Source organism: Dasypus novemcinctus, chromosome 13, assembly GCF_030445035.2.
Source record: "Dasypus novemcinctus isolate mDasNov1 chromosome 13, mDasNov1.1.hap2, whole genome shotgun sequence".
Taxonomy (NCBI): domain Eukaryota; kingdom Metazoa; phylum Chordata; class Mammalia; order Cingulata; family Dasypodidae; genus Dasypus; species Dasypus novemcinctus.
The window spans coordinates 30,116,711-30,187,201 of NC_080685.1; the positions used below are offsets into that span (position 1 = coordinate 30,116,711).

The window sequence follows — 70,491 nt, forward strand, 5'->3', positions numbered from 1 at the left end:
TGGCTGATAAGGGTAGCATCCTCCCACTCTTCAAGATCTTCACGGTTTCCTGCTTTTCAGGCAAGTCCAGACCTCCCCACCTTAGACCCTAGAGGCGGGCAGGAAGCTTGGCCTTTCAGGGAGTTTATGTAGGTGGAGACAGAAGGGGACAGGTGAGAGGACCCTCTTCCCAGTTCCCTAAGCTATGTGCTTTCTTAAAATAGCAAACCCACAGCTCCCTATCTCTTTCTCCAAGGGCATCTTGTTCATTTTCTCTGCTGCATCCTCAGTCATCCTGGGTAGCAGGATTATTTGAATTCGGTGAGAGAAAAATAGAGGGAGGGAACTCCTGAAGCCCCTCCCTACTCCCGCCCCCCTCGTTCTGGCCCTTCACGCCCCTGTACTAAACGGGCCTCGACCTACTTGTCCTGCGCGCGCTGTTACCGTTTCCCGCGCGGCCTCCTGCCCGGTTCTAGACCTCCCCCCGGGACCTGCCCCAACTCCGTGGCCTCAGCACTCCTCCACTGTCCCGTGCACCACCCTTTCTCCGCACGCACACCCTACCTCGGCAGGACCAGCCCAGGACCAGCCCACCCAGAGACCCTCCTTTTTTCTGGCATCTGCCGCTTCCGCCTCCGGGGCAGAGACTCCGCCCCCGCCCCGTCCCAGTCGTCGTCTCTGCAAGAGGAGCCGGTACACCCTCCGCCAGCTCGGATCTCCGGTTAAGCGAGAAGCTGATTCGTCCTCCCAGTCGGCTTCTTGAGCCCCTGGAACCGTCGCGGCGGCGGGCACAGCAGCACTAAAAGCCGCGAGCACCCCCCGGGCCCGGCTCCGGCCGGGCTCCGACAGCGCGGGCGCGGCTTCAGCACCACGGACAGCGCCTCGCCCGCGGCCCTCCAGCCGGCGGCGCGCCGGAGCCGACCCCGCGGGGCCGCGAGCTATGCCCGCAGCATGGCCCGGCGCTGCGGCCCCGTGGCGCTGCTCCTCAGCTGCGGCCTCCTCGGGCTGTGCCCAGGTAAGAACGGGCACCGGCCGGGTTCCCCCAACCCAGTCAGTGGCCCCAGGCTCGCCGCGCTTTTGCGGAAGGGAGGGACCCCCAGAGGGGGAGGAGCCTGCTGAGGGCGAGGGGAGCCCCCTGGGGGGATGAAGGGAGCGCCTGGGAGACTGAACTGGGAGGAGGAGCTATCCGAAGGCGTACGGGATTCAAGGACGAGCTGGAAACCCGGGCCGTGGTGGTGGGGAGGGGATCTCCCCAGTCTTTCTGGGGTGACAGGAGGGCAGACTCTGACCGCAGAAGAGATACCATTTGGTTTCTCATGAAACATGACCTCAAGAAGTCTATCTGGTTCAGCAGTCCCCTGGTTCCCCATCCTTTCCTGTTCCCCACACTGGACTCCCAAGGCTGGTCAGCAGACAGGGAGGGGAGAGAACTTACTTCTCAACCTCTTGTAGGGTAGGGCAGGAGACCTGGAAGGCAAGCAGCTCTGGCTGGGAAGGCTCACTTGGAGAGGGTGGGCAGGTGTGAGTGCAGAGTTGCGGGAGAGCACAGAAAGCGTCGAGAGGGGCAGGTACGAAGGCTTACATGGGGAGTGGGCTCCCGGGTGTGTGGGGCTTGGGACTAGATAATAGGTCCTGAATCTGAGTTCAGGCAGCCCAGTGCCTTTGGTGAGGATCTGGGGCCTGGGTGAGGAGATGGGTACAGCTGGTCACAAGCGGAGGCACCTAGTGTTATCTGCACACAGAGATGGGTGCTAAAGGGTGTGTGGTGGGACACAAATAACAGTTTCTCCCTTTCACTACCCTCCAAAACACCCACTGGGAGTTCAGGTATCTGCTGGGGGACGCCACCAAGCAGAAATCTTAAGGCTTTGGAACTACCCCGTGAGACCTTGGGGAAAGATCAGGTTTTCACTAATCCTCGCAGCATAGTGCTTAGTCTGGAGGCATCTTTGTGGGGCTCTGTCTGTGCCCCTCGGCTAATGGCCTTAGGTCTTCTTTATGAGGTTCTTCTCCTGGGGCCTCCATGGGTAACCTACGCACTTTGCAGTCTCCTTAGGGATGAAGCAGTGGGAAGCCACAGCTTCCTGGTTGGGCCTGGGTTGCCCCACTTGCCTGGGGAGGGTGGGGTCCTGGGTGGGCTCTCTTTGCCTATTTACTAACCTCCTGCTCAGGGGTCTGGAGTACAGACACAGAGGAGCGGCTGGTGGAGCATCTCCTGGATCCTTCCCGCTACAACAAGCTCATCCGCCCAGCCACCAATGGCTCTGACCTGGTGACGGTACAGCTCATGGTGTCACTGGCCCAGCTCATCAGTGTGGTAAGTAGGGGTCCCCAACTGTTGGCCTAGCTATCCAAGTCAGCTCAGCCAAAATGTGTGCCTGTTTGTGCTTCCTCCCCTGGAGATACCAAGGCTTGGGGAGGCTGGGGAGGGACTGTGGATGTTGGCTTTGGGCCCACAGGCTGGCGGAGGTCCTCTCAGCAGCTTCTCTTCCCTGCAGCACGAGCGGGAGCAGATCATGACCACTAATGTCTGGCTGACCCAGGTGAGTCTCCTCCCACCCACACCCCTGCCTTGCTCTTCCCTCCTCTTTTGCATGTGCTTTCCCCTCTTTAAGTCAGCTCAGGAGAGGCAGAAAAAGTATGGACTTTGGAGTCCTGAACAACTAGATATGAATCTACCACTTACCAGCTTTGGTTTTGGACATGCTAAAATCTCCGAGACTCACTTTCTCATTTGTGAAGTGTGTATTCTAATTAATACCTTGACTTATATGGGCAAATTAAATGAGAAAGATTCCTATGAACCACACTGAAGTTATTGTGGGGAAGAGTTAGCTCTTGAAAGTTTCCTCAGTCTTGTCCCTGTCCTTAGCCTCAAGCCTGTCCCAGGGCAGAGGTCAGTGCTGCCCCCCTCTCTCCTGTCCCCAGGAGTGGGAGGATTATCGCCTTACCTGGAAGCCTGAGGAGTTCGACAACATGAAGAAAGTTCGGCTCCCGTCCAAGCACATCTGGCTCCCAGATGTGGTCCTGTACAACAAGTAGGTGACTCTGTGGCAGTGGGGAGTGGTCAGAGAGGGAAGGCACCTTGGGAAATTAGAGAAATTAGCTCATGGTGGGGAAGGGAAGGGACCTTTCTCTGGCAAATACAGTCAGTGCCCAGACAGGCAAACAGACCAGGCCAGTAAGGCACAGTGTGGATAGCCAGGGTGACTTGGGCCATGGCCAGCCCCTCACAGGCCGTGTTTTGGCCTAGAGTGCAGATACAAGCAAAGACTGACCATCTCCAGTATATAAACTGATTCAAGAGTAGGATTCCCTGCAAGCCTGGGCAGGATCTAAAAACCTTGAGGTCCTGGTTTCTCTTACACGTTCCATCCCCTCTCCTGTAATAATCTCTCTCACTTCCAAGACAAAATTAAAAACAAAAAACCCACCTCCCACCACTGGTGGAACCATACCCTGCTCCCACCTGCCCCTGCCCCCTCCATTGCTCGGGACTCACCGGCCTGCGCGGCTTTCCCACCCGCTCCACTTTCAGGATGCTAACGTGTAGCAGGTGTGTCCTCCCCTCCTTCCTCACCACCCTCCTGACCGAGACACCTCTGCTTCCCACCAGTCTGTCCCCTCCCTTGCTACCCCCCTCTCCACACTCCTGAATGGTTCCTGATTGCCCTCAGACCTGCATCCCCCCATATCTCCCTCTGGCTTCGCTCTCCTTCAACTCGGGGCTGGGCTGGTGGGGGCTGGTGGACCTCTCAGGCCAGGGCCCTGGCTGACTGCCCGTCCTGTGACAGTGCTGACGGCATGTACGAGGTGTCCTTCTATTCCAACGCCGTGGTCTCCTACGACGGCAGCATCTTCTGGCTGCCCCCGGCCATCTACAAGAGCGCCTGCAAGATCGAGGTGAAGCACTTCCCGTTTGACCAGCAGAACTGCACCATGAAGTTCCGCTCGTGGACCTACGACCGCACCGAGATCGACCTAGTGCTCAAGAGTGACGTCGCCAGCCTGGACGACTTCACCCCCAGCGGCGAGTGGGACATCGTGGCTCTGCCGGGCCGGCGCAACGAGAACCCCGACGACTCCACCTACGTGGACATCACGTACGACTTCATCATCCGCCGCAAGCCCCTCTTCTACACCATCAACCTCATCATCCCCTGCGTGCTCATCACCTCGCTGGCCATCCTCGTCTTCTACCTGCCGTCGGACTGCGGCGAGAAGATGACGCTGTGCATCTCCGTGCTGCTGGCGCTCACCGTCTTCCTGCTGCTCATCTCCAAGATCGTGCCGCCCACCTCCCTGGACGTGCCGCTCGTCGGCAAGTACCTCATGTTCACCATGGTGCTCGTCACCTTCTCCATCGTCACCAGCGTCTGCGTGCTCAACGTGCACCACCGCTCGCCCACCACGCACACCATGGCGCCCTGGGTCAAGGTCGTCTTCCTGGAGAAGCTGCCCGCGCTGCTCTTCCTGCAGCCGCCGCGCCACCACGGCGCCCGCCAGCGCCTGCGCCTGCGCCGGCGCCTGCGCGAGCGCGAGGGCGCGGGCGCGCGCTTCCTCCGCGAGCCGCGCGGGGCCGACTCCTGCACGTGCTTCGTCAACCGCGCGTCCGTGCGGGGCGTGGCCGGGGCCTGCGGCGCGGAGCCGGCGCCGGCGGGCGGCGCGGGGCGCGCGCGGGAGCCGTGCGGCTGCGGCCTGGGCGAGGCGGTGGACGGCGTGCGCTTCATCGCGGAGCACATGCGCAGCGAGGACGACGACCAGAGCGTGAGTGCGGCGCGCGGGGGCCGCGGGAGCCAGCCGCTGCGGCCGAGGCGCTGGCGGGAGCGGGCCAAGGCGAGCCGGACCCGAGGCGGGGGGCCCCCGGCTTGGGGTGCTGCTGGGTCGGCTTCCGTGAGGCGCAGGGCCGCCTCCCGAGGACTGGCGTCTAGGGCGCCGTGCCTCAGCCGGGCCACCGTTAGGGTCAGGCGGGTTTGCAGCGCCCGTGACCACGAGCGCCCTGCCCGCCTCCTGCCTTCCCCAATCCTTGGATTCTTCAGCGGCTGCAAGTCCTCTGTGGGCCCCGCCAGGGGCAGAATGGAGGGCAGCAAAGGGTTGGCGCGTGGGTGGATGTTGAAGAGGACAGAGTCCCAAATCAATATTCCTCTTCTGTCCTTCTGGGCCCCAGGGGTGGCCTCGTGGGGGGGCGGGGGCAGGAGAGGGCTCCCTGCACCCGGCTTTTTCTGCTGCAGCTCCCCGGGAGGGGCCTGCTTGAGCCCCCGGCCCGGGCCTGGAGGGGAGGCGCGATGGGCTATCATCTCTCCGTTTCGGGTGCAGTCTCCCGGTAACCTGCCCGTTCCAGGCCGAGACTCAGCTGTTGCCATGGTGACAGGGCAGGTTTCCGCCGGGACCCTGCCATTCCGACTGAGGGGTAAGGAAGGGCGTGAGGGCAGGAGATGGGGCTGGGGCTGGGGCCGGGGAGCGGGTGATGGTCCTGAGAGAGGAGGAGGCAGGCGGGAAGCTGGAGGAGATGGGGACGGGAGCCCCGGAGCCGAAGGTCAAGTAGAGCGTGCGGCAATGCTGGGGCTCGCCTGCTGGGTCACCGTCCCCCCCCTCCCCCCACCTTAGGCCGCTCATTTTTGTGCATTTACTGAACTAGGTGCTGAGGACGCAGTGACCTACTTGGATGCTTCACTGCATCTCAGACTTAACGTGTCCCAGCAGAAGGCTTGCTCTCCATCCCCAGCGGCCCGGCCCTGCCCCAGGCTCCGCGCCTCTCAGGAAATGGCACCACTATCCACCCAGAAGTCCAGACTAAACCACTGGATCCCTCCTCCTTGATCCCTCTCTTTCTCATCTCCACCACCCACATCCTCAGCAAGTTCTGTCCTGTGAGCACAACCTCCAAAATATTTCTCAGTGTCATCCTTTTCTTGCCATCTCCATGCCACCTGCCTGGTTCCAGGCCACCCATTAGCTCTTACCTGAGCCGGGACCGAGTCACCTAAAGTCTCTGCAATTCAGCTCCTTCACTCCATCCAAATAGATAACATCTTCCCACCTCACCTTGTCCCTTCTCCCTCTTGCTCAGGTCACGGCTTATCTGTTTGACTATCCTTAGCATGCCATGCTCTTGCTTGCCACAGGGCCTCTGAACATATGGGTTCTTCTCCTTGGAATGCTCTTTTCCTATTCCTTTTCTATAAAGAAATTATTATTATTGTTTGCCTCTACCATCTGAGAGTAAGTTGCAGGACATTGTGACCATTTATCCCAAACACTTTAGCATGTGTCTCCAAGAACAGGAACATTCTCTTGCATAATGCTGTTCCAGTGATTAAATTCAGGACATTTAGCATCAATACATTTATCTAATATATGATCTATATTCAAATTTTGCCATTTATCCCTGTACTGTCCTTCATAGCATCCCACCACTTTCAAGGCTCTCAGTTTGCATTTAGTTGTCATGTCTTTTCAGTTTTCTTTAATCTCGAACAGTTTCTCAGCTTTCCTTTCACGACATAAACATTTTTGAAGTATCCTTGTTACACACTGGTTCGTGTCCCTTAATCTGGGTTTGTCTGATTTTTCCTTACTTCAACTTATTTCTGACATAGCTGGCTCTTTCTCACTCATCAGATCTTTGCTTAAATGTCACCTCTTCAAAGAGGTCTTCCCAGGCCACACTCTAAAGGATATTTTCCCACCCATTTCTCTACCTCCGTCTTTTGTTTCTTTATAAGCCCCCACTATGTGTCATTACTTCCTTCTTATTTTGTGCCCATCTCCCTCCATAGACTGTAAGCCACAGGATGGATTTATCCTGCTCTCGGCTGTGTCTCCAGCATGTGGCATGGTGCTGGGTAGAGCCGGCACAACTGAGCCATGATGGAGTGACGACTCCGCTTCTTACCAAATGAAGGCGCACGGTTGCCTCTTCCCCGTCTCCCAAGCTGACCTGGCACCGGGTCAATGTGTGTCCAAGGACCCAGCCTCAGGAAGCAGAGCAGGAGGAGAGGGCGCCCTTCCCCTGGGCCCTGTGGCTAGCCCTCAGCCTCGCAGAGGGTTTTCCCTTCCTGCCTCATTTCTTCACAGCCGGGACCCAGGCCTGTCCCTCTGCGGCCTCCGTGCCAAGGCGGTCTGTTGGGTGGGGCTTCCCCTGCAGTCAGATAAAGTGCAAGGCATGCGCAGGCAGCTATTCATTTACTAACTTGCCACCCATTTACTGGGCACGCTGTGCTTCAGATGTCTGGATTACGATGGATCAGACAGAGCTCCTGTAGTTCAGTAGCTTGTGGCTTAGTGTGGGGACAGACATGCGAATCAAAATGACAAGATGGTGCGGTGAAAATACTTTGATGGAGATGTGTATGCAGTGCTGAGGGACATCAGAGGGAGCATTCTGAAACCAGGGATTCATTCTGACTGGAAGTTGAGTGGGGTTAGGGAAGCCTTATTAAGGGGACAACTTTTGATTTGGGTTTTGAAGGATGCATAGGAGTTTACCAGGTAGTGAAAAGGGGGACAAGAATTCTAGACGCAAAGAAAACCCAAAGGCACAGAGCCCTGAAAGGACACACTGGGGTCTGGAAAGGCTGGATTATAGGTTGGGAGAGGCTAGGAGATTGGCTTGTATTTTTCATGTATGGGTCTTGACTCCAGACTTGAGAATTTGGATAGGCCCTGAAGGTAGAGCCACTGGAGGCTTTTTAGCAAGTAAGAGAAGAGCCATGCTTTCGACTGGTGGCTCTGGGATCACTGAGGGAGAGGTGCAGGGCGTGCGTGTGGTGGAGCCTGCTGACACCCAGTCCACCCACGCCCATCCTGGATCATGTGCCTGACACCTGGGCCTCCTCCATCTCCATCCAGGTGAGCGAGGACTGGAAGTACGTTGCCATGGTGATCGACCGCCTGTTCCTCTGGATCTTTGTCTTCGTCTGTGTCTTTGGCACCATCGGCATGTTCCTGCAGCCCCTCTTCCAGAACTACACCACCACGACCCTCCTGCACCCAGACCACTCGGCTCCCGGTTCCAAGTGAGGCCTCCCCAGCACCGTGTCCCTCAGCCCCTCGCCCTCTGCGGCACACCGGGCGGCAGAGGGGTGAGTGAGCGGCCAGGGAGTGGGACCCTGGCCCCACAGACGCGTCCTGTTACTTCACCCGGAGCCCCCCCCACCTCCCCTCACAAAGCTCCCACCGGGAGGCCAGGCCCGCGGCAGCGCGCCTTGGCCGCTCACCTCCCCCTGTGCCACGCCAGGAAGGAGCACTGATGGTGGAGGATGAAGGCCGAGAAGTGGAGAGCCGAGAGGTCAGAGCCTTGCGCGCCGAGGAGACTGTGCGGGGAACGGGCCAAGCAGGGGACAAAAGCATCTGCTGCCTCCAAGCCGTGGGAGGAAGGGGGGCCGGCAGGAGGGGCGGGGGGCCTGGGGGAGGCACGGGGGCTCTGACTCTGCAGGGCCGGCCCCGCGGCGGGGCTCAGAGGGAGGAGCAAGACGGCCGGGGCCAGGGTGACAGTCACCTGTCCCTGCTGGATGGACGCCGCGGGGGCGGGGCCTCGCGGGGCGGGGCCTCCCGTCCAGAGCACCGAGCCCGGCGCAGAGGCACAGTGCGACCCTTGGGGGAGATTTCCGCCGCAGTCCCACGGCCCCCGGCCTCCAAGGGGTCCAGAGGCAAGCTCCAGGCCCCGTTCTGCCCCAAGAAGGGCTCTCTGCACCCCCCGATTGCCTCTCCTTCCCTACTCCCTCCACATCAGGGTGTGAGGGTGGGGTCTCCGCGTGTCAAGTCTTTTGGCGACTGGCCTGGAGCCTGGGCTCCCCCCTCCCGCCGCCCGAGCCGGGTGAGAAGAGCAGGGCCACCGCGGATTCCAGCCCCCGTACAGCTGCGCGGGGACGGGCGGCCTGGGTCTCTGACCCTTCTCCCCGCCCTGAGCCGCCTGGCCGGGGCCCTGCTGCTGCCCCGCTGCGCCTCGCCGCTCGTCTGCAGGAGGTGCACTGGGGGCTTTAGCCGCAAGCGGCCCCGGCCCCGCTGCCCGCCGCAGAGCCGGGTGGGAGGGAGTGGCCGGCGCCCGGCGCCCGCCCTCGAGCGGCCGCAGCCTGCCACGTCAGCGCCGCCCTTGCTTGCGCCCTTCCTGCGCGGCGCCCTCTGCCCCTCCCGCCGGACCTGAGCAGGTCCGAGCAGAACCGCTGGCGCTGCCCGGGCCAGCGCGAGGCCGCCCGCCCCCACTCCCCCTAAGGGACCTCCTGCCGCGCGCGCCGCCCGCCCCCCTGCACGCTTGACTGGCGCTGATTTGTGGTCCCAGCTGTGCTCAGCGCCCGGCGGCAGATGGCAGGTCACAGAGGGGTCGGCCTGCCCAGTGCGCCCGAGGGGCCTGGCCTGGCACGGCCATTCCGCTCTCTGGAGCCCAGCTGGGACTCCCGCTTGCCCAGGCTGGGTGGAGGTGGGCGCGTGGTGCTGATGGGGGCGGGGAGGCGGGGGGGGGGGGGGCGGGGGGGTGCAAAGAGCAGAGAGAGGACGGGGTCACAGAGTCTGGGCTCTGGGGGAGCCGGGAGCTGGGGGAGCAGCTGGAGAGGAACATTCTGGGGACTGCTGGGGAGGGTCTAAAAGGGAGCTTCTCTCTGCAGCCTCCTCAGCAAAGCTTCACTCCATTTCTTGGCAGAGTGCCTGCCCTTGTCCTGCCCCCTCTTCTGGGTGCCCCCCCCATGCCCTGAGACAGGTGTGTGCTTAGGGACCTCAGGCGGTAGAAGAGCACCTTCATTGGGAATTTTTATTTTTTAGGGGGTACCAGGGCTTGAACCCAGGACCTCTATGGGAAGCAGGTGCTCAATCAGTGAGCTACATCTGCTCCCAGTGAGTTGTTTTTTTGTTTTTTGTTCTGTTTGTTTTGTTTTTAGGAAGTATCAGAGATTGAACCTGGGACCTTGTATATGTGAGGCAGGCACCCAACTGTCGAGCTACACCAGCTGCATTGTTGGGATTTGCCACCTGCCAGAGCAGGCTGTCGGCCACCTCTTCTGGGGGCGGTGTGTGTCTGCACCAGGGAAGTGGCCCTCTCATAGCACGAAGAACTGGGAGTTGCCTTTATTATGCGGGGGCTGTCTCAAACTCAGAGCCCAGAGGAAAGTGTCTGGGAACCCAGCACAGCAGCTGGACAGGCTCCTTCCTTCTGGGGGCTAAGGTGGGCTGCTTGCGGTCCTCTCTCCCAGGCTCCTCCCCTGGGCCCCGGGCGGCTGTATGCGCTTTTAGCGGTTCCGTAAGGGGCGGTTGCCTGAGTGAGTCACCAAGCAGTGCTAGAGAGCAGCCACTCCAGCTCCTCGCCGTGGCCCACGTGGTGCATAAGGAGATGCAGGTCCTGAGAGGGTTTGCTGTCTGCCCTGGTGTAAGGAACTCGCGGTGCCTCCTCTGTAGATGGAGGCGACAGAGCTGGCTGAGGACTGCAGCTAGGCAGAGGGGTCACGTACATGGAGGGGTTGACTAGGTGGCATCCCACTGCACAGGGGTCCCTGGGGCAATGCCATTCCCGCCACCTCGGATGCAGCTATTTAGAGACCATCACAGTAAGGGGAGGTGGGGGACAGAGGTGGGCGGAGGTTCCCATTGCACGGGCAGGGCGCTGCCCCGTCAGTGTGGAGCTGGCACCCGCAAGGGCACTTGAAAGCCTTGGGAAGGCAGCTCTTCCACGCTTGGGTCTTCGGTCCTTCCCTCCGCGCCCTCAGGGATGCTCCTTGGCCCCTTTGTGGGGGGCAGGCTTGTCTCTGGAGAGAATCTGGTACCCAGCTCAGAGCTGGGCGAGGCGCTGAGACTACAGGCCTGAGAGAGGTAGAGAAACGGGCATGAACCGCAGGGCAAGGTGGGCTTGGGAAGGCGGGCGGCGAGGAAACGAGGGGCTTAGCTGCCTCAGAGGGCAAGGGCAAGGGCACAGGCGAGCCCATCAGTTTGTCTGAAATGCCGTGTGCACGCCCAAGCGGGCAAGCAGGGGCCGTCTGCTTTTGAAGGTTGGCACTGCAGCGGGGGGGCAGCCGCTGGCAGTGAGGTGCAGAGCTGCTGGAGACGCGAAAGCAGACGAGACACGGGCAGCCCCCAGAGTGGGGACAAGACCGCGTCCCTCTACGGCAAAAGGGCACGCTGTTTGGGGATCTGGGGAGCATTGACCCATGTTTTGCACCCCATTTACTAAGCATCTGCTCTGTGCCAGTTCCTTCATTGTCTTCGTTCCTCAGAAACAATCCTTTGGAGAAAGGGTCCCCATTTTACAGAACAGAAAATGAGGCTCGAAGAGGCCAAGTGGCACCGCTGGTGAGCAGAGCTGGGCCTGGAACCCAAGGCCGACCCCAGAGCACATGCCTTCCCCCCACCCCACGTGGGCGCCACCCGCTCCCCACAGAGCCCTCGCTTTCCCGGGGCCTTCCAGCTAGGCAGGAAGAGCGCTCCTCAGGAGGGAGGGAGGGGGTTTGAGGTGTTCTCCAAATTCACCCCCAAAGCCAGCGTGGACGTGGTTCCAGGTGGCTGCCCCCCCCCACCGGGGCAGAGCTGGGCTGGTGACATCCTTCACTTGGCACTGGTGCTGGCCAGCAGGAAACAGGCGACCTCCTTTTAATAGTCACCAACAGTTGTGAGGCCAGTGTGATGACCACGTGGTGCCCGAGACCTCTAGGTCCAGGGGTCCTTGGGCCGCCCTCCCCTCCCCCGCACTGCCCTTGGCCTCCCTAGTCTGCACTCCTGGGATATTGGCTCTGGGCTAGCCCATCCCCCGCCGGACTCACTAGGAGCTCAAGATTCTTGAAAAGTTGCAAGGTTGCTGCCAACAAGTCTTGTTACTGTTCTCTTTGGGGTAGGGATGGGAACCCTTTCTGAGCAGGGTTGGCAAATACAGGGCAAGGGGAGAAATTGGACTCATGCAAGGTTAACTGATAGTACAAAAAGGCTGCAGTCTGCCCAGAGGCCATGCCAGCGTGCCACGCATTTGCTTTGATCTGGGCCCAAATCCTGGAATGGTGTTAATTTGTGGGCCCCCTGGATGGAATGGACAGCACCTGGGATGGTAAGCTGAGGGAACTCCCCCGTGCTCATGCAGGCAGCCCTGCTTCCCAGGCCACTCAGGAGGTGGCCTGGTGGGAAGGACAGTCCTCTTCTCCCTTCACAGGAGGAGGCTGGGCACGTGCCATAGGCCTTAAGGAAACCGGGCACTTTGTAAAAGCCCTTGGCATGCCCTCGAGGCAGAACGAGGAGCTGCCTGAGAACAGGAGACGCTTGGGGTTCCTGGGGCCACACAGCAGGCAGAGGCTTTATCCCGCACCGTCCTAAACTCAGGTCACCCGGCACTGTGCTTCAGTGGCCTCAATTCTGGTTCTCACTTGATGGGTCCCAAAACACGTCGCCAGTCCTCCTGGCCTCAGGGCCTTCTGTCTAAGGAATGGATGGTGGACAAGGAAGGCAGCCTCACCATTAGGTATTTTATGTCCTCTGGTATATTGTTTCAAATGTTGAAGAGGACGCTTGTAGGAATCCTGGACGAAATTACATTGTTGTGGACAGTGATGCATTCTCTTTGAGAGCAATTTAGGATAGAGACTAATTCTCATGCCACCTATGAAGTACAAAGCAAACGGCTTGTTCCCTTGAGACTATAGCCAGCAAGCGGATTTGGGCCAACGGATAGGGCGTCCGTCTACCACATGGGAGGTCAGAGGTTCAAACCCCGGGCCTCCTTGCCCCGTGTGGAGGTGGCCCATGCGCAGTGCTGATGCGCGCAAGGAGTGCCGTGCCACACAGGGGTGTCCCCCACGTAGGGGAGCCCCATGCACAAGGAGTGCGCCCCGTAAGGAGAGCCGCCCAGCGTGAAAGAAAGTGCAGCCTTCCCAGGAATGGCGCCGCACACACGGAGAGCTGACACAAGATGATGCAACAAAAAAAGACAGATTCCCGTGCTGCTGACAACAACAGAAGCAGACGAAGAACACACAGCAAATGGACACAAAGAACAGACAACTGGGGTGGGGTGGGGAGAAGGGAGAGAAAAAAATAAATCTTAAAAAAAAACACAAGTGGACACAGAACATAGAGCAAGTGGACAGAGAGAGCAGACAACGGGGGGGGGGGGGGGGGGAGAGGGAAGAAAAAAGACTCAAGCCAAGCCAGTCCCGTCTGGGCTGCAACTTAACTCCCAGCCTGCCCAGCCCTGCAGGGAGAAGGCTGAGAGGGGTTAGGGAAGACCTGTGGAATTATTTGTGATCGTCTCACGGGAAGTTTTCCTATTCTAGGGTCTTGAAATCTTGCATACCAAGTCCTTAGGGACAAGGTATTAATGGTGGACTCTGGAGGAGCTGGGGAAGGAACGAAGGGGTGCCTGATGTACCCCCACCCCAGACACGAGCTCACCTGCCCAGGGAGGCCCTTACAGGTGTCTCTCGCAGGCCTGCTCCCCAGGTCCTCAATCAGGACGCCCAGTCCCATGTCCAATCAGGACGCTCTGTCCCCACATCCACCTCTCCCCAAGAAACCAAGCCTTGAGCCTTTCTAACAATTCTGATTATTTTTTTTTATTTAAGAGGAATGTAAATTGTTAGTCACTGATATCGCAGGACACATAAAAGCAGAAATAAAATAAGATGCAGCCATTGTGGTATCCAGCTCCACACTGGCTCTTCCCCCACACTGCTCCTGAAGTCAACAAGACCCCGAAAACAAAGCCCCTTAAAAGTGAGGAAAGGAAACAGCTTCAAAGCAGTGACAATTTTTACAAGTGATTACTCAAAAAATGCACAAGAGCCCAGTTCAGACAAATCAACTACAAAAATCAATTAAAAAAAGGGGGCGGGGGGGGGGAGGCGCATTGAAAACAAAGATTTGAGGAAAAAAGTGAACAAAACAACTCTGGTTGGGAGCTCTGCCAAAGCTTGTCCTGTGCAACTTGAACCGTGTGGAGGACGCAGTGGTGCAGGGCCCAGCACAGGCTCGTTTCCAGTGGACGGGTGGAGCTGAGGGACGCCTTCCTTGCTCTCTTCAGCAGAAAAGAAACTAGGACTTTGCTGGGTAAAACTGGGGGCGGGCGGGACGCGGATCTGAGTGCCCGAGCCAGGGCCCTGCAGGGGACCCTAGTGCCCGGGACAGACCAGAGGGACCGTAGCCCTCAGCAGTCGGGATGGCCCCGAGGCTACAGACCCGAGGGCAGGAGTTTTCTCCTGATGGCTGGGAACCCCAAGAACTCTGTCCCAGGTGGGGGCCGGGGCTGAGTCAGTGTTTTCAGCAGCCAGGGGGCAGCCTTCCCACCCCAGAAGCCAGCTGCCTGTTTCCCCACCAGCTCCTGGGGACGGCCTGGAGTTCTGCAAAGACATCCTTAGTGTAGTTTAAAAACTTAGGTTCTCTTATTTTGGTCAAAAGTAGAGAGGATACAGTAGCCACAAGAATGAAAGTATGCCTGTGGACGTATCTACTGTTGAAGATGGGGGGGGGGGGATTGAACCAGCGAACCGTCTGGGGATGGGGAGGGATGGAGCCTCATCTGAGGGCACGCGGCTCAGCATGCTCACAGATGAAGCAGAAGCGGGCCAGGTCCTGGGGGCAGCAGGGGCTCTAGTTCCCCAGAGCCAGACTCCACCGAGGGGCCAGAGGCTCTGAGCACAGCAGTCAGGCTTCCTTCCCAGTGTCAGGCGCACCTGCCCTCCCACCTCCAGCTACTGCCTTGTTGTGTGTGGACCCTCACATCAGGGGAGAGGGCCTTCAGGTCTGTACTCAACCCACATACCAACTTCAGAGGCCACCTTGCAAAATAAAAGTGCTTGGATAAGTGGAAAAGTATGTCTGAATTTTAAATCCGTGCAATTGTAGTTTATCTGTAGCAGTTGAGAATCAACACCTATGGCATTCTTTTAAAAATTTCTAATTTACCCAAGACCTACTCAACCTCCCTTGGTGTCAATGTCATGAGCAGGACGCCGGGAGGAAGTGATCTGACCCAACATGATTCTCCCCCCTCTTCATCCTGCCAAGTCCTGATTATCTCAGAGGGACGATCTGCCCTCCAGGACGGGTTCTGGGTTTTTCCTACCTGTTGGTTGAGGTCTATGGCCCTGCTCCCCCACTGGTAGGGAAACCCTAGGAGGAGGCGTGGCTGGGAGCCTCGCGATGTGTGCCTGGGAGGGGCTGGTGTCATCCCTGCAGAGGGAAGCTTCCGTTATGGCTTGGCCTACAACTTCAGCCCAGCTGGCTGGTTCTGGATTTCCCTGCTGCTGGGGGAAAGGATACACTTCCCAAGTAGCAGGTTTCCCTACCTCTTGGCCCCTCCCAAGCTGGCTAAAGCGCAAGATCTTTGGCTCACCGAGCAGTTATCTGCAGATTCTGACCACACACTCCCACGGGCAACAGCAATGAATCGACTGCAGTTTTAAACTCCTACCCTTGTACGTGTTTCACCAAAGACCTGAAGGTTGCTTCTTTCCCCTCTTGGTGGTGGGGGGACGACGGACGACTTAATGGCCAGGAAGGCGCCTCAGAAGGGAGGAGGCAGTAGAGGACGCCCGCACAAATCCACCAGCGGCATGACTCACGCAGAGCTGACTGGAACCTAGTCAAGCCCACAAGAAGGCAGGTGGCAAACAAACTTAAAAGCAAATGGAAAAAAAAAAAAACCCCAAATTTAAGAGGAAATCGGCTGCAGGGGCCCTGTGACTGCTTACGCATTGGGTGGAAAGAATCCTTTTTCCTTCCTTTGGGAAAACAGAAGGGCCAGCCCCAGCCGAGCAATCCCAGAGAAAGTGAGATAACTGGGAACGCTAAGCCCTCAGTACCTGCAGTTCTGCTTCCATTTTTAAAAAGGAGGAAAAAGACAAAACAAAACCTTGACCAGTGTTCAGCCTGCCCCTCTCACCTCGGATGAGGCACCCCCAGTCAGGCAGGCACTGGCTCAAACTATACTGGACAGGAATAAAAGTTCTTTTCCTCCTGGGGTTTGCTTATCCAGTTCCCATAGCCCATGTCCTTCAGGCTTTTTTTAAAGTAGTTCTTAGTTGTCTCATAATCATGGGCAGCTTTCTTGGCCTCACCATAGGAGAGTTTAAGTAGGTCCCTGCGGTAACGGACGGAGCAGAGCTTCTTAAATAGAAGAAAAATGTTCTTTTTGGAGACGCGTGACAATTCATTCCGTGGCCTGGGGAAATAAAAGTGATTGTTATCTATTGGGAGCAGAACAGGCGGGGAGCCCAAGGTGGGGAGCCCCTGGGAGGGCAGGGAGCTCTTAAGCTCCAGAGATCGGCAAACGGGGAGGAAGGACGGCTTGGCTTCTACTGTGCTCTCCCGTCACCTTACCCATCCACTGTGCCTCTGGTGCCATCCAGGATCTCCAGGTCATAGCCGTCAGCCAAACACCAGTTGACGCTTGTCTCCTTAGTCTTCCCGGACTGCCTTTTGGAATCATATACGCTGACTCTGCCGACCTAGGAATCCCAGGAGCAATGGGAGAAAGATGGAAACCTTTCAGAAACCAGATTCCAAGCGCAGGGATTCAGGACACAAAGTAAGGAGGGAAGGCAGAGTCACAAGCTTGCCCTCTTATTTAGGATCTGGTTTGGCTATAAGGCCGAGTAAAATCTAGGCATACTAACCCCACCTTGATTCAAAATAAATTCCAGACCCAGAGAAGAAGAGCCCTTGGCATCTACAAGAGGAGGAGAAGTTCTTGGGACACCAACTAAGGCTCCTTCTTGCCCCCATAGTGTACATTTTTGCTTTGCTGACAGGATTGTGTGAAAAGGAGAAAAAGACCAAGGGAAAATGAACAGGGTTTCGCACCTTGGGGTGGTTCACAATGAAGGGATGCTGTAGTCCATCCTCAAATGCACTCCCATCTCTAGTCACACGACAGCAAATAGCACGCGTCAGGTGCCCTTGGCTGAAAAGGTAACCTGGGTACAAAAAAAGTATACACCTGAGTTTGCACCAAGTACTGTTAAGAGTCAGAGGTGTGTGGAGAGCCTGAAGCTACAAAACAAGAGTTGTCAGGACAGAGAAACAGCCCTCTGGTTAGGAAGTACCTTCTGATTATGGCTTCCAAAGATACATATATGTGGAATCATCAATTACTTAAGCACAGTATAGAAGGTTGGAAGTAAGGTCAAGGACTGTGGAGATAAGGGACTGAGACACTGCAGTTTTAAACTGCTGTGTTTCTTTAACTCATCTCAGACTTGCCAGGCCACCCTTTACTTAGGCTTGCAGCCTCAAATGATCTTCCTACTGAAGCAGACTGGACTCTCAGAACCAATTACTCACCACCGATTCAAGCACACTCTGAAAAGGGGAGACATCATGTTAATGCCTGGCAACAAAGCATGCAGCTTGCTGGGCTCTGGGCACTAGAAGGACAGGCTAGTTCTGGCTCCCAATGCAGGTCCCTTACCCAGTGTGACAGATTTGAGATACACAGGCTGCAGGAAGTGGGTCAACAGTGCCCCTTGCAGGCCAAGCACATTCCAGCGGAGGATTTTGTCACTACAGGACATGGTCCGGAGTCTCTCCCCAAGTCGAATTCCATCCCACGTAGGCACGATGTCACTGGACTCCACAGGGATTGTGCCTTCCCCTGTGTTAGAGACTTGGGTCAGACCCACAGGGGCTACTGGAGCGAACTGCTCCTTGCTGTTTCTACTCCTTAGACGTGGGCCTCACTCATTCATTCTTCATGCATTTCAGAGCAACTACTATGCGGAAGCCACTATGCTTGGTGCTGGGAAACAATGGTGAGCAAAACCAAGTAAGATCCTTGTTCTCACAGAAGGCTGAGGAGGGCGAGGGGATAAAAAGGAATGGAACAGATGCTAAGCAAGAAACCCAATACATAGATCAGAATTCTAGATGTCAAGAGAGCTCTGAAGGCTTTAAGCAAGCAATGAGAGGAGAGCAGGGGGAAGCTACTGAGATAAAGGCAGGGATGCTGAGACATGGAGGAGAAGGAGCAGCTGGAGGAAGAGCTTCAGATGGAGAGGACTGCAAAAGCAAAGGCCCTGAGGCAGCCAAGGACAAGGGTGATTGGAGCATTCCTGAGCAAAGGGGAAAAGCACAAGGGATGGAGCTGGGCCTGAGAGCTGGCGGCAGTGGGAAGCCACTAGAGGACTTTTCTTTTCTCTCTCTCTACAACACCTTTGTTGAGATGTGATTTACTTAAACAATTCAGCGGCTGTTAGCATATTTACAGTGTTGTGCTACCATCATCACAATTCTAGAACATTTCATCATCCCCAAAACTCACTCCCCATTTCCCCTCCAGCCTAGCCCCAGGCAACCACTGATTTCCTTTCTGTCTCTGTGGATCTGCTGATTCTAGACATTTCATATGAATGGACTTATACAGTATGCGGGGCGTTTGTGACCCGGCTTCTTTCACTTAGCATAATGTTTCATGAGGTCATCCATGTTGTGACACATATATTTTCAAACAGCTGAATAATATTGCACTGTATGGATATACCACATTTTGATTACCCATTCATCAGATGATGGAAGTTTGGGCTGTTTCTACTTTTTGGTTATTATAAATAATGCTATTATGAACATCTGTTTTTACATGGACAAATGTTCTCATTTCTCTTGGGTAAAACACCTAGGATGAAGTGCTGGGTCCCAAGGTAACCATGTCTTCACCACAGGTAGCTCCTCAGGGCTTAGTTCCTTATCAGGGGATCCCATCCATTCCCATGGCTGTAAATCTATAGGAGGATTTATAGGATGACTCCCCAGTTTTCATTTCCAGCCAGGCTCTCCTGAGTTCCCGATGGATACCTTCTCTACCTCCCATTTGATTTGGATCTCCCAAACTTAACAGATTCAAAATGGAATCTTTTTTTTTTTTAAAGAGGTACTGGGGATTGAACCGTGGACCTGGTACATGTGAAGCAGGCACTCAAACACTGAGCTACACCTGCTCCCCCAAAATGGAATCTTCATCTGCCTGCAGCCCTCCCCTTAACTGGATCTTCTCACTGTAAACTACATCTCATACCCCAACAACTAATGGCAAAAAGTTGGCACATGTGCCCTGGTCCCTGTGGTCAACCAGGGGCCTTGCAGAGCATTTTTGTGGGAAGGAGGGAAGACCTGTGTCACTCACCATTCTCCACCTTGGTGCGGAGCTTGCCTTGTTTGGGATTCTCAAAGACAGGATAGTGGCGGGAATCTGTGCTCTCCTCAGCACGGTCACTGCAGGACTTGTCAAAGAGAGCACCATCTCCACACGGGGCCGTGCTGCAAGAGGCAGAGGAAAACTCACCTGGTGGACACTTCCCACCGATTTCCTGGGGCTCCAAAACAGTCAGATGTGGCAGAAGCAAGAGCTTTTTCTAAGACCTACCTTGGGACACTGGAGGAGAGTAGAAGGGTATGTAAGTCATTCTACACCAGGGCATGCGCCCCAAACACAGTGCTGACAGCGGCCTAGCAAATGGGGTCTGACTGACCAGGCAGGGGAGCATTCAGATACCCAACCCTGGGAGACCATACAGACCTGATATAGAGATGGAATGACACTGTCTTTTTAACTTGGAGCTTTTCTCCTCCCTTAGCAGGCTCGAATATACTATCCTTTGCAGTCTGAGGGTTGTATTTCATTAATTCACTGTAGAGAAACCTATGAAGACAAAGTCTGGTTACAACAGGTTCCACTGTGAGAGCAGCAGTTTCTTTTATACGCTTTTTTTTAAAAGATTTATTTATTTTATTTCTCTCCCCTTCCCACCCTCCACCCCAGTTGTCTGTTCTCTGTGTCTGTTTTGCTGTGTGTTCTTCTTTGCCCGCTTCTGTTGCTGTCAGCGCCACAGGAATCTGTGTTCCTTTTTGTTGCATCATCTTGTTGCGTCAGCTCTCTGTGTGTGCGGTGTCATTCCTGGGCAGGCTGCACTTTCTTTTGTGCTGGGCGGCTCTCTTTACGGGGCGCACTCCTTGCGCGTGGGCTCCCCTACGTGGGGACACCCCTGCGTGGCACGGCACTCCTTGCACGCATCAGCACTGCGCATGGGCCAGCTGCACATGGGTCAAGGAGGCCTGGGGTTTGAACCGTGGACCTTCCATGTGGTAGAGGACCTAACCACTGGGCCAAGTCCGCTTCCCTTATACTCTGACTTTTGAGCCCCAAGCAAGGCAAAGCCTTAATGGGGCAGCCTTTCAGTTTCTTAGGTTGAAAGAGGCACAGGGGGGTGGGGACATCCTCTACGAGCGCCTCAGCCTTTCGTGCAGGAGAGAGAGCCTTCCGGCTCCACCTCTGCGAGGGCTCCCCACTGCGTTGGCTGCAGGGATCCTGCTGCTTCTCCCTAACTGTCTCCCTTCATAAATTAAAGACGCATTGGAAGAGAAAGCTGGCAGGAACAGGGCAGCTGTTTACAGACCCTCCAGTAGAGAGGGAAAGCTGTCTGAGGACCAAGAGGCAGTTCTGTGTTTTTAAAAAGAGTATGAAGCAGAGTTTGCAGAGAAAGGGAGAGCACTTAAAAGACAGGCCAAGTAGGGGACATGCAGCCTGGGCCACGGAGGGGATCGACTCCATAAGACAGGGTCAAATGGACGGGTCCAAAGCAAAGGCAGACACTGCGGGTGGATGACCGGCCTGCTCCAGGGGGGTCCTCAGGCACGTGTCTGAGTTGTGCTCACCTGATGAAGCCTCTTCGGGAGATGATTTCTGCATGGCAGTCGTTGACGGTTTCTCCTTTTAGGCTCAGAGAATCTCCTTTCACACAGCGATTCCCTGGAGAGGGGTTGGGAATAAATGTAATATTTCCAAACGAATGATGACAGAAAGGCTGTTTGCTCTTAAGGTTTGGAGGTGAAACCACTTCAGTTGATCAGATCCCTGACTCCTAGATTCTCTTCCACAGGAAATGAGAACTCACTCCCCACTCTCGATTAACCAGTGAAGATGAACTAGAAGATTCTTTGTGGCCCCCCCAGACCCACTCACACGGACTCCAGGAGGGAATGAGAAGGGCCTGCCTCCAGGCCCCACGGAGGCGGACGCTGGGGGACTGTGTTCAGAGCCCCCTTACCTGTCCCCAAGCTGACCACGACACCGAGGTCTTCAGGGTCTTTCTTCATGATGATGGCAGCCAGGATCTTACGGCCGAGCAAGGAGGGCTGGAAACTGTTGGTGAGCGCGTTGAAGCACCGGTGGCTCAGCATGGCAATCTGGTCGTGGAAGGTGCTGCCAGTGAGAGGAAGCTGTGGGGAGAGGAGGCCACGTCAGGACCAGGGAGCCACGTCTGCACCCACCGTATCTCAGAACGGGCAGGGAGATCACGCTTTGCTTGACTTCGAGACATCTCTTCCCCTCTCACACTCATAGTCCAGCTATATGTACTACTGAGGCCAAGATGAAAGCCTAGGGATAATCCACACGACAGCAAGTTGAGCCAACTCCCCCCAGAGGGGAGAAGCATAGTTCTTCTGAGAACGGCCCCTGCCACTGGGGTTACCTCTGTAAAGCCCATGCGCTCTGCTTTCTCGTTCTCCCCAATCAAGACGCGCAGAGCCGCATCTGCTGCTTCCTGCTTGCCTTGCTTCTTGCTGTGTGCACAGACAGCTGGGAACCAGCGGCCACCAACTTTTGCTTGATAAACAAACCTTTGGGATGAGAGACAGGGGATAAAGATAAGCACCAGGTCAGAAGCACTGTTCAGGGGAAGGGCTCGTTTTGGATAAGATGAGGCCAGGCTTGCAAACATCTAGACCCGTACCTCTCCACAGCTCTGTTTCTGATGCGGCATTTCCCAGACTTTAGTCTTTCGTGAATCACAACATGATTTCTGCTAGATCCAGGTGTCACTTGAATGATTTCTTAATAATTTTCTCTAAATAGACATTTACAATTTTTTTTCATGTCTGACGGGTAATGTGCCAATGTTGTAACAAGGCTGGAGGGAGGCACAACTCACACAAGCACGTGAATACCCATTCATCATGCTTATGAACCACAAAAGGATCTAAATTGACTTTTTAAATATAAACTCCTTTATAAAGGAAACTTTCTATCATGACTGTAATTAGAAGACCAGAATCATCTGCAATAAATCGAAGGTGACAGTAAAAGTGAGTATGATAAAATCATATTAGTAAATCCTAACTAGATACAGTTGCCTGCAAAGGCTCTGGTCCTGCCTTTACTATAAGGAAATACTAGCAAGGATTAGAGGATTTAAGGAAATTGAGCAAAAACGTGGACTTTCTTAACCTGAGCAGAAAGGAGAAGGGAATACCTTCCTCCCCATGGGAGTCACTGTCACTTATGCTCTGACTTTGAGAGTAGCCGGTTCCATTCCTGCACTCACTTCTTCCCCATTAGCTCAAGGGAACTTAACTCGGAGAGGTTACAATGTCGAGGTCTGCCCTACACCAGGGAACCAAGCTTTTCGGAGAAGTTAGTTTTCAATTCCTAGGAGCCCCGAGGTGGACATGGGGGCAGGTGAGGGGATCCCTGGGCCTGTGAACTTGGCTGACAGGGAAGGGCACAAGGGGAGCAGGGCGGTGGGCAACGCTGTGGGCTGGGCCCCTTCCCTTCCTGGCTGGAGACGTCCACACACACAGAGAAGAGCATGCTGGAGAAAATGCTTGGAAATCTAGGAGATAAGGTTTCTAGAATCCTAGCTTTCAACCAGCTACTAATCTACTGGTTGGGGAACTCAGCTTTGGACAATCCAACTGCAAATAACAGAACTTCAGTATCAAGATTTATCACTCAGGTAATAAAAGGAACGACTCTTAATGGGCAACCACACCAAGCTTCTCACTCTTCCAGGACCATCCTAAGCAGCTGAACATCTGCCCTGCTCTCTTTTCCTTGCCACCAGGTTTGTGCAGGCCTGAGGGCTGAAGTTCAGTGGATGAGCAGGAGGGTGACATGAAAACTGGTTGGAAACAGTTTGAATTTTATTTTAATCACAACAGGAACTTGTTGGAAGGACTAGCAGAAAGGTTGGATGTGAGGAGGAGGGGGAATGACAGGAGCCACCGCGATTCCTGGGTTTTGGCTGGAGCAGTTGGGTGGATGTGGTGCTCCTCCTGGAATGGAGAAAGCAGAGGGAGGAACTAGTTTGGAAAGATAAATTTAAGAGTTCTGCTTTGAGCTTGTTAGAGCTGAGATGCCTATTACATAATCAAATAAAGATGTTGAGTTGACAGCTGGATATAGGAATCTGGAGTTTTGGGGAGGGCTGAAAATGAACATCCGGGGGACTTCATCCTGTAGACTGTAGGTATTTAAAGTCATGAGACTAGATGAGGTTATTAAGGAAGAGTGTGGCTAGAGGACACGTCAACACCTAGAGGTCTGGAGGAAGAGGCACTGGCACAGGAGACTGAGGAGTAAGGTCAAGGAAAATCAGAAGAACATGGGATTGCAGAGGCCAAAGGAAGAAAGTGCTAAGAAGGGGAGATCGTTCGGCTGTGTCAAGTGATGCTAAGAGGTAGAACAGTGAGATGGAGGTCGAAAAATGGCAGCGAGGAGGTTACAACTAATCTTGATAAGAGCCTCCGTTTAGTGGAATGCAGGGGACAAAAGCCCAATGGGATGAGTTAAGAAAGTGAAGACGATGATTATAAACAATGCTTTTGAGAGGTCTGGCTGTGAGGGGAGAAATGAGTGGTGTGTAGAGGGAGTTGTGGGGCTCCCATAGGCTGTTGCGGACCATCAACCAGGCAGTGAACAACTGATGCTGAAAGAGAGGGGCAAGGGCTCCAGAAGGAAAGTCCTACAATAAAGGAGAGGTGGGCCGCATGGCCCAGGGATAGGATAGACGCTTCCCTCACACTTGCTGGTATAGATGCGGGAAGGTAGGTGGATTTGGTAGTAGGAAGGTAAGATAGTTCTCAGTTAAGTGATGTTAGGTCATCAGTTAAGAGTGAGAAAGGGGGGAAGTGGACGTGGCTCAACTGACAAGAGTGTCGCCTGCCATATGGGAAGGTCCAGGGTTCGATACCCAGGGCCTCCTGACCCCTGTGGTGAGCTGGCCCATGCGCAGAGCTGCTGCACTCAAGGAGTGCCCTGCCAAACAGGGGCGCCCCTGCGTGGGGGTGCCTCACACACAAGGAGTGCACCCTGCAAGGAGAGCCGCCCCACGTGAAAAAAAAAAAAAAGAGTGAGAAAGGGGATTTCGTGAAAATCTGAAGAAAGTACCAAAGGTTTGAAATGGTTCTCCCAGTGCAGGAAAGAGAAGTTAGTGAAAAAGGTAGCAGGACTGCTGGGAAAGGGGAAGAGCAAAGGAGGTGAGGCAAGTGACACTCCCTCACTTAAAATCCACTGATGCCTTTCCATAGCATTTACGGTGAAAGCAGTAACAGCCTACAAGCCAGAAAGGATCCAGGCTAGCGACATGATGAGTAGAAAGAAAGGAAAACAAGAGGACCCAGCACAATTCACATAAAGGAGGAGACAATGTGTGCTTCTGTATTAGGCAGCCAATAAATGTAGCTACTCATTTAGTATTTCCCCTCCTTCATGAGAGCCTCCTCGGCTGCCCAGGAGACCTGGTCACAGCACCCTCTGTGCGCCCACAGCACGCTCCACTGATGGCACCCTGCAACATGAGCTATGATTATGTGTTTGTTGTATACTAAAGAATCATGTCTTAGATGCTTTCATATCTTCAATCTAGTTCATAGTACATTCTTAAATTCTGAATGAGTGACTGACTTGAAGTCCTAGAACAGTCTTTATAGAGTTTACAGAAGATAAAAAGGAAATGGATAGAATCTACAATCAATATGACTTAGTAAAAGAGCAGCTGGAGGGAGAGTGTGTCTCTTCTTATACAATGGCAAATCCCACTGGCCTAGAATATTCTAAATGCATTCTGCTATAAGGGAGAGGATGAGAACTTTTCTAGTCCCCTCCAGTCTTGAGTGCTCTAAACTGGGTCAAACTGGTCAAAGGGCTAATTTAAAAAATGTATTAAAAGCTCGGACCTATCAAAAAAGTATAAAAACCTGTAAGAAAATTGGGAAAGGACAGGAACAGGGAGTTCACAGAAAACAAAATACAAATAATGTATAAACACAAAAATGATTAACATGACTATCAGAAAAAGACCTATTTAAAAGAATAAGATACCAGTTTTAGCGAATTTTTCCCCAATTTTTAAAATTAGAAAGTTAGATACAAGTAAAAATTCAAATAGTTATGGACATACAATGAAAAGTATTCTTCCTCCCCCAGAAGCAAACACTGCTATCAATTTCTTTTATCCTTAGAGAAAATATTCTGTGCGTATACAAGCAAACTCCCCCCACTTTATAACTTGCTTTTTTACTTAGCAGTATACCTTAGAGATCATTTCATATAGTTGGATCTTCTTTAATTTTATGGCTGCATAGTATTCTAGTGTGGAAGTACCACAACTTAATTAACCAGTCTGCAAATGATGTAACTTTTAGACTATTTCAAGTCTTTTGCTGTTATAAACAATGTTGCAATGGAAATCTCTGTATGCATGTGATAAATACTGTACATGGTTGTGTGTGTATTCCTACAGAAGGTGTGGCTGAGCTGAAGACATTGCACTTTACCCTGACCATGCTAGACAGTGAATTACACCACTGTTGTTGTTAAGGACAGTGTCAAAATGTAGATCTAATTTACAAAATGAGGCTGAACACCTTTTCATTTAATTGTTTCTTTTTCTGTTCATATACCTCACAGTTCATATACTTTGTCTATGTTTCTGTTAGAATTAAAAAGAACTCCTTATATATTAATAAATTAGCTCTTGGACTGTCTGGCATTGCAAAGTTTTTTTTTTTCCCTTCTCAGGTAGTCATTTTACCACTCACAAATTTTTCTTATAGTCTTATTTCCCAGTCTTTTTACGTCATAACTTTGTTTTGCATCTTGATTGGAAAGGCTTTTGTTAATCCAAGATTCTAAAAAAATATTCTCACTTTTTATCTATTGATTTTATGATTTTACATTTAACCCCTGGGTCCATTAGAATTTAGGCTGAAGAAAAACAGGCATACAGTTTTGTTTTTTCTTAAAGACAGGTAGTCAGCAGTCCCAATACTATTATCAAATAGTGCATCATTTCCCTAGAGATTTGAAGCCTCATCTAGATAATGTACAAAACTCCCATCATATCCATTTCTACTTTGAGATGCTTCATTCTGTTCACAGATCTGCATTTCCATCCATATGCCAGTATACAACACTATTTTACTATCTACAAGGGCCAATGTGCCTTACTGCTCTTCTGTTCCAGAATCTTCCTAGCTATTCCTGCAAGTTTATTTTTCACATGAACTTCAGAATCAAGCTTTCTAGTTGCACAGTAAATTCTACTGTTGTTTTTATTGGAATCACATTAAATGTATAGACTGATCCAGGGACAGCTGCTATCTTTAAACCAGATTTTTCTATTTAATAAGAGTATTTTTTCCCCATTTAGCCAAGTCTTCCTTTGTATCCTTTGGTAGTAATTTAGGTGCTATATAGATCCCACATTTTTTAAAAGATTTTATTTATTTCTCTCGCCTTCCCCCATCGTCTGCTCTCTGTGTCTACTTGCTGCGTGTTCTTTTGCGTCTGCTTGCATTGTCAGGCAGCACTGGGAAACGATGTCTCTTTTTTGTTGTGTCATCTTGCTGCGTCAGCTGTGTGTGTGGCACCACTCCTGGGTGGGCTGTGCTTATTCCATGCGGGGCAGCTCTTCTTGTGGGGGGCACCCCTATGCGAGGACACCCCTGGGTGGCAGGGCACTCCTTGTGCGTGGCAGCACTGTGTGTGGGCCAGCTCACCACATGGGTCAGGGGGCCCTGGGTTTGAACCCTGGGCCTTCCATATGGTAGGTAGACGCTCTATTAGTTGAGCCACGTCTGCTTCACCCACATATTTTCTATTAGGACTATGCTTAAGTATCTTTTTAGTTGCTGTTGTAAATAGGGTATTTTCTTCCATTACATTATCTAAAAGCTCCAGATTCTTAATAATATTTTGTAAACCGCACCCCCCCCCGCCAACTTTCCTATATTTTCTTGTCTCCAATACTTGTTTGCTCAAGAATATTAGAGGTATTTGATCATATGATCTGCAAATAATAACTTTACCTCCTCCTTTCTTCTTTCTACACTTATTTCTCTTGACTGACTGCATTTGCTAATAAATCTAGAATAATGTTAAACAATGACAATACTGGCACCCTCATCTACCTCCTGACTCTGCTAGGAGTGGTTCCAGGCACACTATTAATTAAGCTGGTGGCTGTGGACTTCAGACATGTATTTGTCATCATGCTAAAGAGAAATTCAAAATTTATATATATATATATTTAAATTTATTTCTCTCCCCTTCCTCCCCGCCCCAGTTGTTTGTTCTCTGTGTCCATTTGCTGTGTGTTATTCTGTGTCCGCGTGTATCCTTGTCAGTGGCACCAGGAATCTGTGTCTCTTTTTTTGTTGTTGTTGCGTCATCTTGCTGCGTCAGCTCTCTGTGTGTGCAGCGCCATTCTTGGGCAGGCTGAACTTTCTTTCGTGCTGGGCAGCTCTCCTTTTGGGGAGTACTCCTTGTGTGTGGGGCTCCCCTACGCAGGGGACATCCCTGCGTGGTACAGGACTCCTTGCGTTCATCAGCACTGTGTGTGGGCCAGCTCTCCACACGGGTCAACGAGGCCCTGGGTCTGAACCCTGGACTTCCCATGTGGTAGGTAGACGCTCTATCCATTGAGTCAAGTCCACTTCCCAAAACGTGTATTTTATTAACTGCTTGCTTTTTTAATCTGAATTGATGTTGAATTTCACTAAATGCATTTTTGGAGTTTCTGGAGACGATCATATGGTTTTTCTTCTTTGCTCTGTTACTATAGTAAATGATAATCAACATCTTAACAAAAACTCATCTTTGCACTGCACTGAGATACCACTGTTCATATTTTAGAATGGCAAAGATAAAAATTTTGATGATATCATATTGGTCAGAATGTAGAAGTGCCATTCTTATATTCTGTTGGTGGAAGCATAAACTGGTGCAATCTCACTGGAGAAAATATGGCAATATTCATTATAATTTTAAATGTATATAAACATGGTACTCATTGCCGCACTGGTCAAAATAGCAAAAGTTTGGAAATAATCCAAGTGTTCATCAATAGGGACTGGTTAAATAAAGCACGATCAACCAATATGCTTGCGGCTAAACAGAAAGAATATTAAGTGATATGGAAGGCTCTTCAAGATAATAATGTTAATTGAATAAAATCAAGTTGTAGATAATGCATATACCACGTATCTTCTGTGTAAAGAAAAGGGAAATATACTTGCTTGTATTTACATAAAGACACTGGAAGGATATATAATAACAAAGTTATTACATGTTTGCATGTGTAAGAGAGAGAGAAAGGAAGTGACAGCTGGGTCAGAAAGAAATTGAGGAGTTTTTGATATTTTTCAAATTACTGAACTCTTTTTCTAATGTCTATACGGAAGTTTTTTTTTTTTTTAAGTTTTGTAAAGCATATACCCCACAGCCAGAAAATTCCACTCCTCAAAATGTATACTAGAACTTTTCACATGTCAGCAAAGATATACGTATGAGGAAATTTACTGCAGGAATGTTTCTTAATAGCAAGATCAGAAACATCCTAAATATCACTGGAAGTTGGTTAAATAAATTATGTGAAGTGAGGGAGCTTCAAAGATAACTTAACATTCTGTTTTTTAAAATGCGTGGTAGGCACATGGGTGTTCATTTTAGAAAAGGTCTTTTCTATCTCTTGGTGATTTGTAATCATCTCTAAGATACTCTGGTAAGTAAAGGAGCAAAGGAACAGAAGATATGATAGAGATACTTATTTTTCTTTAAAAAAAAAAAAACAAAAAGAAAGGGAATTATACACATATGCGTAGAAATTATATGCATAGAAATTTCTAGGACTCAAGAAACTGATAATAGTGCATGGATGGATCTGGGGAGGACTATCAGATGTCCAGGGTAGAAATGAGGATTTTCATTGTATACTTTTTCAAACCGTTTGAGTAACTTTCCATGTATATAAAAATATTTGAAATTAAAATAACCAATAAATAAATAAATAAATAAAGGCTCACACTTCCTGGAAGAGTGACAGTAGTCTTTCCCTCAACTTGCCCCGCCTGCCATTTCCGCACATCCTCTCCCCGAGTTACAGGCCACCCCAGACCTGTGACACCTGCCTAGAGCCAGGACTGGGGTACTCACTTGGGCTCATGAGGAGGTCCGGACTGGTCGACCAACTTGAACTCGGCGGCGAAGCCGTGGGAGCGGGCGTACTCTAACAGGCCACCCACAGGGTTGGTGTTCAGGTACTTGACGAGCTCGCCGATCCTCCTGACCTTGTTGGGCACCACAGGCTCCAAGTTATCAAGTGATTCTGGGTTTGTACCTCCAGGCTAAAGGAGAATTAGCCAGACAAAGAGGAACCATAAATGTTTAAGGCCACCCTGAGGGGACTAGACCTTGGGACTTGTGGGCACCCCCCGGCCACTGGCTTACTAACTTGAGCTGGCCCTTCGGTGCAGGAACACGGCCCCACCTGGTCATCTGAAGGAGCTGGGTTGGTCGCCTCCCCATGGAGGGCCCTCATGGCTTCCTCTGCAGCCATCTGCTTTGCCACTTTCTTGCTGGGGGCACTCGCAGTGGGGAAAGTGTGGGCTCCCATTGCAACACAGTACTGGAACCTGACAGGTGATGAAGGCGTTAGAAAGATTAACCTTTTTTTTTTTGGTTGTTGCTTTTTAATTAAGAGAAGTTGTGGGTTTAGAAGGGTTTTGATAAGAGAGTAAATGGCATTTGTCAGCTTGTCATCCTTTACAGCTTGTAATTTCCTTACACATATTACCTCAGTGCTCTGGCTCATGCAATCGCTTCTTGAATAGCCAGTGCCCCCAGTCACCTCCCCTCCCCACCGTCTCTTGGCCTACCTAACCCCTACTCAACACTTAAGCATCCACCTGGTCCCACCTCCTCCAGGAACCCTTCTCTTGTCTGTGCAAGTCTGCAGAGCCTCAGAGCAGAGAGCTTCTCAGATATGCCCAGGTCCTGTAACTTTTGGACCCCAAAACAGTTAAGTTACAAGCCATGGACTTCATATTACTTGGTCCCTGTTTCATTCTTTTATTCCTAACCTAGAAGCAGCAACCTTGCTTTTCCCATATTAAAAACAGGAGTGGCGCTTTCTGATTTTGGAGTTTTGATGTTGGAGTGTGATGCTGAAGACTTAAACTGGAGCCCTGGGAAGTCAGCATGCAGAGGAAAGAGAAGTGAGCCCAAGGAAGGAAGGAACCTTGAACCCAGAGAAAAGCAAGTCCCAGGAATGTAGAAACCCAGGAAGCCTGAACCCTCGCAGATGTCAGCAGCCATCTTGCTCCAAATAGACTTTGGTGAGGGAAGTAACTGATGCTTTATGGCCTGGTATTTGTAAGCTCCTACCCCAAATAAATACCCTTTATAAAAACCAAAAAATAAAAAAAATAAAAATAAAAATAGGAGTAACTGCTAAATGAAATCATCTGCCATTTCTGAGGGGGCGGTGAGGAAAGAGTCTCTCCCTCTTTTTGAGAAATCATCAGGGATACATGCCACATAAGACATACTTGGGGTCATGGGCGGGGCCTTCCCTGGATAGGAGGCGGAATTCACAGGAGCTCCCCAACTTCTGCACACACTCGAGCAATGTAGTAACAGAGTTCTTCCTGGAAAAAAGGGATGTTGCTGAAGGGGTGGTGGGCTGGGACTCTGCAGTCTGGAGAAAATGAGAGACAAGAAAAAAAATATCACTAAGATAACAATGGTTAGTCCATCATACCAGAGGGGATGGGGATGGGAGAATTGCTTTAGCTAACTAAATGTTAGGGGCTGGCTTTCCAAAGGAAGAGCGGCTACTGGGTATTTTCTCGGTATTGCAGGGAAGGGTAGGTTATTACATTTTCGGGGTCTCATTTCTAATCTGCCAAGGGAGACTGGACTTGATAACCTTTAAGGTCTCTTTCAACTCTGAAATTCTGTAATTCTAGTCAGGAGGAGATGAGTGAGTGGGGCACTGGGTACGAGAGGAGGAGAGGTAGGCTGGTGAGGTGGGGTAAACAGATGAGGAGGAGCCTGGCCCCAAGGTATGGAATCAGCTGTGTAAGCCAGGATTGCTTCAGGAGGGTCAGTGAAAATCCTGATAGTCCGAGACACTGAAAGTGAGCTGACCTCCTCCCAGAGGACAGGACACCCACCTTCTCTGAGTCTTTCTCTGAAGAATAGTAATATGAGTCTTCTGATCTTCCGGTGTCCTTGGCTTTCGCTTCCTCAAGCAGAATTGTCATTGCTTTCATAGCTGCATCCTGCTTGGCCACTTTCTTGCTGCCAGCTTCAGCTGGGGGGAACTCTCGGCCACTGATGACAACCTGGAATTTAAATCTTGATGGAAAGTGATTAGACGTGTGAACAACAGTCTATGCCATCCCTTCTCTCCTTCTTCAGAGATCTTCACCTTGGAATTCTCTGCTACACAAGGGGTTTTGACTTCTTTTTGGAAACAAAGCAACCATAGCTCATCAGAGCAAACATAGCCAAAGGTGACAAAAAACTAAATCAGGGGAAACCAACTATCTCTTAGCAATGAATAAAGATAAAGTCTGTACAGAAAAGTGAACTAAAATCACCATTACAGTCTTATTAGCAACCAAAAGGCCTTTATACTTAAGCAATTATGGTAGACTAGGCACCTGAAGGGGAGTCCTAGAAAAAATAAAAGGCTTCTTCTGGGCCATCTCATACTCCTCAGATACCTAGAGGGATCAGATACCTGCCACTTATCAGGGGCCTGTTTTTGTCCCCAAAAGAGGTGCGTCACTCTTATGATTTACTTGAATCATCCTATAGCTCTAGTTGTCCCAAGCCTGACACGCAAGGAATTTCCCCTTGTTAACGAAACCAAAAAGCATTTGGTCTAGGTCCCTGGTCTTAGCCTAGGAATCCTTCGTTCAAGCTTTCAGTATTTGTTCAGCTCTTTGCTCAATTTCAGATCTCATTAGAAAAATGGGTCAATTTTCTCATTTTCTAGAACTTCTGAAGTATTTGGACATGGTACCACTGTTTCTTATAGCTGGAGTCCAAGGAAAGGTCAGCCACAAACCCCATTTCTTTCCCCCAACTTTGGGAAGGGAAGGTGGAGGGAAGAGAAAGAGAATGCCATCCACCGGTCTCTCAACCCCACAGAGAAACAAACCAGTTCTGGGTCCTGCCAGCCTGTAGAGAGAGAAGCTCCCTTTTATTTGCAGTTCTCCTGCAATGCCTTTTTTTTTTTTTTTTTCTTAAAGTCTGGCTGCGTCATCTTTTTGGTGCCTCTCCATGCAGGTCTGGGATGCCTTCTTTTTTTTTTTTTTTTAACCAGATCCTGGGGATCAAACCCAGGTCCCTCCATATGGTAAACAGGAGCTCAACCGCTTGAGCCACAGCTGCTTCCCTGCAATGCCATCTTGATGTCATTAAGACAGTCAAGGTAAGGAATAAGGGCCACAGTTGGGAATCCTTACCCCTGGAAACCAGCCTAGTTTATTCTAAAGGTCGGCAGAATTCCCTCCTCTCCTTCCTGGCCCCTCTCTTCAGCCGCACCTGCAACCACTCAGCTTCAGTGGTTTCGGCCTCTGCCAGGCCTCTCGGCCTTCCTTAACCTGTCTAGGGCCAGTAGGCCCTATGGTACAGGGCCCGGCCAGCTCTTCGAGTGAAGTGATGTCTGATTTCCTAGCTCAGGAGCAGCAGCAAGTGCTAGCCCACCCATATGTGTAGAGGAGGTATATAAAATTAGAAGCACCACCTTCAACAGGGAGGCAGCCGTGCACACTCTATACCGTTCCTGTCCTACGGGAGCTAAGCAGAGGGGAGACCCTGGACCTGCTGCTGCTTAGCAGCACAAGCTGTGATGCAATGGCCTCCCCAACCCAGCTATGCCTGCACTTCTCTTGGGAACTTAGCATGGGGAGACGGGTGGTGCACAGAAGCAGGTGGGGAGGGAGTCAAGTCTTTGTTACCTCTGGTCTTAGGAGGCAGCATGACGTTCATGTGTGGAAACTACTAATTTCTAAAGGTACTTGCTTTAGCTGAAAAAAAAAAAAATCATTCTTCCTCTTGCTCAGCCAAGATTCTGGCTGGTCTGAGGTCTACGTTCCCTGCTCAACACTGGGAGAAAGGGCCAACCAAGGGCGATCCAGTCAAAAGGCAGAAAGCAAGAGGGGAAGCCAGGAGTCACCAAAGAGCACTGCTCGTGAGTCAGCTGCGACCGCGTCAGGAGCAGGAGCCTGACCCCAACCCTACATACAATTCCTGGTGGTCTCTTACCGAGGTTCATGGGGTGGTCCGCTCTGCTCTATCAGGTTGAACTCACAGCTCTGACTAGCGAACTGGGCATACTCTAACAGCCCACTGATGGGGTTCTTCAGCTGGCACTCAGTCAGTTTCTTGTAGGGTGAACACCGTGGCAAGCCATGACTGTAGAAGGAGGGCATCTCCATGATGGCACGAAACTCACCTGGTGCTGCGTGGATACTATTCAAGTCATCTGGGATGTCATCTGTGGCCCACTGGCCATTTTCAAAGTCAACATACCCTGTTTTTGAGGGGCCATTGTCATAAACAGGTGGTTTCAATTTTACTGGTTCTGGCGTGGCTTCTTCTAACTTGACGACAGGTCCCTGTCCATTCTCTACTTTTTCTGTGATTATCACATTGTCTGAGGCATCTGACATGGTTAAATTACAGGTGGGGAGCTCTACATTTGGGGGAGCTGGAATGGTTTCAGGAACACTGTTTGTGTCTCTCTTGATCTGCATCCTCTCTCGCTTCTTGTCAGTCAAATACCATATGGGAGGGGTTGTTCCTTGCCTGTAGACATCCCCCTGTTTTTCCAAGTCAATCAGCACAGCATTTACATCCCGGGCCTTGGAATAACCAATATTTTTAGCCAAATTCAGGGCTGAGGATTTGAGCACATTAAACAGGTAGTTGCAGATTTTCTCCTTGATCTCAGCCATGTCGCAAGGACTAGGAGGATCTTCTGAGTCAGGGGTGGGGCTTCTGTCTTCAGTTTCCAAAATGGCTTCTGAGTTTGGAATTTCCTGGCTAGGATGGTCCGGTCTCACCACTTTGCTCTGCTGGTTGTAAGCCTGAACAGAGACTGCAATTCTCCACAGAGGGGGTGTTCCTCCCTCCCAATGTAGCTGCTTCTTTTTTTCCAGAAAGTATAAAACTCGATTGACTTCCTTCTTCGAGGTCCCGAGTTTCTTAGCCAGATCATATGCTGTGGCAGCCTCCCCTTCTCCAAGCTCTTCCAAGAGCTCTAAGACCCTTTGCTCCAGATCCTGGTTGATATTCAGTTTCTGGAAATGTGAGGAAAGCCTATCAACACCTCTCCATGGCAGAACCCTGCCTCGCAGAGAAGGGTGGTGGAACCCTATCTGGAGCCCCTGATTTCTGAGAGCCACACCCCTGGGGACACTCCAAATCTCTGGTTGCCTGCCTCTAGTAGGTGGTCCTGGAAACCTTGGCAAGACTCTAAGGTCGAATGGTGGCAGGAATGGTGCCGGCTTTCCAATCAAGGGCACTTCTGGGAGCCGCCCCTTGAGGAACTCTATTTGCTGGAGTTGGAAACTATCAGGATAACATCCGGGCCCCCGTTGCTGGTGTGCGCGCTTGCTGTGCTCATAGTTTTGACTCGGATAGAGGCGGTATGTGTTGAGGGAACACCCCTGCAGAACAAGGAGATGGAAAATAAAATGTATTAAGACTGCCCCAGGAGCCTGTCCCTGCCTCCCGCCTAGAGGGGCCGCACCTGACTCCCAAGGGGGCTGGAAGGCAAGGGAGATGTGGGCTAAGCCAGCTGAAGGCCGCCGGAGGGAAAAGGCGGGGAGCAGGAGGCAAGGGCAAGACAGGGAGAATGGGCATTAAAAATGGGTACTGTGATGATAATCCCTCCTCCAAACACAGTTCCCGCAGATCACAGGGGTTCTGATATCTCAGCTCCGCCTCTCCAGCAACCTAACTTTATTCTTTTCCCTAGGACAGAAATGCAGGGAGTTGAGAATGAACTTTTCTGATTGTCAAAAAAAAACACCACCTTTTAAAATGAGAAAGAGAAACAAATAAAAGTTATCTTGTTTAAAAACAACGACATAAAACAGAAAAACAGAACAATAGTCTGGTAATTCCAAGGGATTAGGGACCAGGAATGGACAGGATCACAGTCCCCCCCTCCTCCCACCTTAAGTCAGGCTCACACGGTACACACCCCTTGTCCCTAAATCTCTCCCGTGGACGAGTAGGACAAAAAGCAAAGTTTACCCCTTTCCTCCAAGGTTTTAACAGGAAGAATCACACGGGAAGGGCACCAGGACCCCATATTCATTTGCTAGCCCTGCTCTTGGGGTACGGGGGAGGTGGAGGTGATCAGTAACTCGCTTCTTTTCCCCTGGGGCTTCTGGAAACAACATAACATATTGCCTCAGGCGTCTGGCCCTCTCTTCTGGTTCTCAAGGCCAGAGGGAGCTGGGGGCAGTTTTCCCCCTTTCAATAGCTTCAGCAGCACTTCTGCGCCTTCTACTCTCCCAAATCCCCTGCCACAACCAATAGGTTCAGTGCCTCGTAAATCACTCTCAGGGAGTTCCTGAGCGTCCATCCCGACCTCACCTCTACCTTTCAGCCATGTGCTTGGCCCCTTCAATCGCACTGTTACTCTATCCTAGGTCACTGCCAAAACCTTAAAGCCTGGAACTTTTCCAGGGTTGGCAAACTTTTTCTGTAAAGGGCCAGATAACTCCGCTATTGTAGTGCAAAAGCAGCCACAGGTGATATTTACAATTTATTTACCTGTTCACAAAAACCAGTGGAGTGCTGGATTTGGCCCATGGGTCAGGGCTGGCTGACCCCTGTCCTTTTCCAACAGCAACTTCTGTGTTCCTACCACTTCCACTCCCTGCTCTGCACAGGACCCCACCAAAGTTGCCACTAGGCCGCGCCCGAATCTTCCCCAGGCTGCCTTCACATACCTCCTCACCCAGCCTGAACTTAGGGCCAGTTCCCTTCTCCACCCAGAGCCCAATGTCCCCCTTTTCTGCTCCAAAACATCCAAATGGTGCTGGAGAAGAACACTGACTCATGCTAACAGGGTGCATAAAAATTCTTCCTCCTGAACCTCAGTTGAGCCTTTACTGCCACTTGGTGATCAATTCAGTTCAACAAACATGCACTGGCTTGTTTTGAGCCTCCTCTGAAAATTCTACCCCAGGTTTTGGAGCCAAAACATCAAAGGTCTCTCCTCTTACACCTTTTGCCTTCTGTCTGTCTCTGTCCCTTTCTTCTGCTCCTTACATATCATTTCCCCAAGGTTTGTCTAAGGACCTCTTCTTGCTGTACATTTTGTCTCCCGGGTTGGTTTCATCCACACGCCCCACCTCAACTAGCTCTCTTAAGCAAGAGCACACAAATCTATTATCTCCAGCCACGACCTTGTGCCAAAGGTTAGGATCTTAATTTTCATCTGTCTGGACAATTTGTCCACTTAGATATCCTGCCATCACCTCAAACTCCACACATTCTGAACCAAAGTAACTTCTCAAACCTACCTCCTTCTCTGGCCATTCTTAAACCTGTTGATGGCATCATTCTCCTCCTAACTGCCAAGGCAAGACACCTGAGCCATTCCTGCTGCTTGCCTGCATCCCTCCTTTGTCTCCCACATCTAATCATGCACTTGCCAAGTTCTGCCTTGTCTACCACCTCTGTATTGTCTCTTATTTGCGTCTTTTTCCAGTTCCAGCCCCTCATTATCTCTCACCTGGACTACTTACTGCAAGAGCCTCTAATCTTTTCACCTCTCCACATTCTATTCCAATGCCACTGCTTCTCCTTCCATAGTCGCCTATCACAACTCTAACCCTTTCTTTAGAGATCTCCTTAAGCTCCACCTTCTTCAGGAGACTTCAGATCTCTCACAGCCCATGGGAGTTTCCTCCCCTGGAATTCTTCCCACTCAGCACCTGTTACCTGTTCCCTTAACTAATTATACCTTTTGTTTTAGCTATTGGGTATTATTATTATTTTTGAGGTACGAGGACTGGGGATTGAACCCAGGACCTTGTTAAGTGGGAAGCCAGCATTCGACCACCGAGCCGCATCAGCTCCCAGAGTGGGTTTATTCATTTGTTTGTTCTTTTTTTTTTTTTTAGGAGGCACCGGAACGAACCCGGGACCTCCCACATGGAAAGCAAGGAGCTCATCTGCTTGAGTCACATCTGCCCCCGGGTTATTTCTTTTAAATAATGGCACATGCAGGTGCAGGTCACAGTGTATCTAAAAGGTGGCGAACAGTCTCAGGTGCCCTAGAATTGTCCTCAACTCTTTACTTCCAATATATGCAGTATAGAGGGGGAACTGCAGCCAACTCCACCGTCAGCTCCCTGGGGCAAGGACTATGCATCAGTCACCTCTGCCTTCTTGGAGCCTAAGAGAGCACCTGGCACACACCTGATTGCAATCCACCAGGTGCTGAATTAATGACTGTGCCAACAGGCCACCTGCACAGGCACATGCACCTCTTTCCTTGCTCCTCTTGCTGTGCACAGGGCTCCCCTACCCCCAACTCCCAACTCCTGACCCCCCACCCCCAGCGAGGCAGACAGTGTCTGTGTAATGAGAGGAAGTGGCCAGGCCCAGAGCTGAACCCGACTTCAGGGGATTTTCTGATTAGCTTTTTGAGTGATCTTGGGATAAAGAACTTTGTTTCAAGGTGGCTCAAGTCAGTTTCCAGCTAAATGCTCTCTAGATTTATACTGCTACTACTTGGTCAAAACCAGGAAATACTTGTATGTCCACCTATAGGAGAAGAATGGAATAAATTATGATACATTTGATATGAAGAGTACTCTCTCAATTGGAAAAAAAAGTGTTAGATCTATTTGTATTCACCTGGAGGAAATTTAGGAATGATATAATGTTAAATTAAACAAACAAAAAAGCAAGCTGCAAAGAACATGTATGCTATAACCCTTTTTTTGGTACACAAAAGGGAAAGAAAAATCCATGAATATGTTCATGTGTCTGTGTACATTGTTAGAATGAACACAGAGGAAAGAAAGAGGGGAAGGCTATGTAAATTTGTTAAAAGTTAGTTTTTGGAAGTGGGATGTGAGGGAGAGAAAGGGTTTTATTTTTTGTTTTGTCCCCTAAGGCACCTCTAAAAGCCAAGCCAAACTAAAGAGAACCACCATTTGAGAAAAGCCATCTGGATACAGAGAATGGGGTTCCGTGAAAACAAGAAAATGGGAAAACCGTGGTGATAATTCCTAACTCTCATATTCTCCACTCTCGCACTGCATACCTATTTACTATACAATGTGACAAGTCATTTAACATTCATTATCCACAAAGTTTCACTTTAATCTGGTCTTACAGACTTAGGATAAAAAGAGGAGCCCAGGTTACCACAAGAGTTCTAAAAGGTAATAAATCAGTACAAGTCAAGAAATTCTTTTCCTTCAAGCTAGGTGTCCCTAATCCTTTTAAAGAAGGGCTATTTCTAAAAGACTTCGAAAAATTGAGGGTTAATTTACACAAGATAAATTTAACCCTTTTGGTGTATAAGTCTATCAATTTTGATAAGCATATGCAGCTTTCTAAGCACCACCACAATCAAGGCATACATTTCAATTTCCCCAAAACTTTTCTCCTGCCACTCAGCAGTTAACTCCTCCCACACCCAGGCCCTGGCCACAGCTAATCCTCTTCGGCCCCTACAGCCTTGTTGTTGCCAGAATGTCATATAAAGGGGCTCACACGGCATGCAGCCTTTGCAGAGTGGCTCCGTGGGCTCAGCGCAGTGCAGCTGGAGTGACCACGGTGCCTCGTCAGCAGCTTGTCCTTTTCACTGCTGAGCAGTACTCCACTGTGCAGGTACCACAGTTTATCTTTTCATCTACTGAAAGGTAATCGGATTGTTCTCGTTTTTTACTGATGACGAATAAAGCTACTATAAACTTTTTTTCTCAGTTTAAGGCTAGTCTTCCTGTCTCCCAAAGTCTTCAGGAGGTGGGAAGGGTGGGGAGGGGGTTGCTGAAAGTAGAGAACTTCGCGGGTGGGGAGGGGAGCTTCTGCCTTCCGCCGCGAGAGCACTTCCTCTGCAGCCTGCTCGATGCTGCCCGATTAAAGAGCACGAGGCGAAGTGCTGGAGCAGCAGCTCACCTGGCGGGAGGGAAACGGGCCAGTGCACACAAACCCCACAGGCAGCGAGGTGGCCTGAACCACGAAACGCACCAGAGGCGCCCAGCGCCCGGAGGGGTCCCGCCGCTTACCTGCCGCGGGTCCATCGCGCCGCCGAGGCATGCCCGGGCCCGCAGTGCCGCCGCCCCGCGCCCCCGGGCCACACTCCCGGCCGCTCCCGGGCGAGGGGCCCTGGAGCCACCCACCAGGAAACGCCGCCCTCAGCCGCGCAAAAATGGCTCCCGCTCAATTTCACTTTCGTTTCCCCAGAAGGACTACCCCTTTGGAAAGTCGGGCCAAGAGGAGGGGTTTAGGCAAACCGAGCGTAGTTTCACGCCCATCGCCAGCCTAATCCCTCCGCTTGCAGAACTGAGGAAGATACTATCGCTTCGGGGAAAAGAGCTAGAAATACAACTCCACTGAGCTCATGATTGCCCTCACACGGCCCTCCCTGGAATACCTCGGATAAAGCAACAAGGAAAAGAGCCACAGCGAGCCCTCCGCGCTCAGGAGCAGCAGGAGGCTCCGCCCTCCACCTCCGCCCCCGTTTACGAGATCGAGTTTCTACTGCCGAAAGGAAGGAGGGAGGGGGTCAGGTCTCTTCACAAGACTAGCCGCCCCATTGTAGGCTATTTATTAATATTCCTTGCGTATCATAAATTGATATAAACGGATGCCCGCCAGCAACAAACAGCTAGATAGTGGTCAACAAGAATGCACAATTTAGGACGCATGTCCTGAAACCATCCCCAACCCCACCCCCCACATTCATCCAAGCAAGGGTTAAGGAATGTTTATGCATTATCTCATTATATGTCACTACAGCCCAAGGAGGCAGACTACAGAAACTGCGGCTTGACTGGGGCCACACTGCTGTGAAACCCACGTCTGGCTTTGGAAAGCCCACCCACCCTTCATCACTATGCCACACCTTGCCCAAGTTACACCATTACTTTCAAAAAGAATTGGTGGTTAAACTATATCTAATTTCCTGTCAGTGGGTCCACTTTTCTAGAGGTAACAAAACAAAACAATTTCATGATCAGGCTTATATGTAATTGCTCTATTTTGTTCAAGATATCTTTTTTGGGAAAGATTTTATAAATCAATTCCAGGCTCAACGGAAGTCCTCTCTGTCATCTGTGGTAAATTTCTTTTCCTGTGTCTAACTTAGGCTTTTAAAACCTCAGTTTTATCCCACTGCTTATGAGATTTACAAGGCAGTCACTTCACAGCATCATCTCCAGCTGAAGCCTTCTCTCTACTGCCCTCTCATTCCACCCACCTTAAATGTTAGTCACTCCAGATTTCGGATTTCTTGTATAGGCTGTGGACTCTTTCTCCCTCTGTGCCTTTGCATAGTCTTTTCCTCGGCATAGAATGCACTTATTCCTCCACGGCTTCTGGTGAACTCCTAATTCATTCTTCAAGACCCACTTTACCGGGAAGTGGATTTGGCTCTATGGATAGAGCGTCCGCCTACCACATGGGAGGTCCAGGGTTCAAACCCAGAGCCTCCTGACCCGTGTGATGAGCTGGCCCACATGCAGAGCTGATGTGCACCAGGAGTGCTGTGCCACACAGGGGCGCCCCTCACGTAGGGGAGCCTCATGTGCAAGGAGTGCGCCCCATAAGGAGACCCGCCCAGCACGAAAAAAGTGCAGCGTTCCCAGGAATGGCGCCACACGCACTGAGGGATGACACAGCAAGATGATGCAACAAAAAGAGACACGCATTCCTGGTGCCACTGACAAGAATATAAGCGGACACAGAACACTCAGCGAATGGACACAGAAAGCAGACTACTTGGGGGGAGGGGGAAGGAGGGGGTGAGGAAGGGGAGAGAAATAAAATAAAAATAAATAAATCTTTAAGAAAACAACAACACAAAAACCCACTACCTCCTTGAGAGGCCTTCCTTCACTCCAGTGGGGGTGGGGCACAAGGAAGCAGGTGCAATTAGTGGTTCCTTATTTTGTGCTTCTCCCTTACTCAGCACTTAGCCCTACTAGAGCACCCACACATTACATGACTGGAACAATTATGCCTCTTTCAATCATTCAGCAACACTTTCCTAAGCACCTAATAGGTGCCAGACACCATTTTAAGCACTGAGGATGTGACAGGAATAAGAGGTCTGCCCTTCAGCTCCACAGCCAGTCTGGTGGGGAAGACAGATGTCTCAACAGTCATCACAATATTAGGTAATACTTGTTTCCTGTTTTTTTCAGCTGCAAAGTCTTCTCTTCGAGGACAGGGAACACAATTTATACTTTTTTTTTTAAGATTTATTTATTTCTCTCCCCTCCCACCCCCACCCCAGTTGTCTGTTCTGTGTCTATCTGCTGCATCTTCTTTGTCCTCTTCTATTGTCAGTGGCATGGGAATCTTTGTTTCTTTTTGTTGCATCATCTTGTTGTGTCAGTTCTCCCTGTGGGCGGCACCATTCCTGGGCGGGCTGCACTTTCTTTCACGCTGGGCGGCTCTCCTTACGGGGCGCACTCCTTGTGCGTGGGGCTCCCCTACGTCCCCTGCGTGGCAGGGCACTCCTTGCGCACATCAGCACTGCGCATGGGCCAGCTGCACACAGGTCAAGGAGGCTGGGGTTTGAACCGCGGACCTTCCATGTGGTAGACAGACACCCTAATCACTGGACCAAGTCCGCTGCCAATTTATACATCTTCATATCCCTCTGCCTAGTGACCTTCAGGGGGCTGGTTAGCTGAATGAATAACAGATGGCACAGTAGGAAAAAAAAATGGGCAAAATAGCTGAAAAGGAACTTCACAAGGAGGAAATAAAAAATATCAATTAACACATGAAAAGGCCTTCCGCCTCATCAGCTGAAGGAAACGCACATTAAAGCCACAGTGAGTTGTACCACTGCACACCCACCAGACTGGCAACATAACCATCTGACCAGACCAGGTGGGAGCAAGTGTGTGGGGCAGCTACTAGTCACCAGTGGTGGGATGTTAACTGGTACTGAGACCACCTCGGAAACCAGTTTGCCATTATCCAGAAAGGTGTGAATATACACACCCCACCATTCGGGAGTTCCACTCCTAGATATATATGCTGCAGAAAAGTGCTTAGTACATCAGGATATGTGTACAAGAAGTCCACAGTTGCACTGTTTGTAATAGCCCCAAACTAAAAACAACCCAACGTCCAACAAATGGATAAATGGTAACAAATGCCTATGAAATAGAATATTATACAGAAATAAAATGGAAAGAACTACAACCACATACAAGGCCAGTAATTATATAAACATGATATTAAGTGAAAGAAACCAGACATATTCATAATTGTATACATAAATGCATATAACATATGTGCATGGTTCCATTTACATAAAGTTCCAAACCAAGATCAAACTATATTATGCACAGTATGAAAGACAGGATGGTGGTTACACCTAGGGAGAGAGGAAGAGGTTCTGACTGCGGGTGCCGGCACTGTTCAGCTCCTGACCTGGGTGGTGGCGATGTGCATGCTTGCTTTCCAGTAATTCTTTAAGTTCCGTAGCAAGTCTAGCCCTGTTCTATCCTCCATTTGAACAAAATGAGTTATGTCTTACCTTTTGACATTTTGCCTTCAGGCTAAACAATCCCAAAACCTTTCCTCAGAAATATCCCAAAAAGGTTTTAATCACGACTACTGCGCGCAGGGCAAGCTACAATGCAGCCTATCCTACTCCCTCCCCCATCCTTTTTAATCTAATAATCTAATTAAGCTAATGTGGTGGTGAAGAAGAAAGGGATAATTTCTTTCCTAAACAGAGGGTCAGTTTATGCCTTGAAACAAGAACAACTGCTATTGTCATTGAATCTTAGCAGCTCGTGTAACTGCAGACGATTTTATTCATAAACATTTCACCTCCTCCCTCTCAGTAATTGTTTTAACTCCCACGGGTGTGAGGTGGTGACGTCAATCTTTTCACTGTTCTATTGTAAGGATTTGATAAATGGATGAAGCCCTTTAAAAATTAGACAAAAGCAATAGGCTTATTGCCGAAAAAAATCAGAAAATACAAACAAGCAAAACCAAGAAAATAAAAACTACCCTTACTCCTCCACTGTCAATTCATCAGTGTGGGCCCTTCCTTCGTACAAAAGCACTGGTGATGGGACGGGTGGCCCCCTCCTAGCGGGAGGGCTCTTGTCCTGGTCTGTGTCTTCTAATAGGTTATGAAGTAATCCAAATGCAAACCCCAAATGCAGTTCCTCATTTGTATCTACAACCAAGGGCTACTGACACGTAACTTTCTCAATTACTAAAAATTACCATCTAAAATAAGACATTCATAAACTAGAGTTTACTGATGCCTCTGTGACTCAGTATTCTCAGAAGTCTGGCTTCCACACAGCTCCGCCAAGCTCTAGACCTCCCACTTACAGGGAAGGACAGGACACGTATCATTAGGGTTAATGAGTTGGTTTTAGTTTCCAATTCCTACAATTCCTGTTTTTTAACTATAAATAACTGCTAGACTGGCTTCATAATTACTGTTTTGTGGTGGATCTTCTGTTAAAACTTACTGGTTGCAGCAATGCATATTTACAAGCCTTTTTAGTCTAAAATTTCTATAACCAGATCTTGCTACACATATGGGCTGCATCCATTTGAAGCATCTGTCTACTGTAAAGCAGATGTCTGCAAACTCCTTCAATGTTTGCTCATACGGTGGATGATACAGCAACAGAAATGTACTGTCTGCAAATAAATGCTACTTAAACTACTTGTAACATTATCAAAGAAAGTAATAAACTACTGAATTATTTTTAAGTTCTAGACTACAATATACATAAAAAATCATGTTCTTTTTCTAACTCCTAGAAAATGCATGAACAGCAATTCATAAAAGTTGCTAGGCACAAATTTATTAACCTTTTTTGGTTGCTGTTTCCTTCAATTCTTTAACAATGAGTTTTTTTATTCCACCAAAAAAGCTGCTGCCATGTCAACAAACATTTTAAAAATTCTCAGCGTCTTCCCTATAATTCCACATGCTTTGATAACCTGTAGGCTTTCTGTAGATAGGGGAGGGAAGTGAGATGCCCGACCAGCTGAGGAGTGCTCTGTTGATGTGTATTTTATTAACGTTAATGCCTAAAAGTGGTTTTTGAAATTGCAAGAAATCAAGAGCTGCATCACATACCTCCAGAAGAAACAGAGATCTCCAAAAGTGATTAAGCACTTCAACCCAACAATAGTTGTCCAGTAAATTAAAGAAGAAATGTGGTATTTGCCAAGTATCTATAGGTGCCAAGCACTGTGTTAGTAGGCACTGTCATATAATAAAGATAAAATATTAGTAATAATGTCAAAAACTACTAATAATAGTGGCTAACAGGCGTGTGTGAAATATTTTGCATGCATGTTTAACCAATTAATGTAAACTTAATCTCATAGCAACCCCACAAGGTAATCTGTACAACCTGTGGTTTTACACATTAAATCCTGACATCCTTATGTTGTCTTCTATGCTAGACTGGTCTTGCACAGAGCAGCTGACCAAATTCCTGTTTGGTGCTAGCCAGCACAGGGAGGCTCAGCTAACTGGCCAGTATTTGGGTTTGGCTGAGTCAGAATACAAAGGGATCTTCCCAGCCACTCTTGCCTCCTCTTCCCCACTTCTCTGGGACCCAGCCTATGAGGGCTGGGGTGGGTGCCAGCTTCCTGCAGGAACAATGTTCCTATCTCCGTGGCTCCTAGGAGGCAGAGGGCACAAGTACAGATTTGTCCTAGGCAGGCTTCAAAGGCAGCCTCTGCCCCCAAGTTCTGCAGCGTTTCTATGGGAAGCAAGACGATTTCACCAGCCAATGTGCAGAAAATCAACCTGCCAAGTAGCCAATTCCTTGAATTTGCTAAAAAAAAGAATACGCTGAACTCACTATTTTAAATTTCCTTGTCTTAACGAAGTATTATTCTGTTATCATAATGGTATTTAAAGAAAATGTCTGCCTGTCTTCCTGCTGCTGAAGATTGAGGTAGAGACTTGAGGGGCAGCAGATGGGGGCGAGACAGAGGGCTTTTGGTGAAAATTGGCTTTCCAAGAAATGATTTTCTGGGAACTGAGCTAGAGCCGTTTCCAGGTGTCTACCAGCTTCTTTCCGTAGACAATTAATATGGCTTTGACATTCCTAACACTTGTCTTTTAAAGCATTCCTTCAGCATGAAAAAGTTCACAAGAATTTCCCTTTCTTCCTATAGCTTGAAAATACACCTTACACTTTTTCAACAACATCCATAAAAGATGACTACAGGGCTTTGAATCAAAGACCTCCACAACCACAGAGTAAAAAATACTTCCAAGTTGTACATAAACTTCTCCATGGCAAATAGGTATAAAGATGGGCTTCTGTTTCTCCAACAAAAAGTATAACCAAACGCTCTGTAGGACCATCCTCTAGGCTGCCCCTGGAGTCTCTGAACAACTCTTGTCAAAAACCTCTCAAGCCAATAAACATGGTGTAGATGTTGCCAGAGATAACCTCACTAAATCGAGGAGCAAGGAAAACAGTGCAACACAAATTTCTCTCCAGGAACCCAGCACTCCTCGATACAGTCGCCTCCGTGACCGCAAGCGCAAACTGGGGAGCTCTGTGCTCAGGACATCCCAGACTGCGCTCTGTGAGCCAGGGACTTCTCCCTGTGCAGCAACCAGCTGTGAGAGACGTGTGGGCAGAGCCACAACCTCCACTTCTTAGGTAAACCAAACAGGAGAGCCTTTTCATTACTGTGGAGCAGAATCAGAGCTATTTGTTTTATTTGACTTGGTTTTTTTTTTTTCCAGGCAGGTGCCACTAATTTATGTTTTTAAAATGATGAAAATGCATCCTATGTGAAGGAAATAGATCTCCAAGGCAATACAACAAATGCAGGCAGCCACTTGGTGTGACTGTTTCTGTGTGATTACACTAGTCTCCTAACTGGTTTCCCCGCACGCATCCTGGCCTCCTTGCCACCCAGTCTGCTCAGCACAGCCTCAGTGATCTTTGGAAACCAAAATCTGATGTGTCATGGTATGCAAGAAAATTACAAACTAGCAACTGGGGGAGGGAAGGGAGACAGGGAGATGGGATCCAGGAGGGGACAAAGGAGGCTTCAGCTACACAGATAAGGTTCTGGTTTGGGCAGGGTGTTAGGTTCATTGTATTTGTTTCACTGTTGTGTTTCAATGACTTGAATGTTTGCTGTAAGAATTCTTTTAAGAACATGAAGTATTTACATTATAAACAATTATTTCCAGAAGGCTTCACAATGCTCTTCAGATAAAGGCAAAAATCTGGAACCTGGTGGCTCAGAGGTATTCCTGTCTCCCACCCCACCCCACCTCTAGGCACTGTGGGAGCCTCCCCCGCCTTCTTTTCCTCCTCCAGACCTTCAGGCTCTCTTCAGCCTCAAGCGGTTTCCCTCCCTGGGTGGGCTCTCTCCCTTTTCACCTAGATCATTCATTATTCATGCTTCAGATTTCAGGTCAGTTAATACTTTCTCAGGGAGCACCCCCCAACCATTGTCGCCCCCACCCCTACTCCAAGTCGTAGGCTTTCAAGCACCCTCTACCTGTCCTTTGGAACATTTTCACACTTGTGATTTTTTATTTACTTGTGCTTTGGTTTATCTGGTCCCCTTACCACAAGTTCCACGAGGCAGGGGCTACACTCCTGCTTTGCTCTTGGTGTATGCTGGCACAGACCCCACACAGATAATAGCCGGTGCTCAAAAATATTTATCGAAAAAGATGAACACCTGCATTTCCCCTGAGCTCACAGTCCCTGGCCTTCACAGTCCCAGATAGATATGTGCACCCCAAACAAAAGTCAAGGGCCACTGCTCTGCAGTCTTCTTTCCAGTGGTGTACCTCAACCCAGGCACATGGCTTTCTGACCTGGCCCCCTGCCCTCATCACCCCTTCTCTCTAGAGTTCTAGTGGACAACAGGAGTCCTAGGAAAGGGCTGGACACACTAAAAAATCAAGCTACAAAGTGATGAATCCCACCACAGCTGCCAAATCCGTGGACTTCCCTAAAACAACTTCTGGAACCTCTACAATCCTGACTCACATTCATAGCAAGAGGCCACTTATTATAGGACAAACCCACAAATGTTCTGGTTGGTGCTTACACAAGGTCTAACCCAGATAACACCTGCCCATCAGTGGCACCAAAGACTTCAATTCTCTCCTATGGGGCAGAACTGTGCAGGCTTTAAAAATGCACTTCATTTCCCTCTCGTGAGACTCAGCTCCCAGAGGCCAACGCTGGTGCTGGACTGGTTCTCTGCTGGGCACTAACACTTTCCCTCAGTGCTCCTCTCTGGTGCCAGAGTCTATATTTTCTCTTTAACAAAGGAAATCCAAGGAAGGCTGGAAGTGTGGGCAGAGGTGGGTTTGCATATGGAATGGGAGAATGGCCCCTCTAGTTGCCCTTCACCTCCAACCTGATTAAACCAACAGGATGCCTTTTCTAAACAGGTGGTGTTCACCTGAGAGAGTCTCCTTGTTTAGAAAATTTGGGGAAAAAGTACTTATTTAATATAACAAAGACTGCAGCCAATATTATATTTAACAATGTAAGTTAGGCATTTCTGTTTAAGTGAGAAATAGAAATAAAAGGAGGGCCACCATGACCACTATTATCTTATTTCCTTAATTCTGATATGCATAGTTTTTCACATCCTAACATGTCTCATATTGAAATATGAATTATAATATAAGTGTATATTTAATATAGCACATCCCCAAAAGCTATTATTAAATCAAGAGCATGTTCTTATGCTCAATGGCCTTAGAATCAAAGAAATATAGTATTCAACATTGTTTTGGAAATTCTAGCATATGCTAGAGTACAAAACAGACATGAGATAAAACTGTTAAAAGGAAAGAAAAACAGATTAAGTGCAGACGACAAAATCATAACTCTAGGTGACCCAAGAGCAACTGAAAAATTCTCAGAACCAATACCAGTCAAGGGATATGGCTGGATATAAGAAAAACATATGAAACACACTAGCTTCCTTACACAACGGGAGGGAGGGGATATTATGTTCTTAATCGCAAAAAAAAAAAAACAAACCTTTTTTTTTTTTTAAAAAGAGAGACATATAAGTATAATCTTAAAAAATGTGAAGAGTTTACATGAAGGAAATTACAAAACTTTCCTGAGGCAGGTATGTCTTAAATAAAAGGACAAAGCAGGATCCAAATATGATGGCTGAAGTTTATGAATGACAATTAATGCCAAATTAAATAATGGCTTACCGCAAATTCTAATGAGGTTGGGGGCAGTAAGGAGTGGGTCTCTGACAAAATGATTAATCTAAATTTCAAGTGCAAGAACAAACAGGCATGGGAAGCAGACTTGGTCCAATGGATAGGGCGTCCGCCTACCACGTGGGAGGTCCGTGGTTCAAATCCTGGGCCTCCTTGATCCGCGTGGAGCTGGCCCATGCGCAGTGCTGATTCGCGCAAGGAGTGTTGTGCCACGTAGGGGTATCCCCCGCGTAGGGGAGCCCCACGCGCAATGAGTGCGCCCCGTGAGGAGAGCCGCCCAGCGTGAAAGAAAGTGCAGCCTGACCAAGAATGGCACCGCCCACAAGGAGAGCTGACACAACAAGGTGATGCATCAGAAAGAAACACAGATTCCTGGTGCCGCTGATAAGGATAGAAGCGGTCACAGAAGAACACAGCGAATAGACACAGAGAGCAGACAACTAGGGGTGGGAGGAGAGGGGAGAGAAAGAAATAAATAATAAATCTTGGGGGGGGGGGGAAAGAGCAAACAGGCAAGAATGACCCGAAAATATACTTAAAAGACAGCTATAGTAATTAAATCAGGGCAGTATTGGTACAAGAACTGATCTACAGATTAAAAGAACAGAATTACATTTCTCCCAAACAACTCTAGTATGTGCAAGAATCTAGTGCATGATAAGGAGCCAAAAACAGCAGTGAGTGGAAGAAGTGTTACTCAACAGATGGAACTGGGCCAACTGGCTCTTTGAAAAAAAAATTTTATAGCTTGCATTATATTAATAAATCTAAATAAATTTCAAATGGACTAATGGATAAATGTAAAAATGTATAAACACTAAAAACAAAAAAGTCAGTATGTATGACCTGATGATCTGATTCACAGAAATGGAAGCTATCACAAAGGAAAAGACTGAGACAAGTTTACTGCAGAAAAAGTTTTGTACTTCAAAAAATAGTGACATAATATTTGAAAAATTTCATGTTAAAAAGTTTTAAAACTCCATAAATAAAAAAAAAAGTGAACAACAAATGAGGACTCATAGTTGCAAGGCATACATGGGACAAAGTTAAAATACATGTGTGTATCTGTTTAAAGCTCACACATCTTGGGAAGCGGACTTGGCCCAATGGATAGGGCATCCGCCTACCACATGGGAGGTCAGTGGTTCAAACCCCGGGCCTCCTTGACCCGTGTGGAGCTGGCCCATGCGCAGTGCTGATGCGCGCAAAGAGTGCCCTGCCACGCAGGGGTGTCCCCCGCGTAGGGGAGCCCCACACGCAAGGAGTGCGCCCCGTAAGGAGAGCCGCCCAGCGCGAAAGAAAGTGCAGCCTGCCCAGGAATGGTGCCGCACACACAGAGAGCTGGCACAACAAGGTGACACAACAAAAAGAAACACAGATTCTTGCTGCTGACAAGAATAAAAGCAGACACAGAAGAACACACAGAGAGCAGACAACTGGGGGTGGGGGGGAAGAGAAATAAATAAAAAATAAACAAATCTTTGAAAACAAAAAACAAAAAAACAATCATGCACATGTGTAGAATTCCCATACAACAACCTTTCACCAACACACCTCACAGTTGTGGAACATTTATTATAGATTATAAAATATTATCACCAGATATTACCACTAACTATGGTCCATAGCATACATTTGGCATATTTTTTCCATACCCCCTTACTATTAACAGTGTATATCTTTGGCACTGATACAAGAATGTTACAGTATTGCTGTTAACTACAGTCCATAGGTTACATTAATTGTTATTTTTTTCATGCTTCTCCACATTCCCACCACCCTGCAAAAGTGACGTACATCCGTTCTAGTTCACAGAAGGACATTCTTGCCTCTGTACTATTAACCACAATTCTCACCCACCTCTGGGCTCACTAAGTTATTCAGTCCCTAGGTTATTCTCTAGCTTTCTTTCAATTGACATTACATCCCTAGACTACTCTTTTCAGCCACAATCCCACTCCCAAACCAGCTCCCACTCACTGTAATGTGTTATCATCAACTCTATCCATTTCCACACATTTAAAACCAGGTTAATTAAAACTACATACATTAAACATCAGTATTCCTTCACAGCCCTCCTCTTATCTCCTAATAACCTATACTCTAGCTTTTAACTCCATGTGTTTATTCTTCATATTTAGTTCATATTAGTGAGACCATACAATATTTGTCCTTTTGTGTCTGGCTTTACTTCACTTAGCATAACGTCTTCAAGATTCATCCACGTTACCATGTGTCCTCTTTTCATTTCTTCTTACTGTAGCATAGTAGGCCATCATATGTATATACCACATTTTATTTATCCATTCACTGGTTTTTGGAAGCTTGGGTTGTTTCCATCTTTTGGCAATTGTGAACAAAGACTACAGCCTTTTTAAGCCTCACGACCACCCTATGAGAGAGGTACAACTATTACAGTACCCGCGTTACAGAAAAGGAAACTGAGGCAGACTGAAGTCATATAAGTTGCCCAAAGTCATATGGACAGTAACTGGCAGAACCAGGATTCAGACCCAGTTACAAATCAGCTCCAGAGCGGGTACTCTTAACTATTATACTATGCTGCCTCACTACAACCACAGTTAATAAACCGGCAATTCACAGAAAAGGAAGTGAATATGCCCATCTGATATTCAATCACACTACTAATAATACAATTTACGTATTCATTCATAATACTAGCAATTAGAAAAATGCTAATGCTGGTTGAAAGCTTCATGGTTACCTTCAAAAACTAATCATCCTAGCCCCCTCCAAACTGTTCTCACATCAGACTGGATCACGACCACTCCCCTTTTAAACCCTTAAGTCACTACTCATTGCTCTATGGATAAAGGTCCATATTAAGGTCCGCAAGTACATTCCCAACTCCTGGCCTCGCCTCCCTTTCCCAGACTCTTCACAAAAGGCACCCTCCATCGCAGCTGCCCAATGGCCACACAGCAAGCACTCTTGCAGCCTTGAAAGAGCCAAGTCACACACTGTCTTCCCTATGCCCAAGGGCACAGGACATGTAAAATTCAATACACAAACCCATAACCCTAAGAGGCTTTCTCTATAATCCTTATCACTATTTGCAGTCACACATTTATTTGTGTGACCACTTGATTAATTATACTCTCTGCCTCTCTAGAGCAGTACCAGTCTTGTACCTCCATGAGCAGTTCAGTGCCTTAGATACAGAAGGGGCTCAAAAACAATTGTCAAATGAATATACATTAATGTTTGGATTTTAAAAAAAGAGGAAGGAAAAGAAGAAGAATGAAGAAAGGAGGAAAAGGAGGAAAAATAGATACTCTCCTATCCTGGTGGCAACATTAAACTGATGGATACAACATTTTTACAAAGCAGCTAGGCAGATGTGTGTCGAAAGCTTTAAATGTCCATAACCTCAATTAATAATCAACAGCCATTATTATTTATAACATAATCCTATTATTATATAATAATAAATGTAATTAACCATGTAGATCTAAAAATCTACCTCGAGGAAAATAATTTGAAATCTACTACAAAAATGTGTGTCCACTATGGCATTGTTTATAATAGCAAAAACTTGAAAACTGCTTTAATGTCCCAAAGTGGGGACATGGTCAAACAAATTCTGGTACGGTCGTAAGTTATACAGCTCATAAAAGTGATATTTTTAAAAAGTTAATGCCATGGGAGATGTTTATTTTATAGTAAGTGAAAGAACATAAAATTTTAAGTACTGATTTTACTTACAATATTATTTGCACGTGCAGATCAATAGAGCTGAGTGGCAGCTAGTCCTGGCCACTTAGACCCGCTTCTATGCCCTCCTTTCTGAGAGATCCCTGATTCTACCTACTTTCCTCTGAGAATGCCGGGCTCCCTTCCCCAGACTCAAAGGCAGGATGGTGATCAGCGGTCTAACTTAACTCAGTCTTGATAACTCTATTCCTCTTGCCAGGGATACAGGTGATGCAGCTCTAGCCATCAAAACACAAAAAGTAGTCAGTCAGGGGCTTTCTGTGAAAAGGGTTCCTTGCTGTGAAAAAGTGATGCAAAGGGAAAATCCCGAAACAAACAATTTCCCTTTTTTCTGCCTCCAGACAGTGCCATCTACATGCGATGCCCAGAACTGCAGCAGCCACCTGGAGACCGCGAGGGGGCCAGGATGCAAGGAGACGTCAACGTCCTGAGAATGGCCAAGTGGAGAGCTGGGGCCGTGCAGACAGCCTGAGCTGCTGAGTCAACGAGCCTGGAACTGCTCCACCTGGGGCCTAAGCAGCACAGCACTGGCAAGACACCAAAATGTCTCCTATGGTTTCTGAAAGGTGGGGTCATGAGTGATTTTATTCGCTTTTTAATAGTTTTCTACAGTTTTCTATAATAAAAGTATACCTCACCCTGAAATTAAGGGGAAAAATGTTAACAACAAAAAACAACTACGTAGTGCATAACCCTTGCCTTTAGGATGCTTACAGTTCAGTAACAGAAAGTCATGTAAATAAAGGATTGAAATACGATGTGATATAACCACAAAAGATACCACTTCACAGTATCAAATGGTTAAAATAAAAAGACTCACAATACCCAATGTTGGTGAAGAGGTGGAGCAACTAGAACGCTCGTACTCTGTTGGTAGAAATGTAAAATGGTACAACCACTTTGGAAAACTGGTAGTTTCTTCTAAGGTGAAATATACAACTAACTACCCTATAAACTCAGCAATTACCTTCCTGGGTACTTACCCAAGAAAAAGAAAAACAAAGGGCCACAAAAAGCCTTGTACAACAATGTCCACAGCAGCTTTATTCTTAATAGCCAAAAACTGAAACACAAATGTCCGTCAACCGATGGATGAACAACTTGATGAATATTCACATAATGGAATACTAATACATGGAACACAGTTGAACCTCACTGAAAGAAGCCACACACAAAAGTACACAGTATATAATTCAATTTATATGAAATTCTACAACAGACAAAACTAATGTATGGTGATCAAAACCAGAACAGCAGTGCGTTTGGGGAGGGTGGTAACTAGAAAGGGGCAGATATGGGTATAAACGTCTGTCAAACCCACTGACTGGTACACTTAAAATCTGTGTTTATTGTATATAATTACACTCCAATAAAGAGTCTTATGGAAAAAGTGGGGCAGCATGCTGGGAAAGGCTGAATTCATCTTCTTGGATATATACCGAGAAGCTGCTTACAGAACAGAGCACTTCCTTAAACCAGACGACAGCCACAGATAAATATGATTTCACGCAGTAATTTATGGAAATGCTAGGAACATTACAATTATGAGAATTATATATCTATCTGAATCTCAGTTGTGTGGAGCAAGCTTTGCTATTTTGATAAGTTATTTTTAAAAAGGAAAAATATATAAGTACAGTAATAAAAACAACTTTTAAAGAAAATATAGACTTCAATTAAAACTGATTTTACTTAAAATATTATGTAATACTTTCACCAAATATCTTGTTAAAATCTGAAATAAAAGACTAGAAAATGAGCTTTTAAAAGACATAAAAAGGCAAATCATAAAGAACTAGAACATAGAATGAGGAAAAAACATTTTTAAACTACAAGCAGCAGAAGAAATAAAAAAGGACAAAATCTGTCTACAGAAGAATGAAAATTAGATTTTGTATGTTTAAAGATAAAGCCAAAATTAGATGGCAAACAACAAACTGGAAAAATATACACTGCAAGTAGTTTTTTTTGTGTTTTTTAACAATGAGCACATACTCATGCGTTTCAGAGCATCTATATAACTCCTATATTAAAAAACCTTACATAAAATCTATGAATAGGCAAAGCATTAACTGAAAAAATTTTAAGTGGAAATAAAAATGGTTAGCAAGCATATGAAAAAAGGGTTCAAGTTAAATTGTAACAAAAAATGTAAATTAAACATTTTTCATTTTGCTAAGAGGTCTCCTTCTTTCTGTACCCGGTTCTGGAGAGGGTAGGGTGAGAAGGACTCACAATGAGCACTCAGGCATTGCTGCCAGCAGGATAAACTGGGATTCGCTTTTTAGAAAGTGAATTTCTAAAGCACTCCAGGGACTTAGGCCTTCTACAGGGTAGAGCACCTAGGCTGGAAAGAGGCTAGGAAATGTTTCCAGGTTAAGTGTGGGGTTAAACAAGAATCCTGTCACCTCAAGCTCTATTGTTAAAAGAAGAAAGATAAGGGTCTCCCTCTTTTGAAAATGGGAGTGCTATGGCAAGGGTAAGGTTTCCTGAAGATAAGGCACAACAAGAAACTGCTGCAAGACAGATGAGCTTTGCTGGATGCGTGCTCCGCAGGCCCAAGGATGAGGGTGTGGCCCTGCCTGGCAGAGGGCTGAAGGCAGACCTGAGCAGCCGGATTCCTGAGCACAAAGGCGGTGCTCCTAGCTGCTGGCCCCAGTGCGGCTGTGCCACACGTGCTGAGGCAGGGCGGCTTTCCCTGGGAAGGTCGCCTTCGCCCCAGTCTTCTGCTGTAGGAACAGCAAAGGCGCCCTGAAGACAGCTGTGGAAAAGGCGGGGTACAGACACGTGGCTGCATTTGGGAGAACACCAAGCAACAGCAACAAAACAAGATGTAGTGTATCTATATAGCGAAGGCTGTGAAAACCCAAGGAGAGGTCGGGAAGGAGACCCGCTGATAGGACCAGCTAAAGGGTGATCTCATTTCCTAGCTTTATACTTTTTAAAAGGCTCCCTCCCCCCTTTTTTAAGGCTTTCTTGAGGTTTTTTGAATCTAAAAAGAAAAAGCATTCTTAAGATCACAATCCTGGATCCCAAAACTCCAGACGAAGAATGAGTTGTTATTTATAAAGTGCTTAGAATAGTGCCTGGCATGTTTTAAGTGTTCATGTAAATGTTTTAAAAATAAATACCCTACAGAAAAAGACTCCCATTACAGAGGGATAGCCTTTATATGCAACTATCATAATTCAGAAAAGACTGGAGGGAGTGACACATCTCACAGGGTGGCATTTTCCAGGTCGCTACTCCCTGGGGCCGAATTACCCTGGACTCTACAGGCAATTCCAGTGAGACCTGTACTCATCAGCAAATTGGAAGTCTCATCCACTTGATGCCAGCATTTTTTCCCTGTGGGCAGATTTTCATTCATAAAGTTAATAAACATTTCTTGAGCACCTACTATGTGCCAGGCACTGTTCTAGGCTCTAGAGATACAGCAGTAAGCAAATCAAAAACCCTTGTTCTCATTCTAGGGAAGTGGACATTCTAGTGAAGAGAAAAAGGAAATAAAATAAATATACACTGTATATTGGCTGTAAGTGCTATAAAGAAAAATAAAGCCAGCTAAGAGCGGAAGGTGGGGAATAAAAGAAAAGAGAACTCATCTCTGTCCTCAAGGGCTCTCAGTCTAAAGGAGAACTAACCAGGAAACAGTCAGTTATTGAAGAGAAATATAATCTACTTTAGAGTGGGGCTCGGGGGTTTGTGAGAACAGAGAGAAGGGTTGCCCGACCCATTAGGGGAGGTCAAGGAAGGCTTCGAGGACAAGCATGAACTGAATCCAAAAAGATATACAGAAGCCAGCCAGATGAAGCAGTGTGGAAGAGCACCCCAGGAAGCAGATGCAAAGGCTTGGGAGGGGCAGAGAGCACAGGATGGACGCTATAACAGAAAAATAATGTGTGATGGGAACACAAACCAGGCGAATTGATTCCACTTAGAAGGCTCTGGAAGGGTCTCACGAGAGCGGGAGATGAGCAGTCATGTGCCAAGTACATGCACATGTATGCGCACACACACCTGTAACAGCCCTCTGCTGTTTTTGCCTGCCTAGTGCCTCTGCGTTTCCCCATCCCATGTGATTCTGGAGGGGCAGTTGACTCCTTCACCCAGGAGTTGGCCTGTGACCCAAGCCTGTCCCCAGGGATTCATTCACAATGCTAGAAGAGAGCTGTAAAGTCACAGGCTTGGGGTTGCCAGTAGTCAGTTTTTTCACCAGGTATAAAGAAAGCAGCAGGAGAGAATGAGGCCAATAAACAAGAAAGCAGCAGAAAAAGGCGGAGCCATGACACCATTTAAGTCCTGGGTCCAGCCATACCTGAAGCTCATCTTTGGATTTCTTAGTTAAATGAGCAAAGGTAAAAAAAACAAAACAAAACAAAAAAACAACCTTTTATTGCTTAAGTTAGTTTACATTGGTTTATTGGTTTTCCGTCACTTACAATAGATTAATATACTTTTGTTTTGGAAAGAGCTTCACTATGTGTTGGAGAGGGTGCAGGAAAGGGGTAGTATAAAGGGAAAAGGAGAATGGATGTCAGAGTGACTCTCCCTTTAAGCCTGATAAAGATGGTAAAAGAGGTGGCTTCAAAGCGGCTGGGAGTGTATGAAAGCAGCAGCTAAAGTTTCTTGGGTGGAGGAACTGAGTGGGCACGTAAGTCACAGTCTATATTGTAGGGTTATATAAACAGTGCAGGTCCCTCACAGATCACTACACAGCCCTAAGTCATCTCCAGAGAATCCAAGAATATCACTTGTTTAAAACCAGTTTACTATTCCCACATTAATGCACATCAGTCACATACCTTTCCCAAATATTAAATTTTGATAGAAAGTTAATATTTTGAACTCTTTTATCCTTGATGCCAAACTTATCTGGTGCTCTCAAGAAAACATAATTCAAGCAGCTTTACCCATCATGGTCCAAGTCTAACATTACAGCAAAACAAATTGCTCTAAGAGATTACTACAGAAGCCCCGAAACTCCGATTCTGTTGTACACACATATGAAAACTCTAATCAGTTAGTCACAGATAATGATACCCAATTGGTCTGAAACACAGCTCAAATCTTTAAATCCATAAAACAGAACGATGTTCATATTGTACTGTTACATTATAAAAATAGCTAACTTCAGGAAGGCTTTCTGTAGGCCTCCTTCTGGCAGAAATAATAATGCCTCAAGACTGTTCCCTTCTTTCCACAAATATTTACCAAATACCTACTGTGTGCCCACGATCCCAGCACTGTGTGCCCATGAGCCTTTCCTTTTTCTCTGGGTGAAAAGACCAGACGTCGGTTCACATCTGGACAATGCTGGGTAAAATGTAAAATAAAAGATACTGTATCACTGGACAATTTGAGATGTTATTCTTGCACCACATGCTGGTGCTCGAAACTCTGCACATACCCCCTGCCCCCCCCAATCGGGTTCACATTGCTAGGACACAAGTGGCTAAAAAAGAACAAAACCTAAACTACACAGTCTAGTCTGAAGGCCTGGGTTCAAGTTCCAGCCGTGCCATTAACTAGAGTCAAGACCTTGGCCAAGCCTCACCTTCCGGACCTTAAAAATGGGGATGATACCCACTCATTGCACTGGATTGCAGGACTTAGTGTACGTAAAGTGCTTAGCACAATATCAGGCATACAGCAAGTGCTTAATAAAGAGAAATATAATTCGTTGAATAAAGTGAGGCCTTAACCTCTTTCCAGTTCTAAAATTTGAGGAAGTCTATTGTGATTATGGGTTTTGAGAGTTCCCCACCCCCAGTCTGATTTATCATATCTGGTAGAATGGCAAACATCCAAAATAGCAAAAAGTTCCCCTGCTTCTCAGGCAGCTGTATCAGTGGGAAACCTTTAGCAAGCCTGCAAGTTCAAGTGCCTGGGTGCTAGGGCCTAATAATAACTAGACACTTCAAATTCTGAGAACAACCCTGCAAGGTAGATATAGTTATCCTCGTTTTGTAGATAAGACCAAGTAGAAGCAGAGAGGTTAAATAACTCCTTCAACAATCACACAGCTGGTAAGTGGCGGCAGGCTTGACTCTAAAGTTCATGCCCCCCCTTTCACTCTATTTCCCTGCTTCCCATTACTGTTAAATAAATGAAAATAATGAAAAAGGTATGTCAGAACCTAAAACAACAACAGTAACAACAACAACAACAAACCCGAAACAAGCCCTCTTGGGAGAGAAAGACGTTGGCATCATCACTCCCGCTTTCCCAGCAATCTGATGCTCCTGCGTTCTCCACTTCAGAGGCCCTGCTCTAGCAATCCTGCCTCCCACTCCAGTTAACTGTGAAGGCCTCGGTGTGCAAGTCTCCCTCCTTCTATACTGCTTCCTTAGCTAAACATGCCTGGACTCTCCCCAAAAAGCATTGGATTTACAATGACAGGTATCCCTTTTTTGCAAGTTTCCCATACTCTAACACCAACACGTGGAGCAGGCTTACCCCCCGGGGGGGGGGGGGTGGGGGCAAGAATTAGCCAGACATTCAGAGGAAGGAGAGGTGACGCAACTAGGCCTCGGGCACTAGGGCCGGTCTGAGGCTGAGCGCGGCGGCCGCGAGCCGGTCCCCGGTGGACGCCTGTACTTTCCCGGTGGGTAAGGCGAGGCAAGGGCGGCGGATATTATTTCGGAGATGAAGAGCCGGCCCGGCCTCCAAGCTTTAGGGGAGAAGGCGCAGGAAGAAGGCCTCCAGGACGAGTCCCAGGCGCCACGCTCCCCAGTCCCCCTCCGAGGCGGGGGAGCTGCAGAGAGGGAAACGAGGGCCTCTGGTACCCAGCTGCTGGGCTCCGGCCGGCGCCAGCGCCCGAGCATCCGTGCGCAGCCTCTGCCGCCTCCTCCCGCGCACACGCAGGCGGACACACGCAGCACACGGCCCCGGGCGCCCGCTCCTCCCGCGGCGGCCGGCCCAGCCCCTGTCCTCCTCGGGCCGCATCCCTGCCCGGGCCGGCCGCCCCCTTCACCCGCCGCGGCGCCCCCGCGCTTTCCCTTCCTCTAGAGCCGGGGTCAGGAGAGGCGGCGTTCCGGCCGAGGAAGGTGATGGCGGAGAAGCCGAAAGCGTCTTACCGGGCCTCGCGAATCCTCGGGACACGAGCAGATGCCAGAACCCTCCCCCGCCCTCCCCCACCACGTAGCCCTCTCTATCTTCAGTCCGGAATCAATGGCCGGGTCGCGGGCTGGTGACATCATCGGCGCGCCGGGCGTGGGAGGGCGTGCCACGTGATCCTTCCCTCTTTTGTTAGCGTCTTAGGAGAGTGGCTTGTTTGATAACTGTTTTCCATCGGTTTTTACAGATTTGCGGGCAGCGTTGTTGTGGGCACGGTGGGGAGTAGGTACTTGGATTTCGGATGCTGAGTTTTTGCTGATGGCTTTAATTATTCCTCTTCAGTTATTAACATGTTTGGGCAGGCAGGCCTGAGAGGATATGTAGGTACAATCCTTAAAAAAAAAAAAAGACATCAAGTACACAGGATTAAATAATACACTATGATCTGTGGTCTTTGAATGGCACATTTAAATAAATTTATTTTTAATAATCGAATGAACAGATCCTTTAACTCTCCACCCCACTCAAGCACTAAAGTGCTACCAATAACATTGTTCCGCTTATAAATCTTCTCATCCTTTCCCTCTGGGTGCCCCTCAGAAGTAACAGCCATCCTGAATTTGTGTTTATCATTACCTTGCTTTAATTTTTTCACACTAACATTTAATAAGTGTTTTTTCTATTTTGGATTTTTGCTTGTGTTTGAACTTTCACCTAGTGTTTTGAGACTTTTATTTTCACGAACATGTTACTAAGTGTGGCAGTTTGAGATTATTTATGAACCCCCCAAAAAGATAAGGATTATAGTCTGTTCCTCTGGGCTTGATATGAGGGCTTTGATTTGACCACATCAGTAGGGTGTAACTCAGGTTAAGAATCCTGCCCCCTTGGTGGGCTGATAAAAACCCGCACTCCTTTTGTTGTAGAATTTGAGAGAAGTTCAATTATTTGAGTATAGAGAGGCCAGGACTCAGGAATGATTTTGAGAAGGAAAAATGGTTTATTGACGGCTGGCCGGACTCGGGAACTTCTGTTTGAATCCCGAGCCCCGAACAAGATTTTCAAACGTCTTTTATACAGAGAGGAAAGGCTAAATGGTCCCTTTGTTTCAGTTTTCAATAGGCTTAATTAGCATATATATCTTCCACATCTTAGGTAAGCTTTTAGCATGGACTCCAGATATTCTAGATAAGCTTTTAGCATATTTACTTTTTGCATTTCCCCTAAATACTTAAAGTTTATAGCCCTTGCATTGTTAAACTGTTTCCTGGGACTGGAGCCGCTGCCACTGTCCCTAAGGGCAGGACTGCAGCCTCTTACCGTTCCACACCCACAAGTCAAACAACTTAGTTATCTCTGAAGAGACAAAGAGCCTTCCACCCATAGCCCACATCACTTTAAGAAGACACAGAAGAAGATACAGGAAGAAAGAGAGCTCCACAGACACAGCAGAGGAGAGAACTTTGATCCTGCAGCACTGGGAAGAGATGAGCCATTTGCCTGATAGTTTGCAGCTGAAGAGAACAGAGCAGCTGAGCTGAGGAAGCAGGGAAAGAAATAAACTCTATGCCAGCCTACAGCTGAGATCAGAAGAAGCTGAGCCCATGGAGTTTTCAGAGGAAAAAGAAAAGAGAGACCACTCCCATCATCTTATTTAATGCATTGCACCTGACTTGGGTGAGAAAGTACCTCTTATGGTACCTTGAGTTGGACTCTAGGGCCTTATAATGTAAGCTTTTCCCCAAATAAATACCCTTTATAAAAACCAACAGATTTCTGGTACTTTGCATCAGTACTTCTTTGACTGACTAATAATACACTAGGGTTCATCCTTCTTGTTGAAGGAAGTTGCATTTAATTTATTTTACTTCCATGTAATAATCCATTATATGAATGTACTGTAATTTATTTACCCGTTCTACAGTTGTTGAACTTACATGCAATTTCTAGTTTTGTTTTGTTTTGTTTTGTTTTACTATTTCCAACATGCTGCTATGAACGTTGCCTTCCAGTGACCCTGTACAAAAATTTCTCTTGGGTGTATTTACCATGGAGTGGAATTGATGGGTCTTGAGTATAGTTTTGTTCAACTTTATATTGATGTGGGCTATGGGTGGAAGGCTCTGTGTCTCTTCAGAGATAACTAAGTTGTTTGACTTGTGGGTGTGGAACGGTAAGAGGCTGCAGTCCTGCCCTTAGGGACAGTGACAGCGGCTCCAGTCCCAGGAAATGTTTAACAATGCAAGGGCTATAAACTTTAAGTATTTAGGGGAAATGCAAAAACCAAGGCTTATCTAGAATGTCTGCAGTCCATGCTAAAAGCTTACCTAAGATGTGGAAGAGATATATGCTAATTGAAGCCTATTGAGAACTGAAACAAAGGGACCATTTGGCCTTTCCTCTCTGTATAAAAGACTTTTGAAAATCTTGTTCGGGGCTCGGGATTCAAACTGAAAGCTCCCGAGTCCGGCCGGCCGTCAATAAACCATTTTTCCTTCTCAAAATCATTCCTGAGTCCTGGCCTCTCTATACTCAAATAATTGAACTTCTCTTAAATTCCACAACATTTTTGGCGTCCCTGGGTGGGCAATAAATGAAGGCCAGAGACGGTAGCTTTTTGCTGCCCCTTCCAAATCCCCGAGGAAGCCGGGAGGACTCGGGTGAACCCCAAATCTGGGCGCCCCTGGATTAAAATTTAATCCAGAAAAGATGTGGGCTCCACCAGAATCTTCCTGACAAAATTGAGGGCAATGGAAGGTCTGAAGAGAAAGATTCTGGGAACGAAAAAGAACTCCGAACATGGAAGAAGGTAAGACTCCCCGGGTGAGCACAGTCTGGAAGGCCCTAGCTTTAATTGCTAGGAAGGGGAGGCTGATCACCTCCCGAGAGAACCCTAGTAGCCCCAGAAGGCTGGGGGGAAGCCGTTCTCTCTAGGCTTGGGAAAAGGAGGAAAACCGGGGAAAAGCCCTGGTGTTTTGGGTTTGTCTAACTGCATGTTAGAATCTGGTACTGGTCTTATATCCACTAAAGGAGTGGAGTCTCGATTTTAATAGGAAGGGCTATTTATAGGTTCAAGTCCTAATGTCCTGGAAATTGGTCTAGATTAAGGAAAACAAAACTTGGTTACAGGAAAATGGATCGGCTTTTCTAGTGGAGCTTGGTCTGGGTGTAAAGTTTAAACAGTGGAAAAGTCTAGCTGAAATCTTTTGTTATGGTGCTAATTTGTGAATGAATTCGCTTTATACCAAATGTTAAGTGTTCTGAGGTTTGTGATGGCTGTGGGGGCAGCCATGGTGAAAATAAATATATAAACTTGTGGCTCAGATTAGTGACCTTTGTGCTTCTGTCTGTGTCAGCTCAAGCTAGTGTTGGAGTTGTGTCCTTATGTAAAGTGGAATTACAGCTGAGCTGGAGCCCTCCCTTGCCATTGGCAAGGGAGTGAAATGATTCTGGGGCAAAAGCTGAGGAGTCTGGCTGTTTGTGGAGTCTAGATGTTTGTGCATGCTCTGCTGTCTTGTCTCTGGTCTGGCCCTTTGCCGGGGCTTGGAGGCCATCTGTGTCCGCGCCACGCACCCAAGTTTGTTGGGGATGTCCCAGTCAGGGTGACTGGGTCACTGGGAGAGTTGCCAAATTTGAGTAGGTTCTGTCTGCCCATTTTGGCTGAAAGCTGGAAAGGGGGGAGCGGCTTGCCCCTTTCCAGTGAGTCCACCCTTCTATTCATAAGCAGCATTCCTGTTTGCTGTGCGCCTGATTGCCTGGAAGGGGGGGGGGGGAAGTGAAGGAGGTGAAAAGCAGAATCAGAATAAATGCAGTAAAGTTCCCTCCTTAGGGTGTCAAAGCCAAAATACGTTTGCATTCTGCTCAGGTTCTTAGAAGGTATTGTAGTAACCTTAAGTAAGAGAATGTGTTCTGTGAAGGTAAAATTTGTCTTAAGGGTATAAATAATTATAAAAGTTTTACAAAGCATTGTTTAAGGTATTTAAGTGGCTAATTGCAGAAAGTCATTATTTAACAAAACTGAATTGATAATAATAATAATAAAAGGCAATTTTATAACAAACTTATTCGGCAGCCAATCTCCCCTGCCAACTTGCTTCCAAAAAACTGTTTCTGGTATTATTACATGCTACTAAGTATTTAAAGTGAAGAAAAGTTCATTATTTTAACAAACTTGTTTAGTATTAATGGCAATTATGTGTTGTAAGAAGTTTGCCTGGTAACTTAGTATGTGGGATATATGGAGTGTGTTTTTATTGTTAAGGAAACAGAAGATGATTTTGTCCTAAGATAAAATGATTGATTATTGGAAAGAGTAGAGTGTGGGACAGAACCTGAATGAATACTGAAAGTGTAGAAGGTTTGTGGAAGGGAAATTTTTATGATTAAAATTGAACAAGATCAATATACAAAGAAAATCTTTTATCAATAGCTTCTTGTGCTTTAACCTCATCATTTCCTCAGTGTTTAAAGAAGAGTCTTACCTCTTTTAAAAGAACATTTATGTTCTAGAAATCAAATCCTGAAAAGTAGTTTTTTATTTCAAACTGCAAGAGATTCATTCTTTTACTTTAAAGGAAAAATTAAGGTAATAAGTTCATTTAATATGTTATAAGTCGAATGAAAGGTATTTAAAGGTGTTATAAAATTAACAGGGTTTTAAAAAATTAATAAAAACTGTAACTAAGAGTTAAAATCATTTATAAATGCATTTATATTATAAAACAGTGGAAAGACAATAACTGAGATTATAGCTGGGTGAATTTAGCCTGAAACTATTATTTAAGTGTAAATTCTACACTAACCTTTCCTTTGTTTATGGTTACTTCAAGCCTAACCTCACCCTTTGCCTTTGCCTATGGTTATTTCATAATTGAGAAGAGCTGGGACATCACTGTCTCCTCTCCTGGTATTAGTAACCCTTTCTCTCATGAATTCAAGTGTAAACTAAATAAATTGCTGCCTGATAGAATAAGGTTAAATGGCCACTGGAGTTTTATTATCTCCAAAATCAAAAAGGGGGGTGGAGGGGGAGAAGTCTCCTGCCTTGACGGTCAGTGTTCCTAAGAGTGGCAATTCATGAGAGAAAGCAGTCTGTCTCCCTGAGGCTTCAAATAGCCTCAGTAAATATATATAAAATTAATCTTGTTGCTTATCCAAAATTCTGCTAATTTCAAAGTAAAATATAAAGTTCTAAAACAAAATGGTGCTAAGGCATTGAGAACATTTTGGTTATTACAATCCATTAAGTAAGAAAGAAAATTCTTGTGGTAAACTGCATGGTCATAGTGCAAATTAAGAAGAGTTTCAAAAGTCTTTGAAAAGTTTAAAGTAACTAAAGTCTTGTTGTTGTGTCAAACTCTTCATGTCTGCCTATTTGCTCAAATTGTTGAGGTTAAATATGCAGTTATATAAGTAATATGTATTTCTGGACCCCTAATTAATTAAGCTAAACAGTATATAAAATAATGCAAATTACAAGTAATATCAATGAGTTGTGTTTGTGTCTAACTCTTTGTGTCTGCCCATTTTAAAAAAAATGCTCAATGTATGTCTTCATACATCAGGATAATATCAAATTAACAAATAAAAATTCTTAAAAGAGGTCTATTCAAATTGTTAAAAATTAAATATGCAGTTATATTTATAAATATTCTTAAAGCCCAAATTGAACTAAGCAGGATGAAAAAGTCATAGAAATCTGATTATGGAAACAATTGGAAAAGGGCCTCCTCTTTGCAAGAGCTTTTAAGGCAAGACTAGGTGTGGCAGATTAAACCTATCTACTAGGCTAGGGAATTAAGAATCAGTTTGCCTGGTAATTTCCCAGTTTAAACCTTTGTCAGCCATAAATTGAAAAAAAAAAAACACAAAGATTAGGTTAATTTTCACATAAGAAAAATGTTGATGTAACCTGGCGGCCTGCTGCCTCAGTCTCCCACTCCCGGGTTGGACAGCAGTGGAGGAGACCAGTTTAGGCCAGTCCTATGGGCAGTGGAAGGATGCCCAAGAAGGAGCTAACTAAGTCGGTGCCATTTCAGCACTAAATTCTATTCCTTATTTGAAAAAGGGGGGAGCAGGTAAAAACTAAAATGGTTGGAATGTGATAGAGGAAGCAGTTAAATCAAACTTTTGCGTGGGAAAGTTAAATCTCAGATAAGCTGTAACTTCTGAAGTATCCAATCTATGGAAAAACAGGAAGAGCTTGCATGCTAGGCTTAGGGGTATATATAAATTGTGTCATTTTTCTTTGTTCGTGGCACCAGCCATATCTGGCTCTGCACCCCTTCTTACAAGATTGAGAATAAATTATTTTCTTCTCCACAATCTGGTGAGCCTTAATTTCTTCCAGAAGATTTCTTTCCAACAAAATAAAGGTAATTAGTGGCTCTATTAACAAATTTCAGTAAGTAAAGGAAAGTCCATAAAAACTATGGAGAAATCTTTCCTGGGTTATGATTTTTAAAAAATTAAGTAATTGTGTAATGTGTTTTAAAACCTGGTAGTCAGTATGCATGTGTTTTAAAACCTGGTAGTCAGTTATGCTTTTAAATTAATAATTTTCATAACTTAAAGAAAAGAAGTTTTTAGCTTCCTGTAAGGGAAAAAGAGAACATTCCTTGCATAAACTATTATGGTTTCAATTTTATTTAACTTGAGTGTAATCTCTCATAGTTAATTTATAAACTAAATTAACATTATGTACGAAATCTTTACAGTAATGAAAATTGTAAGTTCACATTGGTGAAATTAGGCTAAAGGAAAAAGATTGTAGATATGCTCTCTTAAATAAAGAGTAAATTTCTTTCATTGGTAATTGTAATTTAGTAAGTTTATTTAAACATGAGGTGGCTAGTCAATGTGGTTATAGTCAATTATAAAGAGTTTGTAAAACATCTTCCAAACTGAAAATGTTTAAATAGTTCTAGTTGTAGAAGTCATTGTTAACTAAAGAAACTTAGATTGGTATTGGTAGCAGAAATAACTTCATGATAATAAACCTGTCTGAAGGCCACTGCAAAATACACATTTAAGTAAATGGTAATAAAAGTTGTCTTGATTCTATTGGAAATATTCTGTTTTCATTCTAACAATGAAAAATATTTTTCCTCTATTACTAAAGTAAAGTACCTACTGTTATCTTCATAGTAAAATTGTGTAAGTAAATAGTCATTTGATATATGTATTGCGTTAAGTTGTTTAAAATATATATAAAACAAGGAATAAACTTTAACATTGTCAAACTCTTGTGCATTCGAACCAGGCCTTGTATACATTACAGGTGGCCTCTCCATGTGAGTTATTGGCTAGCCTGGTCACTGACCCCTCAATTGAAAATATGTGCTATATCAGTCTCTGGTTCTGCTCCTGAAGTCGATGGAAACTATATTGCAGTTTCAAGCTCCTGCAGCAGCCAATAATGACTTGGTACAGCCAAGTGTACAATGGATGTCGCCTCCAGACTGGCACTGTTCCATGGTGCCAGAGAGCACTATGCACCAGGCTAGTAGAATACTGGAAAATCTCTCTAAGATGAAGGATGCTGCAACTTGCTCACTGCATTGAAGAACATGCTAAGTGGAGCCATGATACCAGGATACTGTAAGTGAAACCTAAACACAATTGGCATTATGGCCTGCTCTCATGGAGAGATAACATGTAAAGTATTACAAACCTGAAACTCAAAACTAATAATTGCAACTCTGAATCCTTATGCATTAAGTAATACATTAGTTAATATTAAGTGCTGCACTTTTATCCTGTACTAAATATATGCCTAATAATTGTAATGTTATCTTTTCTATTTTGGATCAAGTGCAGAAGTATATTAGACATGTTAAATTCCTGGTAAAATCATTTTCTAAACAGTTAATAACATGTCTATAGAATAAGGTGGCAGTCTCAGCCAGTCTCAGTCAACTTCTATATTCTGCTGTACTCTGCTGTGTAGCAAAAGTGAGGCTTGCTTGCTGATGGTGAGTCACCTATTGAACAAGTCAAAATTGCTAGAAATTGTACAATGAAAACCAAGGTGTAAAAATCTTTATTCTGTAGTTCTGATCACTCCCACAGGTGAAAACTAAGAGTATTTCCAAATTAGTGTTCTAATCCTGAGTGAAGCCAGTTGCCCAAGGAGTGCCAGTTCACCAGGAGCATCTGACAGAGCGAATGAGTGTCAATCATTGAACAGCTTGGAATGTGTCTTCAGACAAAGCTAAGTGTCTGTTGCAATTTCTCTCTAAAGATGGATAACTTAAAAAAGAATATATATGCTGTTCCCACCAGCTTTTAAGGAATGCCATCTTTATAGGCACCTAACCTTGTCTACCTCTGTAATCCAATGTGTCCTCTTTTAAAAACAGGTATTCCAAATTTTTAATTAAGTTTGTTTCTTTCAGAGTGAACATCTTATTAACCATATGAAAACTTCATCCAACTTCGTACAGAATGCCAGATCCATCTTCCTCCAGTTAGAATAAATTAAAGAGTTTTTACACCTTATTAGGCAATGACTACAGCCCATGGCCAGCAGGAAGCAGTTACAGAAAAGAGATCGTCTCCCTTCAGCACCCCTTTTAAATTAAAGGTACAAACTCTTTAAGAGTAAAATAAAAGTAATAGATGGATCTGGAACCTGACTGGAAATCCACATGAGTGCCAGTGGCAGCAGAATAACTGCAGGAGGCCCCTGCCCAAGATTCTGCTGTCCAGAATGAAAAGTTCTAAACTTCTAAAAACAGTCCTGGATGCTGTACTAAAGACTGATAAATAATCAATCAAGACAACAAACAGCCATCCACCTCATAGCTCCAACAATAATTATGCCAAAGCTTAGCAAGTAAACTTTGGCAAAAGGGGGGGAATGATGTGGGCTATGGGTGGAAGGCTCTGTGTCTCTTCAGAGATAACTAAGTTGTTTGACTTGTGGGTGTGGAACGGTAAGAGGCTGCAGTCCTGCCCTTAGGGACAGTGACAGCGGCTCCAGTCCCAGGAAATGTTTAACAATGCAAGGGCTATAAACTTTAAGTATTTAGGGGAAATGCAAAAACCAAGGCTTATCTAGAATGTCTGCAGTCCATGCTAAAAGCTTACCTAAGATGTGGAAGAGATATATGCTAATTGAAGCCTATTGAGAACTGAAACAAAGGGACCATTTGGCCTTTCCTCTCTGTATAAAAGACGTTTGAAAATCTTGTTCGGGGCTCGGGATTCAAACTGAAAGCTCCCGAGTCCGGCCGGCCGTCAATAAACCATTTTTCCTTCTCAAAATCATTCCTGAGTCCTGGCCTCTCTATACTCAAATAATTGAACTTCTCTTAAATTCCACAACAATATAATGCCAATTTTTTTGACAAATCGATTTTATTGATAAATATTAATAAGGCATAAATCCATCAAAAGTGTAAAATCAGTGATATTTGGTATAATCACATATTTGTGCATTCATCACTTCAATCATTCTTAAAGTACTTTCATTATTCCAATAATAATAAACAAAAAACAAACAAAACTCATCATCTCTCAATCTTGCTATGCTTCCCCTGCTGTACATAGTGCTATTCATTTTCCTTCTCTCTAGTATATTTGTTTATATTTTGTAAAAACAGTCATATGCAATATCACTCATATTTGTGTTTTACATGAGGTTTTACTATTTAGACAGTCCCATGTTAGTGTTTGGCTTTCCTTCTGGTAATATACATGACCTTAGGCTTTCCCTTTCAACCACTGTCATAGCCAAATAATAGCTCTGCCAGTTACAAACACCATGATATACTTACACCGTTTCTATTCATTTCCAAAGATTTATAAACACCCTTTTTACCAATTCTGCATAGATTAACCCTCAGCTCTCCATTCACTGAACTCATTCTACTTTCTGGTGACCCATGTTCAACTTATTAACTCCATGAGTTTATACAATATATTTAGTTCATTATAGTGCAATCATATGGTATTTGTTCTTCTGTGTCTGGCTTGTTGCACTCAACATAATGTCCTCTAGGTTCATCCATGTTGTCATATGCTTCACAACTTCATTTCTTCTCACTGCTGCATAATATTCCATCATGTGTGTACACCACAACTTGTTTATCCATTCATCAGTTGATGGACACCCGGGTTGTTTCCAACTTCTAGCAATCATGAATAATGTCGCTAGGAATGTCCATGTGCAGATGTCTGTTCATGTCTCTGCTCCACTTCTTCTGGGTATATACCTAGTATTGCCAGGTCCCATGGCAAGTGTGTATTCAGCTTCCTTAGGAACTGCCGAACAGTCCTCCACAGTGGCTGTACCAGCCTACAGTCCACCAACAGTGAGTAAGCGTTCTATCTCTTCACATCTTCTCCAACATTAACAGTTTTCTGACTTTTTAATAGCATATAATGCCAAATTTTTATCCACCATGGTTGTAGCAGTTTATATTCCTACCAGCACCCATGTCTTCTCTAACACCTCACACCTCTTGGGGCTTAAATGGCTTAATTGGCATATCCTGAGGTTTAGCCTCTCTTTCAAATCTTTATTGACCATCCAAGTTTCCTCCCCACCCCCAGATGTCTCCCTCATCTGTTTGCTCATTGCTTTTGCTCATAGTTTTTTTTGTTTATTTGTTTTTGCTCATTGTTTGCATTCGTTGTCTGCTTGTTTTTTCTTTAGGAGGCACCAGGAACTGAACCTGGGACCTCCCATGTGGGGGACAGATGCTCAACTGCTTGAGCCACATCTGTTCCCTGCTATTTGCTTTTGTTCACTGTCTGCTCATTGTCTACTTGTTGATTTTCCCTTGTCTGCTCATTATATTTTCTCATTGTTTGCTTGTTTGTCTTCTTTAACAGCCATGGGAACTGAACCCAGGACCTCCCACATGGAAGGTGGTTGCTCAACTTTTCCAGCCACATCTGCTTCCCAAAATTTAAAAAAATATATATTCTTTAAAAAAAAAAAATTCCTGTAGTTCCTCTCTTGAAATGTCTTTTTCTTAGTAATTTATTGTAATTCTTTATATAGTCTGTATACTAATTCTTTGTCAGTGTTTCAACCCAACTCCTGAAGGGCATGGATTGGTACTTCCACAAGACCAAAGAATGCACTTGGCACTGAGTCAGATGTAAGCTTTATTGGAACTTACAAACAGGAGACTCCAGTGGCAGCAGTCCAGAGAATGAAGGCAGGGCTCTGCAAAGAGGCAGAGAAATGAGCGAGCAGCAATATAAAGCATCTCAGAACAAA

General features: G+C 47.1%; 2 protein-coding genes and 1 non-coding gene across 12 annotated transcripts; 1 reads left to right on the forward strand and 2 right to left on the reverse strand.

Moving 5' to 3' along the window:
- The first annotated feature begins 646 nt into the window (after positions 1-646).
- Positions 647-24,060, forward strand: CHRNB2 (cholinergic receptor nicotinic beta 2 subunit). Of its 2 annotated transcripts, none has more exons than XM_071207463.1 (7): positions 647-994; positions 2,151-2,296; positions 2,478-2,522; positions 2,908-3,017; positions 3,774-4,746; positions 7,831-8,063; positions 20,811-24,060. In XM_071207463.1, the coding sequence occupies exons 1-6, from the start codon at positions 931-933 to the stop codon at positions 7,999-8,001; spliced, it is 1,509 nt and encodes a 502-aa protein (XP_071063564.1). In that variant the 5' UTR covers positions 647-930; the 3' UTR covers positions 8,002-8,063; positions 20,811-24,060. The 2 variants fall into 2 exon arrangements, with proteins under 2 accessions (XP_071063564.1, XP_071063563.1); XM_071207462.1 differs by having other exon boundaries at positions 7,831-8,269; positions 20,811-20,981.
- Positions 13,471-59,378, reverse strand: ADAR (adenosine deaminase RNA specific). 9 transcript variants are annotated; one of them, XM_058309762.2, is made up of 17 exons: positions 59,279-59,378; positions 57,425-57,515; positions 33,272-34,677; positions 31,168-31,351; positions 30,541-30,689; positions 29,481-29,625; positions 29,147-29,337; positions 21,405-21,552; positions 20,979-21,150; positions 20,587-20,680; positions 19,451-19,573; positions 19,058-19,191; positions 17,351-17,533; positions 16,744-16,856; positions 16,261-16,388; positions 15,999-16,102; positions 13,471-15,520 (listed from the first exon to the last, which is right to left on the reverse strand). In XM_058309762.2, exons 2-17 carry the CDS (start codon positions 57,455-57,457, stop codon positions 15,426-15,428), a joined length of 3,402 nt encoding a protein of 1,133 aa, XP_058165745.1. In that variant the 5' UTR covers positions 57,458-57,515; positions 59,279-59,378; the 3' UTR covers positions 13,471-15,425. The 9 variants fall into 9 exon arrangements, with proteins under 9 accessions (XP_058165745.1, XP_058165744.1, XP_058165743.1 ...); XM_058309761.1 differs by having other exon boundaries at positions 29,445-29,625; positions 59,279-59,349; XM_058309760.2 differs by having other exon boundaries at positions 13,471-16,102.
- Positions 21,808-21,911, reverse strand: LOC111759555 (small nucleolar RNA U13). The gene has a single exon (XR_002793501.1). It is a non-coding gene; the product is annotated as a small nucleolar RNA U13 (small nucleolar RNA).
- Positions 59,379-70,491: the final 11,113 nt, after the last annotated feature.

Excerpts from the sequence above, each read along its gene's own strand:
- ADAR (XM_058309758.2), bottom strand. The coding sequence starts at position 57,457 with ATGGGCACACAGTGCTGGGATCGTGGGCACACA. Across the intron at positions 29,338-29,444 it reads GCACCGAAGGGCCAGCTCAA|CCTGGAGGTACAAACCCAGA; the intron begins GTTAGTAAGCCA and ends ATTCTCCTTTAG. Across the intron at positions 21,151-21,404 it reads AGCGCATGGGCTTTACAGAG|CTTCCTCTCACTGGCAGCAC; the intron begins GTAACCCCAGTG and ends CTCTCCCCACAG.
- CHRNB2 (XM_071207463.1), top strand. The coding sequence starts at position 931 with ATGGCCCGGCGCTGCGGCCCCGTGGCGCTGCTCCTCAGCTGCGGCCTC. Across the intron at positions 2,297-2,477 it reads TGGCCCAGCTCATCAGTGTG|CACGAGCGGGAGCAGATCAT; the intron begins GTAAGTAGGGGT and ends TCTTCCCTGCAG. Across the intron at positions 2,523-2,907 it reads CTAATGTCTGGCTGACCCAG|GAGTGGGAGGATTATCGCCT; the intron begins GTGAGTCTCCTC and ends TCCTGTCCCCAG.